This window comes from Polyodon spathula, chromosome 13, assembly GCF_017654505.1.
Source record: "Polyodon spathula isolate WHYD16114869_AA chromosome 13, ASM1765450v1, whole genome shotgun sequence".
Classification (NCBI taxonomy): Eukaryota; Metazoa; Chordata; class Actinopteri; order Acipenseriformes; family Polyodontidae; genus Polyodon; species Polyodon spathula.
The window spans coordinates 11,117,089-11,178,036 of NC_054546.1; the positions used below are offsets into that span (position 1 = coordinate 11,117,089).

The 60,948-nt window shown below is 36.4% G+C and overlaps 2 protein-coding genes, 1 long non-coding RNA gene and 1 pseudogene across 6 annotated transcripts; 2 read left to right on the forward strand and 2 right to left on the reverse strand.

The window, feature by feature from the left end:
* Positions 1 to 16,728: 16,728 nt before the first annotated feature.
* LOC121326018 (40S ribosomal protein S24) lies at positions 16,729 to 21,034 on the reverse strand. Of its 3 annotated transcripts, XM_041269155.1 has the most exons (7): positions 20,991 to 21,034; positions 19,975 to 20,040; positions 19,583 to 19,792; positions 19,228 to 19,338; positions 18,843 to 18,845; positions 18,089 to 18,108; positions 16,729 to 16,815 (listed from the first exon to the last, which is right to left on the reverse strand). In XM_041269155.1, the coding sequence occupies exons 1-6, from the start codon at positions 20,991 to 20,993 to the stop codon at positions 18,103 to 18,105; spliced, it is 399 nt and encodes a 132-aa protein (XP_041125089.1). In that variant the 5' UTR covers positions 20,994 to 21,034; the 3' UTR covers positions 16,729 to 16,815; positions 18,089 to 18,102. The 3 variants fall into 3 exon arrangements, with proteins under 3 accessions (XP_041125089.1, XP_041125090.1, XP_041125091.1); XM_041269156.1 differs by lacking the exon at positions 18,843 to 18,845; XM_041269157.1 differs by lacking the exons at positions 18,089 to 18,108; positions 18,843 to 18,845 and having other exon boundaries at positions 20,991 to 21,033.
* Positions 21,035 to 23,344: 2,310 nt separating this feature from the next.
* Positions 23,345 to 29,614, forward strand: LOC121325398. 2 transcript variants are annotated; one of them, XR_005951337.1, is made up of 7 exons: positions 23,345 to 23,385; positions 26,374 to 26,536; positions 26,898 to 27,032; positions 27,319 to 28,025; positions 28,559 to 28,639; positions 28,959 to 29,097; positions 29,227 to 29,614. It is a non-coding gene; the product is annotated as an uncharacterized LOC121325398 (long non-coding RNA). The 2 variants fall into 2 exon arrangements; XR_005951338.1 differs by having other exon boundaries at positions 27,956 to 28,025.
* Positions 29,615 to 30,094: 480 nt separating this feature from the next.
* LOC121325881 lies at positions 30,095 to 36,840 on the forward strand (annotated as a pseudogene).
* A 5,873-nt stretch (positions 36,841 to 42,713) lies between these two features.
* Positions 42,714 to 53,545, reverse strand: LOC121325882 (pyroglutamylated RF-amide peptide receptor-like). The gene is made up of 6 exons (XM_041268962.1): positions 53,188 to 53,545; positions 47,864 to 48,022; positions 47,166 to 47,227; positions 44,494 to 44,729; positions 43,758 to 43,855; positions 42,714 to 43,123 (listed from the first exon to the last, which is right to left on the reverse strand). Exons 1-6 carry the CDS (start codon positions 53,543 to 53,545, stop codon positions 42,714 to 42,716), a joined length of 1,323 nt encoding a protein of 440 aa, XP_041124896.1.
* Positions 53,546 to 60,948: the final 7,403 nt, after the last annotated feature.

Genomic DNA, 60,948 nt, shown 5'->3' on the forward strand with positions numbered 1-60,948 from the left:
AAAGAAAAAGTCTAAAAAGGCAAGCAAGAGTTTGCATATTTCAAATAAAAAAATTTTTTTTTTTTTTTTTATTACTCTGGTTTATAGTGGGTTTTTTGTTGTTGTTGTTTTTTTTTTTTTTCTCATCAGGACTGTGTATTCCAAAGGACTACATGGCATAGGCAGCGATTAACATAATTGACTTTGTTCTTGTATAAGGGTTTAAGGAGTTTTCAGAGGCAAGATAGCCAGCTGTATAAAACAAAATTCTGTTTCCTGCCCTCAGCAATCGTTTAAAGGCAGTGGTCAGGGAGCCTTGGGGGACCCCAGTAAATACATATTATTGATATTGCAATTAGGTAGGTTTTTAGTCTCATTGGCCTTGCTGGTAAGGAACTGGGTGACAATCAACAGATTGTCTTTTTCGGTGCTAAGATGCTATCATAGCTCAGTATGCATATATATATATATATATATATATATATATATATATATATATATATATATATATATATATATATATATACACACACACACACACAGTGTGCATTTATTTATTTATAATTGTGGGAATTGAGGGGTGGGGGTGTCGTGTGGTACTGATTGGGGAGTACTAAGCAAATGTTGCCTTGGGGTTCTTTGCTTTTTTAATGTGCCTCTCGTTTTAAAGCAGTTCACATATTATTATACAGTAATGAAACAGATGACTGGCTCCCATGGCTACTGTTTATTTAGCTATATGTATGTGTATTCATAATACTTGGACAATTAAAAGCAGCAGTGTCCCACACTAAAAATATGTTTTTAACTTGTCCTTCAAGTCCAGTTAGCTTCCATATACAAACTGGAGTTTCTTTCTGTATACATTCCTACCATTTCCCTACACCCTGTTGACAAGTAAATGGCCCTTTAAATGCTTGAGTTCAAAAGACCCTACATAAATTCAATATACAAAGAAAACACAAACTTTTTTAAAGGGTGTCATCTGCTAAAAGGCGATTTCCAATCTTAAAAGTAGTTGTCTTTTTTTTTTTTTTATGTTCTCTTTACAATGGAACCCATGTAATTCAGCTAGTGCAATTACTCTTGTAGGAGCCAGTTTGAGGCTTGTTATGACTAGACTCTCTAGTATGGTGGTTAGCACATTATTTGGTTCAAATACCAGGTTACATTGCTTCCCAGTGCATTGTTTCCAGCATTACAAAGTAGCATTTTTATATATATATATATATATATATATATATATATATATATATATATATATATATATATATATTATATATGTATATATATTATATATATGAAAAGAGTACTCAGAAAAGAGTACTTAAATTGTGGTTAGTTTCTAAAGTTTTTTTTTTTGTTCTTCAAAATATTAAAAGTATATTTGTTTAAAATCACCCAAAATTATGGCACAAATGTTTAGGTTCTAAAGAAGTACTTTCGTTCATCCAAGACAAAAATAAACTATACACATTTGAACAGTTATTCAATCAAATTGGCTTATCAAAATTGTATATATATGTTTGTGTGTTTAAACAAAATCGGGCTCTACTGCAAATGTTCCGCTGCAAGCTGTCTAAGCTGTTTTTCCTTTAAAGTGAACAGATTTTTAAATTTGTGGGAAGATGTCAGAGTTGTGCTTCGATCGATGAAGGGACACTTTGCTGTGACCCTGAATTCCCTGATGTGAAAAGCCTGCTGCAGTAGACATGAGTCTGAACCACACAGTGTGTTTTCTATGTCAGAGATACCATATGTAATATTTAACCAGACGGCAGGGTCACAACCCCCGAGTTGCTAGTTGCTGGTCTGTATCTCGAGTCAAGTCAATGGCAGATTAAGGAATTACAAATCATTTTACCGGTACATCTCTACTCTGAACCTTTTGTGAACATTTGAAAACTAAGTAACAAAGCTACAGTAAAGTTTCAACAAATTCTATTAAGCTCCCAATTGAAATTGAATTGTATTAATCTGGTCTAATTGGATGAATACCATCTTGTTGTTTGACAAATTCCGTAGAGTGGATGTAGAATAGCTACCGGCCAGTGAAGCCTGCTGTAGCACAGTGAGGAGAAAGTCCTTGATGACTTTATCTTCCAAACCCTTTGGAGCCTCACAACCAATGCAGCGCTGTCTGTAGAATCCTCACCAAAGATCAGCAACTTTATGACTCCCTGTGCCCCACAAGATGAGCCATTCAGGGACCCTTGGCTCAGATTCTCTATCTCTGCTTATTTGTTTCTTTTTAGAATTCAGTAAAGGTTTTGAAATGTATCTTTTGTCTCTGTGTACTACAAAAATAAAACCAGCTAAGATTCGGAGATACTTCCCACTTTGGTCCCTGAGAGTTAGGTTTTGTCAGAATGAAAGGAAGACATTGCATGCACTGAGCACATAAAACTAAGATAATTCTTCAGAAACAGACTGGCAGTGAGGTCAGCAGTAGTGTGCTTCAGCAGATGGTGCCTGAAGCAATTCCCTCTTTCCACGAAGCCTCGGAAGACTGGAACTTTTTCAACAAGGTTCTTATACTACTTTCAATACAATTAGGTTCTGCTTTTTCTTTTCCAAAATATGTTAGATTCAGCTAATATTTCAATGCGTAAGTAGCAACAAAGATGAGTGGTCTGCTGTAACAATATTTGTTTCAGATGACATATTCAATCAAAAACATATCTGCTTTGAAAAAGTTATAGTCCCCACTTGTCAAACAAGTGAACAGGTATTGGTTCTGGTGGCCTGGCCCTTAAAATCCCTACGAAGCTTTATTATACAGTTTCATTTTCATGCTTAAAGGGATGAGAAATATGCTGTGGGCTGAAAATGGGGATGTAAATATCCAATTCATACTCAGTCACTGGACCAGTTTCCATGGAAAAAGAAAAAAAAGTGTCATCTTTTTCTCACTCTACTTTAGTAGTACCTTTTGGGTAGTTCCCATGTAGTTTTCTTTCTCCTTCCAAATGCAAATAACCTAATTAATATTAAAATACAGGAGGGTATATTTAAATGTTCCAGTGTGGCCCTGTGTGAGCATTCTTAAAGTGGGTTTCCACAAAGTCTTCAGTTTGTGTTGAAGCTTCGCAAGTGGAGCCTGCCTCATTTGGCCAGCTACATTTTTTTATTAAAAAAAATGCCGGAAAGAAAACGTAATTGTCTGTCCTTCTAAGTCGTACATGGGTTTCAGCACTGTGACATTCATATTGGGGTGAAAAAGGGTAAATAAATTGTATATTTTAAATTTAATGTAAAACCAGAGATTAACACATGTATTTACTCATAAAATGTATTGTTTAGCATGATATAAATGGTTACCTCTGATAGATCAGTTGCTGTTTTTGCTGTCTACTGGAAGAATTAATTGCAAAGGTGAATCCTTATTCCCTCTCCACTGCACCACCACTGGAGCACTTCAGATTTAATAGCTTTGGTACTTCTTTTGTGTGAACTGTACTCACAGAACAGACTCAAAGCACTAATGGTTTTGCTGCCGGAGCAAAAAAAAAACTTAAGCTTGCCACTAAATCTTTGTGGAAAATTGTAAGAGTAAGTAATTCTGGACCGATCATACACCAGAAATCCACTGGGCTATCAGGTTGAAAAATATAGACTTGTGCTTCCTAATAATAAATGTCTTAAACAAAAAGGGTGCCATACAATTTAAAACTAGAGCTTTTAGCAAACAGCAACCGAAATTATGTATTATGGTGTGTTACAAAAGATTTTATACACTCAAAGGATGCCCCATGCTCGGTGTGCCTTGTTGCCTGTGCTTTAATCTGGTGCATAGCTCTGGTGCATTACTCAGTACTCAGTGTGGGTAAGTAGCACTTCCGTGCACTCACCCAGGGTCCCTGTGCTCGGTACAGCTCTGTGCATAGCACTTCCTTACATAGAACTGGTGTATTACTGTATCTTCGGTACAGGTGCATAGCACTCCCATGCATAGCAACCTCCGCGCACTCACCCAGTGTCCCCCATTCTGCAGGTCCTAGTGCCTGGTCTGTGTCTCGTTCCCCCCCAGAGCCCCAAATCAAGAAGCCTAAAAGAAGTAGGCTTCAGATAAGGACGCGTTAACCCTACGGGCTCAAATGTCTCAGCTGGCAAGCACTGTTGCACAGTTGCAGCAATCGTTGCTACAGCACCTTGTTAACCTAGTAGCTCCCCCTGTACCCACTCTGGCCCTTGGGGTACTAGTCCCTCCTCTCCCTCAGTCTGAGGTGACTGAGGAGGAGCAGGAAGATGTAATGTCCTGTTCGCCTCCATAGAGGAAGGCGAAGTTGAAGGGGGAACAGAGGAACCCTACATCCTGGAGGACTCCCTGTCAGGGGGGTTACTAGGCTCATAACAGTCCGCTGGTGGATGAGCTAGCAGCCCTTGTGTGTCTCCTCCATATGCACCCTTTGCAGGCGCGGCTCAATGCCCAAGTGGTTCACTCATCCCGAGATAGACATCGCTGACTTATGGTGTCTCGGTCATGCTGGCGGGCCCTACGTTGGTGGAAGTGTCCTCATCACCTCCGCAGAGGAGTGGCCATGGGTGTTGTGTACCAGAGGGAAGTCTGGTACAAACCTCGGTTGGGGGGCGGTGTGGAACGACAGAGAGATCTGTGGGATCTGGACTTAAAGTGGCAGTTTGCCCACATCAGTGCGCTGAGGGCGGTGCACTTGGCTGTACACCAGGCTCTATCAGTACTGAAGGGCAGGCGTGTGCTAGTACACACACAATACCACGGGTGTGACATATGGCTGCGGTCCCCAGGACTGCACCATGTGGCATTCTGGTTGCTTAACTGGGCAACGTCATTTTTCTCTCCCTCAGGGCAGTCCAGGAGTATTGAACCAGGTGGCAGATATGCTGTCGAGGGGGGCTGCTTGACACGCAGAGTTGTGTCTGCAGGTGGTAGCCAGGATTTGGCACAGATTCGACAAGGCAGCAGTCGACCTTTTTGCCTCAGAAGAGTCCACTCATTGTCCTCTGTGGTTCTCAATTCAGAGAGGCAGGGGCCACCTTGGAATCGATGACCTAGCCCACAGCTGGCCTCAGTGTATGCTTTATGCCTTCCCTCCTCTGGCGAGGAACCCGACCTTCCTGGAGAAGGTACGGAATGAAGGCGTGAGGGTCCTCCTGGTAGCGGCGTACTGGCCCAGGAGGATATGGTTCGCTGCCCCGAACCAGCTCATTCAGGGTCAGCTGTAGGAGATCCTGCTACACAGTGACCTTCTCATTCAGGGGTGGGGTCACTTGTAGCACCCGGACCCCAGATCACCCAAGCTGTGGGTCTGGTCCCTGAACAGGAGCATCTGGGTGCCTTTGGCGTTATTCCCACACTGCAGAATGCTAGATCCTCTTCAACGAGGTCTCAGTATTCATATAAATGGAAGATTTTCTAGGAGTGATGCTTGGAGGGAGACCACGACCCCACTTCCTGCTGGTAATTTGCAGTTTTTACAGGGCCTACTAGAGGAGGGGAAGTTCCCCTCTACGTTGAAGAAAATTGACTGTGTCTCTCGGAGCTCATTTTTTGGCATAGCAGTTCATGAAAGGGACTAGGAGGCTTCTCTCTCCCCTTAAACCCATGGTTCTATCCTGGCATCTGGACTTGGCTCTCACAAAGGCTCCCTTCGAACCTCTGCATTCTATGGACCACGTTTGACTGTAAAGACGTACTTCTCTTGGCTGTCACGTCAGCAAAACATGTCAGTGAGTTATAGACTCTCTCAATAGAGGATTCCTGTTTGCGCTTTGCCAGCACTGGTGATAAGGTTACTTTACACACTAACCTGGCTTTTCTAACTAAGGTTGTTTCACAGTTTTTCCTTGAAGCAGTCAGCAGCCGTTCAATCCTCCCTTTTTCGCTTCTGAAGATCAGTGACTTAACACACTCTGCCTTGTCAGGGCACTGAGGTTTTAAATGGATGGGTCTAAATCAAGGCAACAAACAGCCCGGTTACTGGTATGTTATGGGCCGCGTATTCAGGGTCAGGCAATTTCCAAGCAATGGTTGTCGCATTGGATAGTGGATACGATCCAGTTGGCCTCTCTGGGTAATGTTACAACTCACTCGACTAAACTAACGTTCTATAGCTATAGGCATTTGTATTATCTGCAGAATTTTATCAGTGTATAGGATATTCAGCTTAGAAATAACATTTATAAGAAGTGACTGTGCACCTCACTTGCATGTGTGTCACCCAAATAAACCTCTTTGGATTAGGTGGTTGGGAATTTATTTGCTGAATGATGTTGGCCTACAAGACTAAACCAAGTACTTTGGAGAAGGCTGGCCACCTGATGGGATAATGGGGAAGCTGTACAGAAAATAATCACCATAAAGATCGAAGTAAGCTGATTGCTCTCAAAGCTCTTGTTGCACTTAGCAGTACAGGAATGAAGGATGTTTCAGCTAACATGACCTAAATTAGAGTGATTCAAAAGTATGTCAAAGACTGTTTCTTAAATCACTTAAGCTGTAAAAAAAAGTTTTTGTGGGTTTCTTTATTCTCCAAGCAAGTCACATACACTTCATCACTACTAATGACCCTTTTGTACAAGATAAATATAATAACGTATGGGTCAGAATAAATTATAGCACAATAATATATGTCGACAAGAGACAATGTATAGTATTGTGTGCTAATAATATATATGACTATGTGTTGGGGCAAAGGCCCTGAAAAACTGAAAAGATGTGAGAATGTGGCCAGGTTCAATTACTAAATTGATTAACCTGGCCACCTGTACATAAAGGAAATGGTTAGTTCAATCTGGGCACTCAAGGTGAGCAGATGCATGTGCCATCTCCTTCGAGCCACGCCATACTGGCTGTCTGCTGGGATGCGTGTTGCAACTCCTGACCCATACTCCTGGTACAGAGCTTTTAATTGGTCGTTTTGTGCATACTATTTTAATCATGCATGTCTGCCTAGTAACCAGTAGTACTTACTCAAATCCATAAACATGATTTTTAAAAAAATGTATCATTAATGCATTTATTTACAGTTTTCTAAATCTTGCTTATGCACGCTTTGTGATGTAAAACACTCTGCAATGCTGTTCATAGTTTTCTATTACAATAGGACTGTATCTATTTCTATCAGAAAGCATGAACTGGATACACTGCAATGTTCAGGTCATAACAGAAAATCTATTTCTCCTGAAAAACACAGTAAAAGTTGAGAAATGTACGATGTGTGAATAAAAATGTAAAATGTATGTTAAAAAAATAATTTTGCTGTGATACAGACAGCAAGGTAAGGTACCAGTAATGCATTTCTTGTAAACACTGGAGGGGGTTCTGTGACACTTCAAAGTAGCTCACTTTTTAACTTGGTGTCTGGGGCTAAACTTATTCACATTTAATCATTGATGAATGCTGAGCAGTAAGCCATAATGCTCGGCATAACTGGGCTGTAGCTTAAGTAGTTAAAAGATTGCATTTTGCAGTCTTTTCAAATGAAAACAGGTCTTATAAACTGCAGGGAGACATGATCAATATTAATGACGTATTAGTAAATGAGTTGGAGCCAAGAAGTAGTGTATTGTTGTCAAGCACATCACCCCTTTATTAATTAGCTCCAACCTGAAAAACAGAAATACAAATAATGGGAAAAAGTCTTATCCAGATTGAGATTCCTGATCATATATGTTAAAATGTTGATTAACCTGGCTACCTGTACATAAGGGAGATGGTTAGTCTCCAAGTCACCTGGGAACTCAAGGTGACCAGATGCATGAGCCATCTACCTCCAATACCATGTTCTGAATACCAGCAGGATGATTATATGAAGCTAAGAGAAATACCTACTTAAGGTAGCTTGGAAGAAAAATGAGAACAATATCATTAGCATAATGTAACCTGAAAAGAATATAATAATTAAAGAAATGGTCTAACCTACAAAATCATGAAAATAGAGTCTACCTTTCCACACCATTAAACAATTAACACTAGGGATATTGGCTTTCTTACTGCTTTTAATCTTAACTGAAACAGTTTACAGTCCAGAGTAAATGCACTTAGCTTACCAGGCACAATCTGTAATCATGCATGCCTCAGCACATCAATGATATGAGACTCTGTACACTGCCAGTACAATCACCTGTATGAAAAGCTTTTAATAATTTGCTGTGTGAGTCTAATATGAGTGATGTAATATTTTTACTGTAAAATGTTGCTTTTAAAGTTCTGCAATGAATATCCCAAACATAAAGCACTTTATTTTTAGTCAAAAATAAGTGCATTGAATGCATGCTTGCAGTGTGATTAAATAACACACTGATTCGATTGGGTCATCTGAAAAAACTGTATTTCTGAAGTGAGGTGGTTTATAAAATGAACACTAGGGGCGTGCAAATGTAATGATGCCACCACTGCACTGCACCAATAGTAATGGTCATTAATTAAATGGAAAATGTCTATAAAATAGTTTCAGTGGGGACTGAATTTTACAGCCGTACACATCTTGTGGTCATTTGTCAAATCAAACTAAAACATACAATATAAAAAACACATATTGCAATATAAGACAGATCATTAATAGCTAGAAAAGAACATAATTTACAAAGCATTGCAGATGATTTGGAGTCCATAACTTACTCAAACGTTTCTTGTTACATAAATTCTAAGAGCACTGTCATAATAATATATCACTTTTTAAAATAATATTTCTTCTTTGTTTTCTGATAGTCCCTAATCAAACAACACTAAACAGGAAAATAAACTTGCTGTTCTGAGTCAGAGAGAAAGCTTGAATTACAATTGTACCTGAGGCACTGGTTCCCTTGTGTTTGGTGGGGCAGTGAAAGTGCAACACTGGAGAGGGAGGCTTGTACCCAGGGTCACACTTCACCATTCCAGCAAGTCCATAACATTTCATAAGGTATCCTCAGGGAAGTTACATTCTTACATTTTAATTGCTCTATTTCCATGCAAATATTTCTGACAAAAAATATTCAAAAGAACAAGAAATGCAATTCCTATATAGTATATTGTTGTTTTTAAGCACTACAGAATTGGGAAAACAAGGGTTTATTAATTATTGCAGGATACATAGGGCTTCTGTTTTTAGCTATTTTCAAGTTTTATGTAATTTTTTTTTTTTTTTCCCCTCTGTGCTTTTGCTTTTTATATACAGTATAAAATTATTGTTTTTGGTTATTTTCCAAAGTTCTTGGGCATTTTTTTCTGTCACAATATGTATAATAACTTGACAGTACTTGCACACTTGCACTTTCTTTCCTTTGCTGTCTTCCACAACATCCCTATGGTCACAGGCATACTGTACTCTTCTGGCGTTTTTGTGTGTTGAGGCATTTAGTTTTCATTTCGTCACAATTCTCTTAAATTTCACGAGCTGTAAATCAACCTTATCGAACTGTAAGCCTCGCAAGCAAGATCAATGTTCCGTATTCAACTGTAATCGCACAGCTGTGTACAATCCTCCAATAGAAATGTAGGAATTTTCTGCCACTCAGCAGTTGGGGTAGGTTTAACATATTCAGAACAAATCAATGCAAAACATAAGGCAGGAAGGAGAGACTTTATTTTATTTTTTCACAGGGAAAGGGATCAAATCAACGTGAATTGAGTAGCCATTCCCAGTGTTTTCCTTGTTTATTGGATTTACACCGATTTCATTTATTTTGTGTTTTATCGTTTTTATTGGTTAAAACCGAAAATCAGCAGCCCTAAGAATACATCATCACAGGTCATATTGCAATATTTATATTATTCCTTTTAATCCCCACATGTTAAGTCCCCAAACCCAATGTAACCAATTGGCAACTCAGCCCATTGAATTGAATGGAAAGGCTGGACGCGATCCGCAAACCATATGATTCAAATATGAACGCATTACCATTCAACTAAAAAGCAAGCTCTATTGTCGAGAGTCAAGTGTGTGTTGTATGCTGCTGTCATTATTATTAACCCATCAGCTATTAGGAGAAAATCCATAACAATGAGAAACTTATTTTCTAGAAATGTTTCCCAGTGCATGCATTTTATTTGGAGGCTTGCTGTAATTCTATTGATTTAATGATCCCAATTGGAATTAATCTAGCACTACCTTTCCTAAGATAACATTAGATACTGTATTTCACATATGTACTTAGCACAGCGAAACGAGCTGGGAAAATTCAGCCATTTGTAATGAACTGCTTTAAAAACCACACTAGATTGTGATGTAAAATCCAACACACAAAAATATTTAATGCAACTTGTATGCAGTGCTTTGTTGTAACAATCAATTGGCCCGAGTTCATTCTTTCAATTAAAATCATATTTCTGCTACTGCTATTGCACTGTGTCATTATGTTCGCTGCATGTTGCCTGGTTGCATTTGAAAATACATATTACAAAGGAATAAACAATATCACAAAAACAAAAAATGAACTCAAAAAGATACGTTTCTGCCTAATATCTCGTGCTCTATTAGTTTTATGCCACTCATGCTCATGAGGAATTTATAACTTTACTCTATGTTCTTCTTGGGTAGTGGTATAAAACTGAAACATCTACAAGCCTCTCTAAGAGCCATTGTCCTGTTTCCAATTCATGTTAAAGGACAAGTAAGAATGTCCTATTTCTGCATTACATTTCCCATTAGAAAACACAATGTAGTAACAATGGCGGAAATAATAGCCTAGCCAGCCTGCCATTGCATGCAACATTTCAATATCATCTTTGTTTTGTTTTTAACAAATATGTTTGTAAATACACAATTTCTGGATAACTTCAAAGCTTTTGAATTGTAAATCAACCTCAGCAACTGAAGATGAAGTCTTGTACAGCATCAAGCTGCACACACACACACAAACAAGCTGTCAAAAACATCTATAATCTATAATCAAAACAGTCACACAAGGGAAGGCATCCTCATTATATTCTTCTTTCCTTCCCTTCTGACTTATTTCAAGTAATAAAATACACTAAATCCAAATTCAATAAGACAAGGCGTCTGGCTGTTGTGACAAGTTAAATGACTGCGGGCCACGTTAGGCTGCCAGTCTGCAGGCAGCACACGTAGCTTCTGTGTGCTTCTCTTTATTCTTGTAGCATCATCTTGCCTACCGCATTCTCTTTTGAGGTTAAATTGAAACGGATTGTGTTGTTCAATATTTTATTGACAACAGCCCCACAGATTGCTGCTACAATGACACAAAAGATAATTATTTCACCAGATTTTTTTTTTTTTGCAGGGCCTTCTACTCCTTTAGAGAATTAGTTTTGCATAAATTACACTGTCGAATATTTAATCAGTGGCCCCCACAGGGAACCTGTGTGGCTGATTGCTAAGAAGAGCAGTGAGATAGAGAAACTGAGCCACCAAGTGAATATTACTATAATTACAGCATTAACTTGATACTATCAGTTCCTGGATCCAGTTCCTAGATGTGTTAAATTAGCTCCATCATTTGTCAGAGAAATTGAGCTATGTCTATGTTGTTTTGTTTACTTGTTTACCTTACGTAAATATGCTGTCAAAAGTCAGGTACAGCAGCAACATTGGGCACCTTCCCCGAGATATCAACTACCACCACTGTGCGATGGTTTTGCAATATGGGCAACACCCGTTCTGTTGGTACAACAACCTTAGTTTGGGATGTATCATTTTATTCTCAAGGTCATCAGTTTGATTTTCTAGCATGCAGAGTTATTGGGGCCAGTGGATATTTAGAATAGTGCAGTGCTATGAGATTGTTTTCTTCTGGACTTCTTATTACTTCATGATGTCCATTACATGAGAGTAGATGTTAAAACTTCATGCTGATCTGAACTTGGCTCTCGCCAAGATAAGAACCAACTAAGACATAACTTTACAGTAAACTAACGCGATCCAGCTACGTCTCCATCAGATGTAGATATCTTTCTGCCTGGTGTTGATGACTGAAGTGTAATGCTGGCTCTAGGGATCAGCTTATTCATACTTTACTGCAAAACTAAAATACGCTTATACTTTTAAAAAGCAAAGGGATGACCCTGGTCCACAGGAAACCTCATAAAGAACGTGGTGTTAGGTGCTGCATGACCCATACCAACAACAATAAAACAAGAATCATACTAGGAACAAGCAAGACAAAGGGTAGGTTTTTTGAGGAGGGGGGGGGGGGGGGGGGGGGGGGGGGAGTACAGGCTTGTTTGAGGGGGGGGGGGGGGGGGGGGGGGGGGGGGGGGGGGGGGGCTGGGGGGGGGAGGGGGGGGGGGGGGGGGGGGGGGGGGGGGGGGGGGGGGGGGGGGGGGGGGGGGGGGGGGGGGGGGGTGTGGGGGGGGGGGGGGGGGGGGGGGGGGGGGGGGGGGGGGGGTGGGGGGGGGGGGGGGGGGGGAGTGCTTGGTTTGCAGATTGAGCAAAAGAAGCCAGAGAGGAGAGAGGTGTTAAGAAGGGAGATGAAGTGGAGTACAGCAGGAGCAGCAGCTTGAAAGAAATGAGTGGGGAGGGGGTCCAGGGCGCACGTTGTGGGTTTGTGGCCCTGGAGGTGGGAGTAGAGGTCAGAGTCTGAGAGAGGAGAGAAGGAAGGTTAGTTAGTAGGGGAGACAGAGGGTGGAAAGAGTTTGCCGATATCAGAGATTTTAGAGAAGAGGCAAATAGTTTCCAGGGGTTGTTAGTGGAAGATTGGATAATATATTGAAAATAGGAGTGTTTAGCAGAGGAGTAGAGAAGGAGAGGAGGGAGCGGTAGAGGTGTAGGGCATCAGGGAGTTTGGTTCTCTTCCATCTCTTTTCAGCACAGCAGTTTGGTTCTTGCTGAGTGAAGTAGACAGCCAGGGTTGGGGAGAAGAGGGGCGGGAAAGTCAGGAGTGGAGGGGACAGAGGGAGTCGAGGGTGGGGGTAGCAGACTACACTAAGTTGGGAGAAAGAGTCGATAGGATATAGGTGAGAGAAAATGCAGTGGAGGCAAGAACAGAGGGGGAAAGTTTGCAACTTCAACAGTTTAATCCGGAAACCAAAGTCATACGAACCCAATATGGCAGCCACAGGTAAAAGTGAAGGGTACCAATAATGTTCCTACAATATAAAACTGCATCCAAAAAGTATTATTTGAACTCATGGTGGTGGCTCCCATCTTAATTCAGGAATGGTAACAATTTAAATGTGTTGTAAAAATAATGACTGTTTTCTTGCAAAATCCAACATTTACAGTACTTCACACATACATTTAATTCTAGGGAAATAAGCTTGCATTCTAGCCTAATTGGTCTTGATTTGCCTTGAGGTTCAAGCATATGTTATCTGGGTTGGGAGATTTCTGCCAAGCAGGTATTTTGCCAAAGTGCTCTGATTATATATATATACACACATACACACAAATAAAAATAGGGACGTGTTAAAAAGCAAACTTGTTTCAACACTCATTTTTGTGCCCAGAAAATACCAGTACTTATTCTGCTTTCCAAAACATTGCAAATGTAATACACAAGTGATTAAAATACATCTTAGCCCTGTGAATTTCACTGCCTGAAGTTACAGAACAGCCCATAGCATCTGGTGTATCTAGAGCAACCTGGGAATCTGCTTTCCTTTATAACCTGGAGCTATCAGAAGACTGCCCTCTACAACTGCTCCCAGCCAAAAAAACATTTGTTCTTTTGTTTAAGGAGAAATGTCTATTTCTAATTTAAAATAATGATATTATGCATTTATATTCTTTGAATATGGTTAGCCTATGCCACTGTTAATGAAGAAATTATTGGGTCTGTTTATCTACATGAGTGACCATCAAGCCATTAATTTATTAAATTCTCAGATTCAAATACAAATTAATTTGTGCTTGCATTGGGTTTGTTCCAAATGATCTCAGTTCAGCTCCTTCCCTCTTTATACTCTACAGCTCAGTCAGCAACCTATACAAAAATGAACATGCTGGTCCTTGGTTTAAGGATTCTTTTTTTTTTTTTTTCCATGTTTGAGGTATCCAAGACTTGTATTGTATACTTTTTTTTATAGTTTTTTTTTCTCATTCGCATCCTGCATTCGTATTTAGCAAAAGTTTTACTGTAAAGAGCTACCCAGAGAATGTCTCCTGTGGTTCTTTTTGAGCTTGTTCACGGTTTGTTCAATATTGGCTGTTGTCGACCTGCACTAATTAGTACATTTTGAGCATTCAATCCTTTATGCAAGTGTCTTTGCATAAAGTTGTCTTGACGTGTCCCTAGAGAAAGGAGTTTCACATGTAGGCTCTAAGAACATGCAGTAGTGGCATGATGGGACCTGTATGACTTCAGGATGTTTGTCATTTAAACAATCAATTTTTTTTCGTAATGGTACACTGCCTTTTCCAAATTAAATTAATCTATAATATATTCAACAGAAAACTGCATGCTAGTAGCAGACGGCCATACATTGGATTCTATTCAATTGATCCAAATGTTGGCAGAGCTAAATACCATCTACCTTTAAATCACCAAAGAGCATTCTGTTGAATTTTAGATATTTAGACAGAAATAAACTAGACTTACAACTGTTAGATGTTTGATTTTCATAGTCTTAAATTTGAAATACTGTAACTGTTTAGATCAATTGAATAGACAATTCTCTACAGGGTTTTTTTCTTTTTGAACACAAACTACTGAAGTACATGACTTGCCTTTTAAGACTTGTGTTAGTCACTGAAACATCAATGAACACAATACAGTACTTCTACTTTACTCCTACTTTCTGAAGAAATCAAATACTTCTTGACATTGTATCAATCATATCGAACACCCACTTTGCTCGACTTGCACCCTATTCAAACTACTGTGCATAAATAACGTTTGATCAACACATGGTGAAACATGGTTATGAATGACAATCCTGACTAACACAATGATCCTGCATTATTTAGGTACAACAGTGTGACTCGGACATGAATTAGAGTTTAAAAAAAAAAAAAAAAAAAAAAAACACAATCTTATGCTGCAGGAGTCTTTTCTGTAACCAAGTTCAGTCCCCCAAATGCTTGTAAAATTGTGCCAAGAGCATGTTGCAACAGGGAAGAATTTTTCCCTCTACTTATAAGGAATATGGAAGGCATAAGATTCACAGGACAGTTGTTTGAATTGTCCAGAATTAAAAAGGTTTTGTTTGCAAGAACCTCAGTCTGTATAAAACAAGTGCTACTCTAGAACATGAGGTAGGTATTATGGTATTTTGAGCACTCCAAAATACACGTTGAAAACAAAGAGCCCTTATTATGTAGGACTTCTCAGAATGAGAGAACAACTTTTCACTGTGAATGACAATGCACTCCAATCAATATTAATTTCCTTAGCTTTGTTCAAACATGTATACATTATTTGGTGTTCTTTCTCTGCTGCAAAGAATCAATACACTTATTTGACACAGTACACCAAAATGGACCACCTCTGACAAGCTTGTATGATGGATCTCGCTAATAAAATTCAAAGCCATAATTTTTGTTACACAGTGGCTGAACAAACTATTTTGGCATAGCTTCCACTTCAATTCCTCAGTAAGTTTGTTTTGGGGATAAATTGTACCAGCTTAATAACTATGAAGTAAACTTGCTGGTATGTTTATTTAGTTGTGGTTTGTGCACCTGCAATGGATGGATGCTGCCAATAGTCCCCTGTGGGACCAATTAGTTTACTGTAAAAAGCATGAAATTTAATCCCCTTCATTTGTAAAACAAACACTTAAGATGACTGTCTACATTAGACTTGTATGCTTGAGTGTTGAATGCTAAAACTTGTACTGTTGCTAGTTTTAAGTAGTTACCTAATCCCTACTGTAGCACAGGTCAGCACCTTGAATACATTTCTTTGCACAGGTGAAAGCCACCAGGAAGAAGACATCCTTTTCATAATATGGCTGCACTGATAAATCACCAGCGTGCAGTTAAATGCTTTGCAGTATTCGATGGGTCAGCTAATACTTAACGAAGACAGCTACTGGTAGGTATTTTCTGGATGTACGTAAACAGACGAGCTTAGTTTTGTATGGTGCTTAACAGATACATGGACTAGATGCATCACCCCTAAATCCTGTCCACATACGTTAATGTTTTACCAAACAACCCTCTTGTTCAGGAAGCAGACAAACTGCACAAGACCTCCTGCAGTTCCCTGTATTTTAGTCATTCCTTTTCACAGGTAGTGGAGAACCACAACAGATGCTGGAAAGATCTACAAACCCACAGTCAGTATGAAATGCATGCTTCAGTTAAAATGTGTACCTATAGACATCTTGTGGCTACACACAAGTAAGGCAACCTAACAACTTTAAAATGCAACAACTTTAGTAAGAGGCAATAATCCCCCCCCCCCCCCACTTCAAAACTGTAGCATATTGGTGTTTATTGGGGATTTGACACTTTTTGAAAGTTTTAAAGACTATTTCAATTAAGACTATTTAGCCACGGTATAGGCACCAAACTACAAGCCAGCACTGCCAAGCCTCTATGAAATGGCAAAGAAATGCACAAAAGCCACATGTACCAGACTTATTTTTGCTGTGTTTCATGGTTTCTATCCACAATCCTGTTCAACTTGTAAACATTGCTACTTAAATTTATACATTGTATATTTCAATTGTCATCTGTGTTCTTACCCACTTTAACTGACAATTCTAAAGGCAAACATCTTGAAAGATAAATACTTAAATGTATGTATACCCTAAAACTTAAACACCAGCAGTTGTCCCCCCTTTAGCTGACATTTCAGATTAATAACCCCCCCCCCCAAAAAAAAAAAAATCATATTACAACCTTAAACGTATTAAGTGCACCTACATCACACAGACAAATATTTTCCTTTTTTCTCCTGTTTATTTGAGTACAATAAACAAAAAACAATATCTTCAGAGATAAGGCATTCCCAGGATATCCGGTCTCACTGCAAAATAAAAACAACAAATAAAATGAGTCTCCCAAGTCACCAACTCCATTAGTTCTAAATACATCCATGAGTTTTAATACACATTGTGAAAAAGGTTTGAATTATTTCATTGAAGCTTACAGGCTCAAAATCTTCCTAAACTGAAACATTACATGCAATAACATACACCGACAAATATTTCTTTATGCATTAACACAGTAACAGTATCAATACCACATCGGTACAAATGCACATTTCAAACATTATGAAAACTAAAATCCAAGCAACTTCAGCCAATTAAACAAGAGGCAAGAGAATGCAGTACTGTAAATATTAAAAGCTGTTTCATAGTTTAAGTCTTATAATTTGGACAGTTTTATGCAATACAAACTTAATCAAAGTGGGAATTAATACAACATGTACATTAAAGCGTTATCAATTCTCATGCAGGCAATTCAATATAATACAGTAGAAGAAATCAAACAATTGTTATATAGAGTACAACACTAAAGAACAGTTGTGCATCACTTGTACATAGGCCATACAAGGTGAAAGTTATCGTTAAGTTTCAGCCTACTAAACTACATGTCCAATTGCAGACTTAAGTGTTTTTTTTATTCACACGCTAATATATAGTTACACATGTATATATATATACATGTGTATACACAAAACATTTTATATGTTATATATAACAAAAATATTGTTTTTTGTGTGTATGTGTATGTGTATATATATATATATATATATATATATATATATATATATATATATATACACCACACACACACACACACACACACGGTTTCTGCTTTTTTCAATTAGCATAAATAACTACAAAAGATTTAGAAGTGAGTAGTTTTGAGATTTACAATTACTGTATTTACAATATAATCGTAAATCTCAAAACTACTGACTTCTAAATCTTTTGTAGTCATGTTTGTATTACTTTAGTATAAATACATGTTAATTTGGATTCATATGTTGTTTTTTTTCTGACTATGTGAACGAAAAGACACACATTTGCCCGTTTTCCCATTGGAAATAGTGATATTTTGAAATATCACTGTCCTGGTCACAAAAGCAAAGTTTGTGGGGAAGAATAGCCATGTTCTATACTTTTGAGGCATAAGCAATTAGGAAATAACACTTACTACCCAGGAACAAAAAATAAATAAAAAATTTGTTACACACTGTTATGCAAAGCATTAAGCAGTTGGTAGGTAAAAAAGCTTGGACTTCAAAATACAGGTGAACTTGTAAATGGCACACCATGCTAATTTTTCAATACCTGCTAAAGAAACTTCACTTCTGAAAATCCATGAAAAGCAAAAAAAAAATGCAAAATGAAAAATTGATGGGTTGAGACAAATGGAGGACCAAGTACTACCTGGAGGGTCTTCATGCTAGGGTCACATTTTAAAGACTAAGTTTTTTACTTTACATATAAAAAGTACACAATGCAGCAGAATCAACACCTCACACCAAATGTACACAGGTAAGTTGGTAAATAAGGAAGGCACTTGCCATTCATAAAGTATTCTATAAACTAGTTAATTAACTAGTTTAACTACAAAATGATAGGGGAAATTTAAATACTGAAAGGTACCAGATTACAAAAGAACCAGATAAGTGGTCCTAGTATTACAACCCTCAGGCCACATGGGGTCCGTTGCTTATTGGTTGCAAATCCCTCCAGTTTGCCAGAGCAGCAGCATATTTAACCAGCCCTCAAATATGAAGCACTTCACTGAAGGTTGTTTTAGTGGCAAGTGGTAAGTGATTAACTAATTTCATAAAGGTGATTTTAGTATCACCATGTGGCCCTGACAATTCTGTAATTACCAATGTGACCCATCAAATATTTTTAATAGGGACCACTTGCACCAGAGACTAGTTTGGACTAGTAAAGTGTAACAGGAAGTTAGAAATTGTCAAGGAAGCACAAACAACTATTTTACCAGCATTAGAGGTTATTAAATTCACACCCTAGGCTTGTGCAAGCCCTAAGAGCTACAGGGCCCGTATGTGGAAATTACATTTACCTTCTATGGTCCAGAAGAAATAGAAAAAGAAAAGGATAGGAAAGAAGAGCGGATTAAAGCAATTGTAGAATTATGGAAAATTCATAGTGAATTAAGAAAGCCACCCTCACATTACAAATGCACTTTACTCTAGCGCTGCCCACCTGGCCTAAACTGATTTCCCCAGGGAATGTGGAGAAAGCCAAAAGGAAAAACAACATTCAGAAAAACACATTCACATATAAGAAAAAGTCCCCTGCTTTAATTTCCCAATAATATTTAGCAGTATACACCTAAAACCAAAACCTTACATCTACATTAACACTGCCTTTTCCAGAAGAGTTGAAACTGGGTTAAAGCAGTCATGACAACTTAAACCTGTACAAAAAAACAAAAATTACATTACCTTTTTCCCAGCACCAACATTGGCCTTAGCTGTACCCCGAACTTTCTTCATTCTGTTCTTTCGTTCCTTGCGCTGCTTCCTTGAACTCTTCTTCTTCTCATACAGACCATGCTGTTAAATAAAGGAAAAGATCAACAAAAGCCAAAACACAAACAAAATCTGCAGACCTCAATACAGATCTCTGCTTCTATTTACTAACATTTGCCAGCAACAGCCAACTTGCTTTACTACCAAAGAACATTTTCTGACAACATAACCACTTTCAATTCACAAAAGCAAAACTGCAATATATATGGAACTGATTACTGTAAGTATTTCTGCACCATACAAGCACAATAAAAGAAAAATAACTTACCCTGGCCAGTCTGTGTTTGGGTTCATTCTTCTTTGCGTAGTCTAAGGAATCATAAACCATAGCAAAGCCTGTTGTCTTACCACCACCAAACTGAGTTCTGAAGCCAAACACAAAAACTACATCTGGTGTGGTTTTGTACATTTTCGCTAGCTTCTCCCTGATTTCTGTCTTGGGAACAGTTGCCTTGCCAGGATGCAGAACATCGACAACCTGGAAAAAACACAAATTAAGATTTACTTTCCATGTGTTCAAATTCAAAACATTACACCCAACTAAACCAAATGCTTTCCACATACACCATGTCAATGTTTTTCCCACTAGTTCTGGCTCCATTTCCCTAGTTCTCAATTTAAAACTCTACAGTTTAACTAAAGTACTGAAAGTCTGCTTACCATTTGCTTTCTCTGAAGCAAACGGTTTGTCATAAACTTCCTGGTTCTGACAGTCACTGTGTCGTTCTGAAAAACAAAACAAGCGTTATTGACCCTCAAAAAAGTATGCTTTAATGTAAGATTTTTGTTTTCTTTGCAATTCTTCAATGGCAGAACATTCTGACCAGGTAACTGCCATTGCATTGCGATGAAACTTCTCTTCAGTTACATCGTGATAACATGTGGTTACGTTAGGGCTAAAGTTACAAAAAGTCTTTAAGTTAATGATTTAGTTACCACATTAGTTTATAGTCCGCCCCCCAAAAATATATTGTATAAGTCGCAGTAGTAAATACTGAAATAGCAGTCGAATTAACAATCCAGAAATGCTGTTTGTTTACAAACTAATTAGTCAGATTCTAACAGTAATTTTGTAACAGCCCTGCGAAAAATGATACTGACTTTTTACATTTAAATTGCTGAATATACAAACTGATGCACATGGTTTGCTGAAAATGATCCTAAACAACATACAATGCGAGGAGACGCCTTTCTGACGCTACAACACTTGCCATTTTAAGTTACCGGCATTTTTGGTTAATAGTAATTGGTTTAAATTGTCCAGGCACCTTAAATATGATCCAGAACCACACACCTTACAGTACAGTTCTATCTCCCTGTGGCAATGCCAGCATTACTGTTGATGTATTAAAAGATTCTGCAAGGACGTGACCACAACATACAGACACGTAAAACAGGTTTATTAAAGAACAATTTTCCCCCTTTCTTTCGACTTACACAACTGCTTAACTTTCATTCTGAACTAACCGTAAGAGTACGAGAGACTTAGGCCAAAGGTTTCGGTTTGGGGACTCGGGAATAAATCCGTGTTTTATGTATTACATGTGTGTAATTTTTTTAAATACATTAGTACGCAGTTAAATGACAATGTGTACAAAATAAAAATACTATAATTTGAGCACGATGATGTAGATAAACGACGGATTTTGAACAGATTGTAATGGTGCTTGACTCACCATCCTGGCAGGTACCTCGCTGAACGATTTGGAAAAGAAAGAAGGACCCTAAGCCGGCGAACCATATGCCTGTACGAAGATGGAGCGGGTAGTCTAAACAAATTGCCTGATTGAAATTGACTTGGGAAATTCTGAAAACAAACAAGCAACACATTATTGTTACAGCCTACATTTTGTCCAGTCGTTAAAATGTCATTTTAAATTATGTACCGTCACTAAAACTACCATAAAAAAATCAAAGAAACGACTCTTCACTGTACAGAATACATTTGTAATAGAGGCACGCCGTTTTGCTTGAATTTAAGTGTGTACTTTTTTTTTCTTCGTTGGTATGCAATGTAAGGAGTAATAAGCACGTATCTATTTCAAATTATTTACAAACAAAGCCAGTTTTGTAAAGATGTAATACTTTAAGCGTCTAATTGGGGCGTTCACTTTGTATTCTTGTCTTGACAATTTTTTGAGACTAATACCATTTACAAGTGTTCTATGTTCTATGTCACTCTGTAAACCTGACTGGCAAGATCTTTCTATTACATCAAGCAGTAGGCTGCGATACATACATTTACAGGCTTTGCAGAGCCCAGAGACCAAGCAGTCTATTTGTTTTACAGATAATGTTTTAAAGCAAACTTTTTAAAGTTTGCAGATCCAGTGGTGTTTACTAAAAACACCGTATTTTGTTTATTTGTATGTTAAAACATCAAAATGCACATGCAATATTGAAAAAAAAAAGTTAAAAATTACTATAATTAGAATATAGAACCACACTATTACAGTTTTTTTTTTTTTTTTTTTTTTTTTTTTACAATTGTTGAGATGCTACATCGTACTTTGAATACGTGATAAAAAATAATATTAGCTGCACAAGTAAATACATTTGCTGATTCTAATGCGCTGCGTTTAAAAATCAAAAGAAATCTGTAGTTTCAACCACAGCACTGTTCATTTTATTCCTGTTACCACCAGATGGCAGCATTCAAAATTAGAACGTTTATTTCGGTATCACTCTGCGTACGCATGCCTCTTGTTCGACATGTTTCCCTTTCGAAGGTTAAAGGTTAAAAGCTCAGAGTGCAGTTTTTTTACAACATGGACAAATACAATGGGCTGGTTCGGCATATGATTCACAGTAATGCAAGAACAGCAATACAAGTTAATGTCTGAGCACAAAAGTGATATTGGTATTAATGTGATTTAATACATAACGTGATTGACAAAACACTAATCATGGTGAAGGAACAATTTAGAGAAACAGATGTGGCTAATAAAAATGTAAGTTCAAATTAAATACGAACAATCGGTTATACCGGTCGTTAGTACCGCAATTGCCAGCTGCATTAAAATGACATTCCATTCTGCATCGAAAATGGCATTCCATTCTGTTTACAAAATAAAGAAGGTACAAGTTGTGGAATAAACCGGGGGGGGGCATAGTGAATCCTGATATACTCTAAACAACTATACTAAAACTAACAGAACTACCGCTTTAACTGAGATGCTTCATGTTCATTAACCTTTTAGAAAGTATGTATATTGAATACAGTGCCAAGAATTAAGATGACCCCAAAACAAGTAGATGCATTTTTTTGTTTTCAGGCAAATCTTAATCCATTGGTAGCACTAAACATGTTTAGAAGGATCCCTTCTGAAGATGTTCCTTTGCTGTTGATGAACTTGGAGTCAGGGAAGCCTGCAGATCTAATTCTGACACCACTGCTGGTCCCACCATTGTGCATCAGGCCATCCGTGGTCAGTGATCTTAAGTCTTGAACCAATGAGGATGACCTAACTATGAAACTAACTGAAATCATCTTTCTCAATGATGTCATCAAAAGGTTTGAGAAAAGAACAGAATGTAAGCTTCTCCACGAATATAAGCACATGCACTATGTGCAGGAAATTGAAGCAGAAGACAGATAAAACCAAAAGCATGAAAATCAATAATGCATAAAAATGGCATAGGCGAATATGCTTATATTTACAATAATACAGTAAATTTAACATTGGAAGAGACAGACCAAAATCCCTGCAAAACAAATTCAGAGAGCTAGGAAGGAAATTAAAAGAGAAAACCAAAACTGTGGTATTTTCTGGTATACTACCCGCACCTTGCAAAGGACCATATGGACAGCTGGAAATAATTAATCAAAACGAATGGCTGAAGACGTGGTGCACACGGGAAGGCTTCACCTATCTTGATCATTGGACCACATTCTACAACGAGGACTATCTGTATAGACGGGATGGACTGCATTTAAATAACAAGGGAACTAGTCTACTCGGAGAAAAGATCCTCGAGCAGGTTCGGAAGCATTTAAACTAGAAAGGAAGGGGGGAGAAATCAACAAAAAAACAGAAGGGAGACCGTATCAAAACAAGAACAACAACTCAGGTAAGACAACCATTAAATGTATTTATCTAAATGCTAGAAGTATCAGAAACAAAATTCTAGAACTTGAAGCTACTGCACTAACAGGTAACTATGATGTGATAGGTGTTACAGAAACGTGGTTATCTGAGAGTGATGGGGACGAATATAATATTTGTGGGTATACACTGTATAGGAAAGACAGGCAGGACAGAAGAGGAGGAGGGGTAGCGCTATACATAAGAAACAGTCTTGAAGCCCAGGTGTTAAACCTGGACAAAGAAAATAAAACCGAATCAATATGGGTCAGAATAACAGACAAAAATTCAAAAGGCATAATAATAGGAGCATGCTATAGACCGCCAGATTCAGACAGTGAGCAAAATAATCTGTTATACAATGACATTAGAAATGTGTGTAGCAAAGGAGAAGCCATACTAATGGGGGATTTCAACTTCCCCCAAATAAAATGGGAAAACCCGGTGGGTAGCACGAAGGATGAAATAGAAATGGTGGAAATGACAAATGACTGCTTCCTAACACAATTTGTCAAGGCACCGACTAGAGGGGAGGCATGCCTTGATTTAGTCTTTTCAAATAACGAAGATAGAATAACTAAAACAGAGGTCAGAGAACCACTGGCAAACTCAGACCACAACATGGTCTCATTTGAAGTGTTTTTTAAATCCCCAAAAGTAAAGACTAAAGCTAAGGTTTACAATTTTAGAAAAGCAAACTATGAAGGTATGAAACAGAGACTAACAGAAGTAGATTGGAGTAAAATAGAGAAAACACCCACAGAAGAAGGATGGTTGTTCTTCAAAAATGTAGTACTAGAGGCACAAAACAATTATATCCCTAAAGTAGACAAATCTAAATGTAAAACTAAATTGCCAAAATGGTTTAATAGATCAATTAAAAAAAAATATTCAGCGAAAAAAAGGCACTTTACAGAGCATTAAAAAAGGACCAAAAAGAAAGTACGCAGAAAGAGTACACAGAACTGCAAACGCAAGTCAAAAAGGAAGTTAGAAAGGCCAAGAGAGAAATAGAAATAAACATTGCTAAGGGAGCTAAAACCAATTCCAAAATGTTTTTCCAATATTACAACAGCAAGAGAACATTCAAAGAGGAGATTAAATGTTTAAGAGATACAAATGGCAAAATCGTAGATGAAGAAAAAAAAATAGCAAATATGTTAAATGATTACTTTTCACAAGTTTTTACAAAGGAAGATACTGACAACATGCCCCACATGTCATCCAGTTCCTATCCAGTTTTAAATAACTTTAGCATAACTGAGGCAGAGGTGTTAAAGGGACTAGGAGCTCTTAAAATAAACAAATCCCCTGGGCCGGATGAGATCCTCCCAGTAGTACTCAAAGAAATGAAAGAAGTAATTTACAAACCGCTAACCAAGATCATGCAGCAGTCTCTTGACACAGGGGTGGGGTACCGACAGACTGGAAAATTGCAAATGTAATACCGATCCACAAAAAGGGAAAACAAAACTGAACCAGGTAACTACAGACCAGTAAGCCTGACTTCTATTATATGCAAACTTATGGAAACTATAATAAGATTCAAAATGGAAAATTAGCTATATGGTAACAGGGTACTGGGAGACAGTCAACATGGTTTTTGAGGATGCAACATCCATAATGGATAATTGCAAAGCATATGACATGGTTTATTTAGATTTCCAGAAAGCTTTTGACAAAGTCCCGCACAAAAGATTAATTCTCAAACTGAACGCAGTTGGGATTCAAGGAAACACATGTACATGGATTAGGGAGTGGTTAACATGTAGAAAACAGAAAGTACTGATTAGAGGAAAAACCTCAGAATGGAGTGTGGTAACCAGCGGTGTACCACAGGGATCAGTATTAGGTCCTCTGCTATTCCTAATCTACATTAATGATTTAGATTCTGGTATAGTAAGCAAACTTGTTAAATTTGCAGACGACACAAAAGTAGGAGGAGTGGCAAACACTGTTGCAGCAGCAAAGGTCATTCAAAATGATCTAGACAAGATTCAGAACTGGGCAGACACATGGCAAATGACATTTAATAGAGAAAAGTGTAAGGCACTGCACGCAGGAAATAAAAATGTACATTATAAATATCATATGGGAGATATTGAAATTGGAGAAGGAATCTATGAAAAAGACCTAGGAGTTTTTGTTGACTCAGAAATGTCTTCATCTAGACAATGTGGGGAAGCTATAAAAAAGGCTAACAAGATGCTCGGATACATTGTGAAAAGTGTTGAATTTAAATCAAGGGAAGTAATGTTAAAACTGTACAATGCACTAGTAAGACCTCATCTTGAATATTGTGTTCAGTTCTGGTCACCTCGCTATAAAAAAGATATTGCTGCTCTAGAAAGAGTGCAAAGAAGAGCGACCAGAATTATTCCAGGCTTAAAAGGCATGTCATATGCAGACAGGCTAAAAGAATTGAATCTGTTCAGTCTTGAACAAAGAAGACTACGTGGCGACCTGATTCAAGCATTCAAAATTCTAAAAGGTATTGACAGTGTCGACCCAAGGGACTTTTTCAGCCTGAAAAAAGAAACAAGGACCAGGGGTCACAAATGGAGTTTAGAAAAAGGGGCATTCAGAACAGAAAATAGGAGACACTTTTTTACACAGAGAATTGTGAGGGTCTGGAATCAACTCCCCAGTAATGTTGTTGAAGCTGACACCCTGGGATCCTTCAAGAAGCTGCTTGATGAGATTTTGGGATCAATAAGCTACTAACAACCAAACGAGCAAGATGGGCCGAATGGCCTCCTCTTGTTTGTAAACTTTCTTATGTTCTTATGTTCTTATGTTCTTAAGTCTATGTTACTGTGTTATGAAATGGGAGTTCTTTATTTGAACTTGCAATCATTTATTTTTTTTTTTTTTTTTACAGATCATTCAAGTATCTAGGTTCCAAAGTACTGTTCTGTAGCTGTCCATTAATATTAATGTGTGGAACTTAATTGCATTTTCTATCCCTAAACAGCACCGAATGTGTGGAGCAAAAACTCAAATGATAATGTAGAGTTGGGATTTTCTGCAGTTGCAACGTACGCTCTACATCAACAGTGAGCTGTCAGGAATCCCACTCAATATGGCTCCCAAGAAGTGGACCAGAGGCTTTGTGCAGATGCTCAAGGGAAAACAAGGTCAGTGATGATTATCTGTGCTTGGGGTTCAACTCACAAACACTTCAATGACTTTCTTGGTATGTGCTGCAGAGAAGAAACCAAAAGATTGAACTGAGTGCTGCTTTCAAAGAAAATATTCAGCATGAATTTGATTTTAAGGGCCTTGTCCTTATGACAGGAGGAAAGCTGAAACAAGCAGGTGCTCTGGTGGCATTTGGCTACTAAGACGGCAGGATTTCAACAGCAGTGACTCTTCAGGTCAAGATAGGGAGTGTGATGTGTCTTTCTCCACCCCACTCCCCTCTACAGATTTTGCCCCTCTACCACCAACACATAACTGTAACAGTTTGCTTACAATTTATTTGTGTTCCAATATCAGGTCGGTTCAGAGGAAATCTGTCTGGAAAAAGAGTTGATTTCTCTGGCAGAACAGTTCTCTCCAGACCCAAATCTGCGAATCGATGAAGTAGCTGTGCCCATCCATGTGTCCAAGATACTGACCTACCCTGAAAAGGTGACCACTTTTTCACTTCCATTTCAGGTTTGTTTGTGTGTGTGTGTGAGTTTATTTAATAACTGGCCTCTTCCAAAAGGTGAATAAAGCAAACATAGACTTTATGCGAAAACTTCTTCGAAGTGGACCAGAGGTACATCCTGGAGCAAACTTTATCCAGCAGCGACATACTAACATGAAAAGGTAAATTTAGACAGGGAGAGTGACATAATATCTCTCTGTATTGTCCGTTCTGTCAGAAAAATAGAGAATACTATTGTAAAAGACTTTTGCTAAAAAATTGTAGATCTCTGAAGTATGGCAACCATGAGAAGATGGCCCAGGAACTGAAGTTTGGGGACACTTTGGAGAGGCATATGATAGATGGGGAGGTTGTGCTAGTCAACAGACACCCGTCTCTGCACAAGCTCAGCATTATGGCTCACATAGTATGTTTCCAGAAAGCATTTTTCATCTACTCATGCTGTTCACTTTCAATAATGCAACCAAGGCTGGGATAATTAATGCTACATTTTTTGTTTCTCTAAAAACCTGTACTTATTTTTCTTGTCAATCATATTCATCTCCTTTAGGTTTTTGTTGTTTGGCTGTTATTTTTTCAAAAATCCACAATCTACTGTTGATGTTAAAGCCTTGCTTTTTTGTAGGCCAAAGTAAAAACACACAGAACGTTCAGATTTAATAAATGTATCTGCACACTGTATATTGCTGATTTTGATGGTGATGAAATTAACCTTCATCTGCCTCAGACAGAGGAGGCCAAAGCTGAGGATCTTGTTCTCATGGGGGTAAATATGAATGGAGCATGTCTGTCAAGATACAGTGTGTGATTTACTTTTGGCTAGTTTAGTCTCCCAGTAATGAAACATTGAAAAAATATTTATTTGCAGTGTTATAAAATTAATAAATACATTCTGTTGCAGATGAAAGCCAACCTGGTAACTCCAAGAAATGGAGAACCACTAATTGCTGCTATCCAGGACTTTCTGACAGGTGACTGTTCTTTTTACCTTTTGTCTTGAGAAGATGAATCAAGAGAAAAAGGAATATTTTTCCTTTCAATTCCTTACCGTATGTGAGCATAAACAATGAATGTGATGTTTATATTTTTCCCATTTTTAGTATCTTTTGTCAGCATTGGTAATTTTATGGTAGTTGAGAGAGAAATACAAAGTTTGGACAGAATCCTTTTTAGTCTTAACTTTGAAATATATGTTTTATCATGTCATTTTAGTTTTCGGGTACATTTTAATTATAACCCTTGTTTGAAAAAGGGTTGTTGCTCCCTGAATTCATTTCTTTGTCAGATAAATCACAGTTAACCAAAAGCAGATCAATATAGTGTTTTATTTGTGTATTTTAAAGATTGTAGTTACAGTACAGTAGATGTCACATTTCAGCTGTATTTGTTTCATTTACTGTAACACAGGCATTCTAGAACTACAGTAAATCTGGAAAATTATTTTTCTAATTTTTAATGTGCCTCTCTCCTTACACTGAAAGACACTTTCTTTGACCGATCAAAGGTTTGTCAGATAATTGCGTCCATTCTTGTAATGAAAGACGAAAAGATAAAGATTCACCTTCCGCCTCCTGCAATCTTAAAGGTACTGAGAACTGTATGATTTAATATCACACATTTTGTAGCATGTTTGTAATAATCAGGTGTAATCTTTTTTTTATGGTTATTAGATTAACTGTTATATTAACACAATATCTAAAAAGTTGTGCAAGTTGAAATTTAAAGAAACGGGTGTTAATGTTTGCATTGCATATCAAAAGACATGCATTTTGTGGTAATAATATGTAATTTCTGAGTAAAGGGTAATGGCTGTATTTTAGTATTTGTGCGCATTAAAGACTGATTACAGAAAAAAAAAAAAAATGGATATATTTATTTCTTTAATTTTTTTTTTATAAACACAGCCCATAACCCTTTGGACTGGTAAACAGATCTTCAGCCTGATTCTAAAACCCAGTAAGACATGTCCTGTGAAAGCCAACCTTCGGACCAAAGGCAAGCAGTATTGTGGCAGTGGAGAGGACCTCTGTCGGAATGACTCTTGTAAGTGTAGTCTGTATCATTAATGAAAATGTTAACATGTAACTATTGTTTTTGCAAAAAAAAAAAAAAAAAGTTAATAAACCTGTGTAACAGCTCCTAAAACTTTAACTGCTAGTTGTTGTGATTCAGAACAGCTAGCTGGTGTGTGGCAGCATGGACAATGGAACCCTGGGTTCTGGGTCCAAGAATAACATCTTCTACATCCTGCTGAGAGACTGGGGCCAAACGGAGGCTGCAAATGCCATGTCCCGCCTGGCCAGACTAGCTCCAGTTTATCTCTGTATGTCAGTACTTTACAGTTTTAATGAACATTTACATCTCCTTTTTGTAGGACAAATTCTCAATGATTTATTCCCAGTATAAGTTTAAACAAATATTTTGAAGAATTACCTTGTTTGGCAGAATATGGTAAATATATACATACTTAAATACATTATTCTAAAGTTAATTTACTTGTTTCTTTAGATTTTGTGACCATAACAATCGAAACGTATGAATAAAGTCAGATTTCAGTTAGCAGCCACTTGGTGTCAGTATTGTTTCTTTGTTTGCATTTGTTTGTTCTAGTTCTCTTTGTGTTACACTGTTAGGTTTATGGAACAACAACAGCCACACCGTGGTGGCTACATTGTGTTGTCTTTTTCTATTTATTAAACCACTTTTATATCATTTAACCCTAAAGTGGTGAAATTTATTTTATATGCTGGTATTTATTTTAAATAATTCCTTTAATAAAAGGAATGCTATCATATTAACCTGAGCTATTCCCTACAGCTTTATCTGACTTAAAGGGGAAAAAATGTGGAAGGCTATACCATCAAATGTTGAGGCTTGAAGCTGCAGTAAGTGGCAAAAGTGTTCTAGAGACATATAGGGTAGTTTTTATGCCATTGGATTTGTTGAGAAAATGTTGACTGTTGAGATCATACTTTGGTAAAGTTCTAATATACACAGTATATTTGATATAAAAAGTGTGTATGATTTGATTTGTGTGTGAAATGTATTTTGCCTTTCACAGCTCCCAGCAGCAAAACGCTTTGTTGCAGACAGTTTCTATTCTGGTTTGACTCCCACTGAGTTATTTTTCCACACTATGGCTGGCCGTGAGGATTTGGTGGATACTGCTGTCAAAACAGCTGAAACAGGATATATGCAGGTATGCCAAGTGTGGAAAACTATTGGATTTAGTAGTCCTGTAAATCAAGATAAATGAGTGATGTGTTTATTTCAGTAACACTTATTTTTTTTTATTTATAGAGGCGACTTGTGAAGTCACTTGAAGAACTGCGCTCACGCTCTGGAGCGCCACTGGTGACATCATACAGTTCATCTATGGGGGAGATGGATTAGATCCTGCAGCGATGGAAGGGAAAGATGAGCCTTTGGAATTCAAGAGAGTGCTGGATAATATCAGAGTAAGCCTCAAAACTGCATTGCAAGTAGGGGGAGGAACACAAGCATCATCAACATAATCCCTTCCAGTATCCCCTACAGTTTACCCATTTAATTGAACCCGATGTTTATGTGCTGCAGTGATTATTATTAATCCTTTGTTACTCATTTTAATGTAATTGTAACCTATTGCCATTTCATGCTGTTGACGTATTTAGATTGTTTATTCCTGCCACGATCAACCAGCCCTCAGCAAGAATGAACTGGTTTTGACTTCAGAATCTGTCTTGAAGAGGAGCTTCTTGTGCTACCAAGATAGCTACCTCCAGGTCAGTCTTGTGCATGTGTTTGATTCTGATACTTTTTAATTTGGTTTAGTACACCATAGGCAATGCCATTTAATCCCTCGCCATTTACTTTTTACCTCTTTAACAAGACCCTGTTGAAATTTTTTTTTTTTTTTTTTGTACGCAGCTTGCCACTTGAATCTTTAATTTCTTTTCCATTTATCTTTTGAAGGCCTTAACTGAAACAGGTTTTGAGAAATATTGAGGTAGAGTACATGCAGCATGCATATGAGAAGTCTGAGCTTGATTTGTTTGTTTTTATGCTCCTCTTTCCAGATACAACACTAGTTTTTGGCTGGTGTACACTGTAAACCGATTAGTAATGGCTTATTACTCATGGAATGATATTTGAACACGCTTTTGGTCACTGAAGTGTTTGATCTTTTAAGTCCTGTATTTAAGCCCAAACTTGGCCGTTTTTTTAACTTTGTTTTTTTTTTTTTTTTTTTTAAAGTGTTACTGAACAGGCCTTTTGGTTTACAGAAAAAAAAATCTTACTGTTGCTGTGTGTTTGGTTTAAACACTGCAGCATGTTCTGTATCATAAATGTCCTTATTACAGAAGTTGTTCTGCTAATGAGAATGACTGTGAAAAAAAAGTCCACATTTGATTGTTAGTTTTTGTTTTGTTTTGTTCCAAGGAAATCAAAAAATTCATCAAGAGTGTTTCAGAAAAGATCAGGAAGACCAGAGACAAATATTACATGAATGACAATGGAACTACAGAGGTAACGTTTCTAAAATGTTGGAGTTTGCTTGCCTTAATCGGAATATTTTTCAAAGAGGTTTAATTTACAGAGATATAAGTACACTTTCATATTACCAGATTGATTTCTTATTTATGTAGCCAAAAGTTCTTTATCAGCTGGACAGGATCACACCAACCCAACTGGAGAAGTTCTTGGACACTTGCAGAAACAAATACATGAGGTAATAAAATACTGTCCTGTATGCTTTTATTCCCCCTACCCAAGGAGAGAGAGAGGCACATCCCCGGCAACAGGGATGCCAGCCATACATATTTATATGTTGCACTACATCTGTAATTCCACTCTTTAGCATAAATTTTAGATTTGACTGAATCCAAATCCGGGCATTTATGGATAATATATACTGGCTGTCTATGTCGGTGACATTTTTGCATTAATCCATAGGGCTCCATGTCCAATTATGCTGAAACTTGCTGAAGGATTTTTATCTATGATTTATTCTTTAAATGTGCAGTGTGGGTTGTGTGTTTTTAAAGTATAATAGCTTCTGTCCAGGAGTATGCAGCTAAGCAAAACAGATGATGCAGTGTCTTAAATAATAGGAATCTGTATTAGGTCTATTTAAATTGACAAATCTTTCCGTTTGTGTTTTTGCTGATGTGTTGTCTATCCTTGTGCAGAGCCCAGATGGAGCCTGGGTCTGCAGTTGGTGCTTTGTGTGCACAGAGTATTGGAGATCTTTAATCAGATTTATCTAGGTACTGCATACTTTCTACAGATAACAAGTTTACTTTAAAAGCTCTTTGAGTAAATAGCTCAAGGCAATCTAACTTTCAATTACTCAAAGTTATGTAACTAGTTAATTCAGTTTCATGTGGAGAATGTAACGCTCTCTCTCTCTCTCTCTCTCTCTCTGTATTCTTACTGTTTATTGGTAAGATTGTTTGGATTATGCAAAATACAATGTGATTTTGTTGTCTCCCTATTTTCTCAGATTTCAGAATACGTTGAAGAAGTCTTCCTTCCAGATGACTGTTTTATTCTGGTGAAGTTATCTTTGGAAAGAATAAGACTTCTGAGGTTGGAGGTATGTTAAAACTAGAGGTATCACTGTTAATATTAGCTTTTTGCTCTTTCAAGTCATTGCAATCCAGTACCAGGGCATGAATTTAAGTTCATGAAGGGCAAGGCAATATTGCCTTCGGAGGGCATGAAAATCCAGGGGGACCAAGGCAGTTCTAAGGGGCAAAGAGGCAAAACAAAAATCCAACCCAAGGGCACCAAGGTGGTTTCGTACTCATTTATAAAACAACTAAAAAGAAATACAGCGAGCCTATCGTGTTAATTATATAAAAAAGTAAAAAAAAAAAAAAATAATAAAAAAAGCTATATACCTTCACTAATCAAAAAATGAAATTTTTTACTTTGGATATATCCTACCTATTCTAGACATTAATCAATTAATAATAATATTAATAATAATAATATTTATATTAAATTATCAACAACAATAATTATTATTATTAATTTAAAAAAAAAAATCACAATAAAACCAATAAAGCAAGCTGCATTTGAATTTATTGGGGGGGCCATAAATTCATTGTGCGGAATGTTTCAATTTGGACACTCGATTCAAGAAAAAAAGTGGAATGCTGCTTTACACACACATTCTAACCCCTTTCGTGAAAGCACATGTTACTATTTAAAAAAAAAAAAAACAGAACTACTATGTTTCGATTGCTAGTGTTCTCTCCAACTCATTTCATAACGCATGTCATAGCTACTTGTGTAAAAATTTGAACAAAATTATTATTTACTTTGTTCATATTTAGCATGGGTGTTTCAGAGGAATAACCCAGCAACAGTCATTGAAGTGTCCATATAAATTAGCAATTTATATACGCTGAAGACTCAAAGGGAGTTATAATGCATATTGCACGTTGCGTTTGAAAGTATTGCAATTTTAAACGTAGAATCAGATCTCCTTATACCACATATGATCATAGAATATATTTGTGTAATGTGGTATATGATAGGTGATTTTTGCTAAGCTGTAAATTAAAATATATACAGATATATTTGAAGGATATTCACAAATCCATATACAGATCGCTTTACTTCATTTAGGATAATGTGGGCCTATGGAACATTCTGATTTATATACACTGGTAATTTGCTCTGTTCATTTAAAATTAAAATCATTTATATTTTTTAATGTAGAGTATAAATAAACTGGATCAAATTTGCACTACTTAAACATCTGGGAGGGGGCAAGATTTGTGAAATAGTGGTTATTATTATTTGATAATATTTGGGGACGAATTGTTGTACACCCATTCCAAATTGGACACCATTGGTTCAAATTCCCTGGCTGGAATAAGGCTCTGAATTGCTAGATTCTATAATTCAGCATGTGGTTTGAATATGAATCTGAACTGCAAGCATCTGTCAGGGACCGGTGAGTGGATCAACATGCTAATCTAATTTTAATATGCTCCCTGTGCCATCTTAATAAAGATAAATTATGTATTCATCATGAAACTGTCTAACAATTGGTTCATATGTTTACACAGGTTAATGCAGAAACTGTCAGATACTCTATCTGAGTGTCAAAGCTACGGGTAAAGCCTGGAGACATTGCAGTCCACGGAGAGGTTGTTGTCTGTGTCTCACCACGGCAGAACAGCAAGAGTTCCATGAATTATGTTTTGCAGACCTTGAAAGAACTACTGCCAAAGGTAAAGCTGAAATGGTTTTAATAACAAAGGATATAAAAACCTGAAGGCTTTGTATTCAAACTGCTAGAATCCTGCAGAGATATTTGAGCACACCAGTGGACTTGTCTGTTTGAATAAGTCTCTTCGTCTTGAAATGTTCCAGTCTCTAAATACATTATTTCCTGCATACAGGTGTGTGCATATCTGGAAATAAAGTTTGTCAAGAGCCAGTATGGCTTATTTGAACGAAAACATGAGTGCTAAGAGTTTAAGTAGGAAAAAACAAGAAAACATCACTGAAAATATTGGAGAAGCCATTAAAATTAACTCTTGCATGTTCCCATACTTATTTAATGCCTGTTTTCTCAATGTCGAATATATTAGACACTGGACAACAAAGGCTTAATCCCTAATTTTTCTTCCCAATTTGAAATGCCAATTCGAATGTTACCTCACAGCTGCAATCCTCTTTCCAGTCGGAAGGACTGAAGATTAATTCTCTAACAATTTAACCACCTCTTTTCACTTGTCAAACTTTGCCAAGCTGCTAAACCCTAAACACAAATCGGACGTCTGACCAGCAGGGGTCACTGACAATGTCCCCCCCCCCCCCCTAAACTCTGCAGGCCATTGCAGCTCTCCTTGTGGGTTATAAGTCAAATGTGGAGCTTACAGCATTTGAACCACTCCCAGGATGGATCCTGCACACTTCAATTGTTTCCTTATAAATGTTAGAGTGGAAAAAATATTGTGGCTCCCATGTAAGTTTATTTCTCCTAAAGATTCATAAAACGCACCCTTTACAAAAGCAAATCTGTCCTTGCAGATTGTGGTGCAAGGTATTCCAGAAGTTTCAAGGGCAGTCATTGACATTGATGAAAAGAGTGGAAAGGAGAAGTATAAGCTTTTGGTAGAGGGAGATAACCTACGAAGTGTCATGGCAACACATGGAGTCAATGGGTCAAGAATGACTTCCAACAATACATTTGAGGTAATGTAGTTTTCTTTTTTTTATTGCAGTAAGATAGGAATTTGGATTATATTTATTATATTTAAAATATTATATGTTTGTGTTCTGCAGGTTGAGAAAACTCTAGGTATTGAAGCTGCTAGGTCAACTATCATCAATGAGATTCAATACACAATGGTAAACCACAGAACGAGTATCGATAGAAGACATGCTACCCCAATCTGTTGAACTATTTTGGCCTTTTATTAATAGTTGTGTCACTAAAAAAAAAAAAGAAAATTTACCCTCACTTTTTATATTCCCAAGTTCTGGTGGTTACAAGATCTATCAGAATACATTGCCTGTAGAGGTGGCTGGGAGTTTGTTTGTTTGTTTTTCTTCCCCCAGAGGTTGAATGTGTGAATGTATCCGTGTGATACGAGAGCAGTTCTTTGAACATTATAGATCACTCAAAATAGAAATTTTGTCTCCAACAATCCAGGGTGAAATTTTAGGAAGCACAAGATTTGGTCTGGCAAAAATGAAGGAGAGTGTTTTGATGCTGGCTTCTTTTGAGTAAACTGATGACTATCTGTTTGATGCTGCATACTTTGGACAAAATGACTCGGTTTGTGTTTTTTTTTTTTTTGTTTAAAAAGGTTTTTAAGAGAAATAATATGTTAAAAATAACTTAAATTGTAGCTTTCTGCACAATTGATAAAGAAAAAGGAGTAGTAAGGAATTGATAATTAACAAATGGAGCATGTTAGCAGTTCTGTCATCTCTATGTTGGGGGTAAAGCAGTATAGTGTTGGTGATTTGATAGATTAAATAGAAAACTCACCTTATTCAATAAGATCATTTTTATAGAGCAAATCTACCTGTTTGAAAGAGCTCTAATATGAGTATTTTAATAATGTACATGGTATCCCATCAATTTGTCACACACTTTTCATCACCAACAATTCATCACCAACAATTTATCACCAGCAATTAATCTCCAGCGACAATTCATCACGGACAATAACTCACCGGTTAGGGTTACAAGTGCTGCACCAGTCATTTTCACCTGTAGCATTTTAAACAGCTGTGATATGATACCCTCCGTGATGAATTGTCGCTGGTGATAAATTGTTTGTGATGAATTGTTGGTGATAAATTGTCATAGTAGACAGTGTGAGTATAGATTATTGCCACTGGCAATGTAAACACTGTATTTATTACTTGGGGTTGAAGCATGTGTGAATCCATTTAATTTAGGTGCTATAGTCTATTTTTGATTAACTTTGATGTAATTTATTGATCTCGCATTTATTTCCATCAGTGGTGTCTCTTCAATAGTCAATTGCATTTGAAAATGTTCTCAACTAAGTTGTCTGTTTATTTTTTTACCCCAGGTGTTTCAGAGTGCATAATAATGGGGATCCCAATGAACATTGGAACAGGGCTTTTCAAACTTCTGCACAAAGCTGACAAGAATCCAAACCCTCCAGAGACCTCTGCTTTTTGATAACAGTGATTTCCACATCCCTCTCTCCACGTAGCAGTACCGAAAAAGACAGTCATTGTTTGTTTGTTTTATTTAGCTGGTAGAATGAGTTGTATCTGTATTCTTGCCCCCCCCCCCCCCCCCCCAAAAAAAAAAAAAAAAAAAAACATATGTATGGTTGAAAGAATTACTTTCCAGAAGACTTTTTGTTGCCAGTTCCTGTTGAAGGGTAGCAAAAATCCATACCTTTATGTACATGGATCATATAGAAGTCGGTGACTACACATAAAAAAAGTATATTTGTTATGTCACTTTATGTAACTACAGTATAGTAACTGTGCTTAAGTACATGTTGATAATATGGTTTTGTGAAACTGTGGGATCTTCAGTAACAAAGACTTTGTCAACACATCCTTGGGGAATAGGATAAATGTGTTCAATAAAGTTTGGTTTATTTTTTATAGATAGATAGATAGATATAACTACGCATTTTATACTTGCTGAGGTGGTAAACAAATCCCTTTTGTTCTTGTTTGATAAGGCACTTTTATATTTGAGCACACTTTGCTCATGCACTTCCACTGTAACTTTTTATCCAACCAATAGAATGTCATTGTTTTGACTGTGTATCTTGGCAAACCTTAACCTAAAAGTAAATCCCTGGATTTTATCACTCTGTAACCTGCTGTGTATTGCTAGCATGCAGAATGTTTTTTATAATTAAACTAGAATTCACTTGAATTAAGACAACCTTTGCATCAACGTTCCATGGTACAATAAAAATAAACCCTATCAAGCAGAAAGCTAGGTCATGCACCAGATACTACTGTGCTTCTCAATGATCCTAGCCTCGGTAACTTGCATTATTTATTTATTTTTAAATACTATTTCTTATGTTATTGAGTAGATGAGAACGAAATGTAAATGAGTGCTGGTGCTGAAGATTGTGACTTTCAGGGTTTGTTAACTCTGTTCATTGGGGTGCCTTGTCTCCCCCTGTGAATCTATCTTGGGGTCCACCAGAAACCTCGCTGCCACTGTATAATTTTCTGTTAAAGGTTGTGTGCTAAGGAATATTGTGTCCTCACAATTCTGTCCTAACAAAACAGTGCTGCCCTTCTGAACTGTCACGTGATCACTTCACATGAGACTACATCAACAGATATTTGGTAGAGTTGGAGCTGTTTTTAAAATTGATGGAATTCCGGCTTTCAGTTGTAACAAATATGCCTTACTCCCATAATACCCTGTGGGATTATGGTTCAAGGAAGGTTACGTCTGATCTTGTTAAAAGGAGAGCATGAAACAATATAATTAAATAGTAAGGCAGGCTTGGATTATCTGCAGTGCTGGGTGGGTTGGATAACAATTGAAAGGTCCTTGGATGATAGCTGTAGTCTGCATTGAGGAGGTTGATTGGAAATGGACCCTGCTGAAGGATTCAAGCATTCACAGTTTCCCTTCCCAGGGTAAAAGAAAGCTGTATGTTTTTTAGTCTTTTGTTTTATTACACATCTAGTTTATGAGTGGACTATTTCTGTGTTTCAGTTTATAATGGATTCTGCTTCAAACTGCTCCCTCTAATGTCATGTATGACTGTATAAAGTGTCAGTTAATGTCAAGTTTTATCACTCTACTCAATAGTGCATAAGTCACCACTTAAAAACTAAGACCTTCACAAATGCAGCATTAGTAGTCTTGTTTGATCCCTTTGAGCTGTCATTTAATGCACAAGGGAGGCCAATTTAATGATCTAAACAGTGGAGGATCGAAGTAATGCTGCTCTTTACCACTATATTAATTAAGCTGGGGTTTAATGACCCACTTATGAATGTTACTATAACAAAAAATATAGTGAAATGAGGTTTGTGAAAAATAAGGTTTGTTAATTTTAGGACTGAGAAAAATCCCTTGTGCTAAATTGCAGTTTAAGATTTTTTTGTTGATCGAACGCTGAATATTACATATTGGAGACAGAATTATACCATATGCTTCTATTCTCCCAACCCAGCCCATAATCAGCACTATTGTCTCCTACCATTACTGCACACATTTGAAGTGAGTAATGACTATCTGTGGGCTGATTATGAAACACAGGATTACCTACTGCAGAAAAACATTAATGTGAAGGTGGACAAACTACTGCATACTGACTGTTTTTTGTAGAAGAAATGTACCTGTAATAAACCAGATTCCCAGCTCATTACAGCTTATCCCACTTCTTAAGCCTCTCTGAAATGCAACTGGTCATTACAGCTTTTTAATTGCTCATATTTTATAAGCCATTTGCAAAGTTGTCTTTTTAAGGGAAGTCTTAAGGTAACATTTAACAATACCCTCCTTCCCTGTTACCAGTCAAGTAATATGTCCGACATATTACACTTGTATTACCTTTTGGTTTTGCGGGTGGTGAAGACTAAGCACTTCATATTAGATACACAACTGTACGATTTTCTGGATCAAGTTCAATCATGGTGTAACAGGGCGAGCAACCCTGCTCAGTATTTATTTGAGAACGGGGTTTCCCCCTCTGCCCCTGTACTGTGGTTTGTGTTAGTTTTATTTGTGTGTATGTGTGTGTGTGTGTGTATATATATATATATATATATATATATATATATATATATATATATATATATATATATGAGACGGTGAAGCGTCATGTGTTTTTGTTATTGTTTTTGTATTGTTTTGCAGCGTGGATGTGAAGCCCCATCCACATTAAAATCCTGTGCAGAAGGTGTCCATCTCCCAAATTAATTAAGTGATTAATTTATTGCTAATCGAGAGATGATCACCTGCATAAATACCTGCAGCTCTCTGCACTCTGGGTGGGGTCCACAGAGGAGAGCAGCGAGCAGAAATTTAAAAAGATATAGGAACAGTGAAGGCGATCGCCCAGCCTGACTTATATTTGTTATTGTTTGTGTTGGTTTAAATATTTTATTTGTGCTCTGTGAGCAGACTGGAATGATGTTACCTATTAGCGTCCATTATATCTACTGTAATTAAACAGCCCCATAAAATAAGGTTGTATGTTGTTCATTAGTGTTATCATGGCTGGTTAGTTACAAACTATGGAAAAAAATCTGTCTAAGAGTCCTTAGTCATTTTGAAGAAGTAGCAACAGTTCATTGAGAGGGATGTGCGCATAATTGTACAAATCCTTCCTATAGTTTAAAACAAAAAAATGATTACCGTTTAATCTTTTTTTCTTTTTTTTTTGATCAACCCCTCAGAATGTGCTTACCATTTTCAAATATGTTTACATTTCTCTTTGGGTAAAACTCCTGTTCAAGGAGAAATGTGCAATGGTAGGTACTCATTGATTTGCAGAAGGTTTATGCAAACATTTCATGTGTTCATGAAATATTTTTTGTGGACTTTGAGGTAAACAAGATGGATTTAATGTGTGTTCTTTTCAGACATCTATTTCTCTTTTGTCCACGTTTCTTTACCCAATCTGGACATTCTCATTAAAATACTACAGTCACTTTTTAAATTAGCTGAGATCAGTGACACAGTGGTGGATATATTCACAGTATACAACAACTGAACTGCAGAATTGATTTGTTTGAAATGTAACAAAAGTGAATTATTTCTTTGGATGCCCTCCCTCTGCCTTTACTAAACTGTCTTTGATAGTAGCTTTCTTGTCTGACCTAGTGGGTCAGTTAACACTGCAATATGGAATATCTAACATGGGTCTGCTCAGCTTACCTGTTTAACCAGGAATCAAGGTAGCAAGCCCAAAGGTTTGATCATGACAAAATGTCTTGAGGTACTGCTACAGTTGCTTTCTCATGGAGAGAGATGGATATATATATATATATATATATATATATATATATATATATATAATATATATATAATAATATTTAAAGTTCACCACACCGGTCATGGCTGGTAAGCAACAGAACTGTAAAACTGCTATTCAGCAGTTTGGTGCACTTCTATTATTAACAAAACAAAAGGTTTAAACAAAACTGCACAACTACCATGGCCCCTTTTAACTCTCACTGTTCTCTCCACGCTGTTTGGCCATGCCTAAGAAACATATTTTTGTTACTTGTATACAATTAACCATTTTACATTGTGTGGCTGTGCAAAGGTGGCAATCTTGACCCCAGGCTGTTCCTCCACACCTTAAACAAGATGGCTGATAGCCACAAAACACACACACACACACACACACACGTGTGCAGAGCCTCTGCTCTGCCACAATATAGGGATCAATATCAAATCTGAAGGAGTTTACTGGTCTCGCACCACACTCTCGATTTTGCAAAGCCTGCATACTAATTCTTTTTTTTTTTCAGTACAAAATGGGAAGGAAATGATACACAAATATCATATGCATATGCTCGCTTCAGTTTAAGAAAAGTGCTTGATTAAACCCACGGATGTGTCATCACATAATAATAAACATGATAATTAACAATGAAAAAATCTCAGGATTAATACATACAGGCTTCCTGTTTCCATTAATATATTTAATTCTGCCTGAGCAGAATGTTATTAAAACTGATGTGTTAAGAAGTGTACAATGCAGTGAAGAGCTGATAATATAATATACATTGGATCAGAAATGATGTGTCTTATACTGATTCACATATAACATTAGTAACACAAGGTCAGTACCATTAGCACATACGTCAAGAATATGAATAGCATTTAGGTATAGAACATCTTATATTCAAGGCGGTCTAAACATTGGCTCAAGTCACATAGTACATGGATCATTCATTGAGTTCCAAATGTAGTTATTTTTTTTACTTTATTTAAAGATGAAGACTCTTATTACTAAAATATGTTGGGCAAAAGTCCTTTCATAGTTCAATCAAAACCAGAAAAGTGGTTTACAAAATCTAGCCTTCAGTACCAGAATCAATCAGGGATCAGTTGCATGAGTGAGTCACTTAATATAACAAAGAAGATGTTCTGGAATTGTTTGATATAGACCATTTTGATTGTATGTGAGGAGTTTCATTACGCTAGGAAAACACTTACATTGATTTCAGGTCCAGGATTTTAATACAAAAGAAAAGTTAATTATTTGTTGCTTCTGCTCTCCTAGTCTAACTTTAATAGAATCTGTCATTTGGCAACAGCTGTGCAATGCTTTCCATAGGAGCATCTGTGATGTGTAAGGAAACGATACAGGATAACAGGATCTGAAGAATTAAAGATTTAGAGTAAATGGTTTGTACCAGGAGCTGTATTAATGATATATAATAATAAGATCGCTCTTAAAAATGGTTTAAAAACCTAGAAACAGATTAAAGATATTTGGATTACTTGAAAGGTGATGTTTTAAATAACACCAATTATTCCACTTAATTACAAATTACTTTGAATCTGCAGTTAAGGAATGGAGATAATCTGCATTTTAAGGAATACTGCCACAAGCAATTGCAAGCTGTTAAGATAACTATCAAAATAATCCACACATTTAAGGGATCTATGTGAGACTCAAGATCCATTTGTCAGTTTAGGGTAAACTGTGAACAAGCCAAAGACAACTATGATGTTTTAACCAAAATTATTTTATTATTATTGTGTCACAATTATACACCTTGTACAGAAAATAATTTTACATTAAATACCATATATTACAATATTTATCCAAAAGAAACAACAGGTGAAATTGTTCTAATGAATTAATGGATTCCTTTACAAAATGCCCTCTTAATGAACATGCAAATGGATAGACTAAGGTACACAAGATGTGTCAATAGGGTCTTATTCCACAATGAAATAGACTGATTGTACTGTAGATAAGCTGTCCATAAAGATTCAACATACTTCCTGAAACATATCAAATTCAAAATACTTACTGAAACACACCACAGCACAATATTGATCAAGACGTTATATTATAAGGTGATGTGCAGCATAGTTCTTTTTAATCATTGGGTTTCAAGAATAAAAAGTGTTTATGCATGCAATCATACGCAAAAAAAGTAAAACTCAAGTGATAACACAGTTCTGTCCTGAAGAGACAGAAATCATTTCATTCATTCTGCTTGTGACTAAGGATGTTAGTTGGTAACTCATGCTGGACTGAAAATGTTCTCTCTTCCGCAAATACAGATGATTTTTCTTCATTGGACGGTACCAATGCAACATTCTCAGAAAGTTTAAACTCAACCCTCTGTGTCGGGCTATGTGCTTGGAAAGCCTCCCGTCTCACAGGGTTAGAAGGAGGCACATTTAGCTTTGGCGTCTCCATGCTGATTCCCTGGTTTCTCTGGTTTGGCCTCCAGATCCAATGGGAAAAGGTAGCCATGCAGTTTTTCTTGAAGTTCTCATTCATGAAGGCGTAGACAATAGGGTTATTGAAGGAATTGGAGAATCCTATTGCCTGCACAATGGCAAGAATCATGCTGACTGTGATCTCATCATACTCATTTTCAAAATCATCTGTAAGAAAGTCATGATAATACTGATGTTAGTTGAATGGGCCTCACCGAAGTATTATTATTATGTACAGTATTATTAAACTAATATACAGTAAACCATGCGTGTCAATGGGGCCTATACATTGTGGAGTCAATTGATTTTTGACTATGTGCATTGTACTTGAAACTTGGCTTTAACCTTGGTACTTCGGTACTTGGTACTTAAAGACTGAATACATTTGGACTGAGATTTGAAGATTGTTGTAAAAGCTTGTCCTCTTTCAATATTACACAAGAAAATTGACATGTCTATGTAAGGTTTTGATATTAAAAACATTACAAAATTAAATTATAACTAACTTTATAATATTCACCAGCAATTACATTTTTGTAAGGTGTTATTATTATTATTATTATATTATTATTATTATTATTATTATTATTTAATGAGAGAGTGCAGTGTTACTTTTAAAGTAAATAATTTATTTTATATTATAACAAACCTTTTCTTAAACTTTATTTCGACAAAATAAGTGCTTTAAAATATATACCTTTCACAAGCAACAGATTAATTATCAGTGTTCAAAACATGAACTGCTTACTGTACTTCATTTACGGTTATGGAAAAATACAGGGTAATAAGCAGAGCAACTCACTGTATTCAAAGAGCATGTGCACAATGTGAAATGGAGCCCAGCATACAGTAAAAAGCAAAACAACTGTTATCATCATCTTAACAGCACGCTTCTTCTTCCTGTAAAAACAAACAAAAACAAACCGAACGAGTAAACAGCTGCATGGCTTGTCATGCAATTACTAATACTGTGCCTTAAGGCATGAGTTAAAGAACGGTTAAGTTCTAGTTGCATGCCATACATATATGATTTATAGCCTAGATCAGAAAAAAAGTGTCTTTATTACAGAAGAACACTTACAAACAATGGGAGGCCATTTAGCCAATCTAAGTTCGTCCGGTAGCTGATTGGGTAAAAGATCGAAGTGATTCCTGCCTCAACAGCATTACTAAGTAACCCATTCTATAACCTCACCACTCTTTGTATAAAGTTGTGTCTCCTTCTCTCTGTACTAAGTATATCTCTACTTAATTTCCAACTACTGTACACAAGTGAATGCCAGTAAAGAAAAAAAAAGTAGCTTGCTCCAAAGTTACAGATCAGTGTCACTGACTGATAGTTCTGCTGTATAAAGACAGTATGACAAAAATACTAAAAAGACAACTGGAATTGAAGAGCAGGTACAAAACTTCTCAAAAGATAAATAAACACTGTATTGAATAAGCGCACTAAGAACCACTCAGAAGGTTCGTAAACAATTACATTAACAATGCTTATTGAAGGGCACCGTTGTGTGTATTTGTAGAGTTATTTCTACCTTGTAATCTTGTTGACTTCCCTGTGGTTCATTGTGTTGAATACAGAGGAGTCCCCAACACGCTTCCGGATCCAAAGCTCAAAGGATATTCTGGTGTAGAGAATCAGCATGGCGGTCAGCGGTAGGAGAAACAGAGCCACAAGGATGAAGGTGGCATAAACCTGGCGGTGGGCAGGGGTGCGCCAACGTTCCTGACAGCACACATGGTGGTGGTCATACAGGAAATCATATTTCACCTACAACAACAAATTATTTCAAAATTGGTGCGAGTATGCACAGTGACTTATGAAATTTGACTCAGTTTCAACTTATTAATAATAAGTTGAAATAACTAAATAAAACATAAACAAATACAATGGACTCTCACTAATCTGATCTCTTTAGTCCAAACTGACCTATAATTCTAACACAGGCCATCATAACAAAAAACATGCTGATGGCAGCTGTAGAAACCAAACTTCCATGTTTGGAGTCTGTCAAATATGTATAGCTGTCTCTGTATTTGTTATTCAAAAGGCTATTACCTATTTTTGACCAAAAATATAACTATATAAAAAAAAACATAAAAGATAGAACAAAACTTTTTTTAGTGTGGTACAAATTACGATCAGTATGCCGAACAAATCTGGTCCTACTGATTTGCATTGGCGAGCGTGCACTGTACATATATGTGAAATTTCGGGAAAAAGTACACCATATTAACTATAGAAACAAGTATCTCAGTCTTGCACTCTGGAAAGAAGCAACTGAGGAAAAATCATGTTCACTCTGTAATGGTTTAAAAAAATAAGGTGTACTTGATGGGGGATGTCAATACATTGATTGCAAAGGCACATTTTCACTGAAAGGAATTTTAACATAGATGAGTTCATCTCTCAAGTCACATACTCAAGCTTTTTCAATGTCATTTATGATTAAACTTTTCTATTCAATAGCACGTAGATGCTTACCCTGGATATCATTGTATAGTTAATAATTAGCACTCCTCACAGCAGCTTTAGAAAGTTGTATTTTAACAAAAGAAACCACCTAATGATGCAGAATCAGACAAATCAATTTTGATCTCTTAATATGAAACTACTGAACAATGTAGTTCTTTGGGCAACAAAACAGTGGAATACTGCTAATGTACAACATGTATCTCTACCTTGTTCACAGTTTCCCTATAATGCGCAATTAACACACATTGAATCCTCCTTGTTCCCAATCATTTCATTCATAAGCTTGTTCACAAACTGTTTAGGTTGGTTGCAAATGGTATCAGTTAAGTGAATATCAGGGGTGAATTGCAGAAGATACCATTTGCTTTTTTTGGTAAACAATCACCCATTTGTACAAGTGGATTGGTCCATTAATTTACCTGGACAAACTATTTCTAAATATTATATATATATATATATATATATATATATATATATATATATATATATATATATATATATATATATAATATTGATCCGACTCTAGTTTCCAATTAGCTTACATGCTATTTTTCTTTTCATTTTCTGTATAATATTTTATGACTTTTCTTAAGTTGGGGTCATAAACTTATACACACAAAACAGAACCTTTGAGATGTTTATTTTATTTAGAACAGGTCATGTGTACAAATAAGATGTTTCGGGTCACTGTGACCCCAGGCATTTATCTATGTAGATTTGTGTGCAAGTATAAAACAAACTTCTTTAATTTATTATTATTATATTTGTATTATTTCTGGAAATAGCTGCACCTGTCTGGAGATATTTATAAAACAAAAAACAAACAATATATACATATATTGGCAGAGGCTAATTTTCTCAGTCAGTACTGCAACAGCATCTCATTGGTAAAGACATTCCAAAATGAGGAGCTCCCAGGTTGGCAGTCAAATAAGTTTTTTCACAGCTCCTGGACTAAAAGAGCATAAAACTGTAAAACCTTTGCAAATAAAAAGATTTAATCAATCTAAGGCTGTTTAAATTAGTTTGAAATTGCATCAGGTTGATATGACCCAAAACATAACAGATGTACCTAAAATCTAAACATAATAGGAGAATTAAAAACAATATAATAAAATCACACACACTTTTACGGTTCTCAGTGTATGTTAAATATAAATGATTGCGCTGTAATAACACTAATGTGTTTTGGGTAGGCTACACATTACATTATGTAAAAATATAAATCTGTACAGTAGGTCTACACAGTATACAGTACAGTAGTAAAATCTCAAAAATACATTGAGTACAACTGGCAACACACAAGAAAAAGCAGACTGGGAAATGCCAGCAACAATTACGTTTAAAACATGCTTTCAAAAGTTCTTAACAAATTGATGCAATTGTAAGTGTAGCAATTGCGCGCAGTGTTAGTACAGCTCATTATAATATATTTGATCCTTCATCTACACCCTGTTTTTGTGAATTTCTGCAGGAACACCCAGAGTGACATATTTAAGGCTAAAGCGCAAATAAGAACTGCAGCTGCAAAGCATTTGTTAAAATGATGATAACAGTGTTGTGTTTGTTTAGTACAGTGACTTGCCAGCTCATAATCCAGACCAGGGTGTGCAATTACAGTAAAACAGACACCACACAGAAATAAGCACCCCGCGAAATTGAACATGTGAGATAAATTAATTTAGTGTACTATGTGATGAGTTAAGCAGCCCTATTCTGGAAGTATCTTACCTCTAGCTGCTGTACATACAACATTGGGGATCCTAATATTACAGCAACAACCCAGACCACTCCTGAGAATAGAGGGAATATAGAAGTAGATCATGATTAAATCTAAAAAAAAAAGAAGCTTGTTAATTATTCTTTAATTAAATACAAAGGACCATACTTTTTTTTTTAGAAAAAGGATCCTGATTATTGGTTAAGATTGTAGGCTTTATAATTGCTACATGATATGCATCAAGGGATCACCAAAGGAAGATCTATATTGTAAAACAGGAAGTGCCTGTAATTATGCTATTTTTGTGGATTTTTAAAAAAACATAATTAGTGAAACATGTCATGTTTTGCAGTATACTTAAAGATTCTGATGACATCACCTATAAATATTTGGTTGCTTCTAGCAGATGAATCAATTTTTTAAGAAAATGAGTTTTGCTCCACATTTGGTTGCTGATTTAAATCTGACCGATGACCGAGACCCATTACGTTTTCAGTTTATACACCAGCTTATTTGTTTTATGGGTTTATGCATGGAAAAGAAAGCTTGTTTAAGCAAACTGACTTTGTGGAAAGACTTTCTCTAGAACAACCAATACATTTGCTAAGAAAAGCAGCATAACAGTGTGCCTGGATATTCTGTCGTTGGATTTGAATGAAAAAAAGTGATTTAGCGCTAGATCTTATACACTTACATATATAAAACATACCTAGAATTTTGTACACTCTTTTTGATGTGTACTGCCTTTTCATTTTCAGTGGATAGACTATGCCTTGATATCGTTCCACAGCAATGCAAGTCATGGTAAGGATACCAGTCACTATGGCTGTACTCTGCACAAAAGGGACCATCTTGCATACATAGACACCTGAAAACAAAACAGCAAATCAAAGTTAGTGTACAAAGTAATTTGTATTGTGGCAATATAATCTTTTTTTAACCTGTTGCACATATTCCTCATATGCCACTTAGTCATCAATCAAGCTGTACCCCACCAGCAGAAGCTACAGTTGGAATTGTTTGGCACATTTTACAGCACTAGGGAATCACCTGCATAAAGAACTCTTCAGCAGCTACTGTTTCTGTTTCTATTGAGTTCTCTTAGATTTTAATACAAAGATTGTATTAGAACAATGTAATTTTACCATGTTACAGCATTCTATTTGCATTACAGTCTGAAGGTTCAATATTCCTGTGTAAATTTTTTATTTATTATAGTAGTCTTCTTTATAACAAGATACACTGTTATAACATATTCAATATGGAGATATACACATGAATGTCTGTAATTTACCATTTTAGTTGAATTCATGCCCAAATCTGATGTGTAAAGTACATTCAGTATATCAGTAGGTATACCACACATCCCTTGATTTATACACAGCGACTGTATACTGTAGAGTGCAATTACATTCTGACTATATTGCCGAGACACGTGCAATCCATAAAATGTAATTGTTATCTCTAGTGACCCTCACATGCAGGTGCAAAGGGACAAGTATTATTAAGGTATTACTAAGCAGTGCAAAACATGTCCTCAGCAGAAATTATATTTGCTACTAAGCCTGATAAGTAATGATCTAAGCAGAAACATTAATAGAGAATAACACTCTTCAAATAATAACCGCTCTATCAAGGGTCAATAGTTACTGTCTGTTTATTGGAAGACCACTATGCAATCCAAAATGCCGTCGCTGTAGTCTATTGCAGCATCTCTTTTGTAGTTGCTGGCATTGCGTTATTGTTAAATTTCCTTTAAAGTGTGGCTAGGCTAGGCTAACAAACATCTTTTAATACAAATGCAAAACTGTATACAGGGTTACCTTTAATTAAAATCAATGAAAAGAATGCTGAAATGACTGAATCGAAAAACACATAATGCTATGCGCTGTTATGAAGCTGCCAGTGTAACCAAGGCTCTGAATGGTACAAAAATCCATTATGTATAGCTACAGCAGCATCAAGCCTTCATAATTATTCAATGATTGATTGAAAAAAAAGTGCTGAGGTGGTGAGACAGAACAAAGTGCCAACCCTTACCTAAATAGCCTTTACATGCAAGCAATCCATCCTTTATGTTGCATTAAAACCATTGTACAATCCACATAAAACAACATAATATAGCTCATGTTCTCTGCTTCAAATATCTCAATCACTCCTGCCCCCCTCCCACTAGTACAAAACTTTCTCAAGAATTAAAGGTGGAGTGCTCCTAGAAAACGTTAGAATGTTTAAAAAAATAATATTAGGTATTCATTTGGTAGTATGCAAAAACAATAAACTAGAAAACACTCTCCCAGGAAACATGCAACATGACTGTGGGATTGTCACAAAGACAGCTGGAGTGGGGGGGACATCAGACCAGAAACAGGAACCAGAAAAAAATCAAAGAGAAGCTGAGCACTTCCTTTACGCTCAGTGTTTAATAAATGAACAGACAGTAAATAAAAAGGTTGTAACAAAAACAGCACAAGGCACGTGAGGCCAAAATAAACAGACAAACAAAACGGACTAACATTTAAACAAACAGTGGACTAACAAACAAACACGGTGAGTGAAAACAATGGTTATATATTTTACTTTATTTAGTTTTCTCATTTTTAATTCTCTCCTCTCCACACCCGTTCTCCACTCACTGAACACACAACCTAGAGTGAGTGAAAACATGCTGCTTTTATGCAGCTGTATAGAGACTTGCTTGCTAATCAATCATTCATATGAAGTCACGGTACAACTGCACGTGAATTAATAAAGTGCAATTCCCCGTGCTCGCATATTATTACATTTTACTTGCACGTGAAGTGCTGTACAATCCTCGTGCCTAAATACAAATATACATTTTAAACACTCGTGTTACAGACCCGTTTATATCCCGTGTACCAATGACTATACACCAACATTAACACTCAACATACAACACAAAATACACACAGGGGCGGGCACTTTGCCACAGGGATACAGCAACTTTTTCAGTTTCCCTGCTCTAGAGAGGGGAGACACATCCTATTGAAGAGCCATGGAGTTAGGAGGGAAATGCCATAGCTTGGTGGTAGAAAAGATGTTTCAGAAGTCTGATTTGTATACCAAACAAACATGCAGGATAGCTTTTACTTATAGTTCTTATGAAAGAAGGATGGCCGGACTAGACCATAAATTCCCTCCTAACTATTGTCATCTTTTCACTGTTTAAGGCTTTGGTTCTGCTCCAACTAGGTTAGACACAGATGCCACTAACATAGTAAGCTTTTGGACTGCACTTGTAACTGCAATAATCAGTGAATCCTAGGTAAGCATGGTAAAGCACTGTAAGAAACCTGATTAACCATGGTAAAGCAGAGGAAATATATGCCATAGTAAACTACAAAATGATTGTGCAAATTTATTGCGCTGGTGACAGTAAAACAACATAATAAGAGAGCATAGGGTTTAACAAGGGTCCCTCACCAATGATTAAAAAGTGCTAGCCAACCAGGGAAATTACTGGAGTCCCTGATTGGAGACAAGCTGCTATCAATCCTACCTATACGTTTAACTGTTAACAATATGCAGGTACACTCTGACAAGCTATAGTCCCATCTACACCTTTATTTTATTCTTTATCCTTCCTTGTCCTTTAGCTGGTGTGTAACTGCGCCAAAATCGTAGTCTAGTTTAGATTATCGAGATAAAGATTCCAATCTTCAATTTCCAGCTTGTCACTTAGATAGATGACACTCAGAAATTGCCATGAACTTGGTTATATTAGAATTTCAAGATGAATATGGGAAGTGACATTTTATTGATTTAACTATTCCCACGAGGTTACCACTATAACTTTTTCATGTCCTAATATGTGCATCACTGTTTGTTTTTTCCTTCAGAGGTGTCTCAAATGTATCCTCATATGTAGGGCAGTAACAGATCAATGACTGTTCCACTGCTGTTATGAGAATATTTCAAAATATATTATACTATAACTTGCATTGTCAAAACCCTTATAAAAAATGTGCTGTGACATTTTAATAGCAAAGAAAAGTGAAATCATGGTAAGCATGGTAAACACCCTGGTTAACCACATAAAGCACAGGGAATACTTCGAAAGCATAGTAAACAGCAAAACCACTGTGCAAATGTACTGTAATAAAGCTCTAGTCCAATTCTGATTCAACTACTAGGTAAAACACCTAATGACATAACATAAGGTTTAGCGAGGCTCCCTAACCAGTGATTAATAATGTGACAGCTAGCCAATCATTTCTGTAGTCCCCAGTTGGAGACTAGACACAATCTGCCCATTACATCAGAACATAAGAAAAGTTTAGGAACGAGAAGAGGCTGTTCGACCCACCAAGTACACATCCTATCACACCATTTGCTCCTATTAAAGGAATTTAAAGAGTAAGTAGCGGGGTTCTGAAAAATATAGTTTTACACGTCCCTGTGTGTTGCTACAACTGCATCCATTTTGAAAAGAGCTTTGAAACAGATTTTAAAGTTTTTAGTGTAAAAAGTTGTCAGGGTGTTAACAATGAAACAAAAGATTACAGAAACATTATTTAAAGTGTTTTAGATTTTAGATCTTACTGCACCACCTGATAGGCTATTCCATGCATAAAGAACACTGTGTTAACAAAAAAAAAAAAAAAAAAAAAAACATCTTCCTACCTTCCATTCTAAACTTATTTTTTACTCCGCTTTCGTTTATCCCCCCTCCCATTATACTCGCTGTGCTAAATTTGAATGAATGACTGGCATTAACTTTATCTATACCACTTAGGATTGTATAAACTTTAATCAAGTGCCCATTTTTTCTAGACTGTGGAGATATCATTATTTTAGCATGTTCCAACAGCTCATACCATAGAATCCTGGGATCAGACGAGTGCAATAATATTTTTTTTTGCAATGAGGTGTCCAAAACACCCCTGACAAGCTGCTGAACCACATACACACATTTATTTAATTCTTACTTTGGTTGACCTTTCCTGTACCAACATGATTTCTGGTGCACTTTAAATTCTCAGAGATCCAAAAATCTAATTATCCAGCTTGTCAGGTAGTTGGAGCACATTTCGAAATTGGCACAAGTTTGGTTAATGTTAGAATTTGTAGGTTGATGTGGGAAATGTCACTTTATTGATTTCGTTGTTCCCTTGAGGTTAACTCGATTACTTTCTCAAGCTCTATTTGTACATCACTGTTTGGATTTCACCAGTGGTGTCCAAAATGCATCTCATAGGCAAAGCCTATTGCAGAAATAAAAATGTTACAAATTTAAACAAGTAAGTTTGGTAGAAAATGTTGGTATTTTTTGAATGAAAGCATTTATGGAAAACATACATAAAGGGAATAAATGTGGAGATTATTATTATTATTTTGCTAAGGATGTTATTGATTTAAGTGCTCAGTGAATCTCTTGTTCAAAGAGAGCATTAATTCAGTGTATTTTTGGATTAGATTTTCATTTTCCAGTTTCCTCTATTCATGTTTGTTGTATGCACAGCAAAGCTCTAAGTATAAACTATATTGAAGAACAATATTTAACTGTTGAGACACTTTGCAGTGAATTAGAAGACACCTTACAGAGCAAAGTGTTATTAAAATGACAAGTTACATTCACAGCATTTAATGACCGCATATAATTTGAGCAATTTTTTTTTTTCTAATGCACTGTTAATTATATTATCCTATTAGTTGCAATTTCCTTTTTATTTATTTATTTATTTATTTTTTTGTTTTTGTTTTTGCTTTAACCTATAATAAATAAAAGGCTAATTTATTTTAGTTTTATTTTATTGGTGGAAAAATACTTTCCCCACATTTTAGATGAAGTTGATCTTATGGATAGAAACTAAACACCACTCCAGCAGTATGCATCTTGTATTTCACATTTAATGCAGGTTTTGTTTAAATTAAAGGGTTACATTACCAACATACTATATTTAACGGGTGTGCACGATGATCTATTCCCAATTTCACTGCCGTTCTTTTAGCATTTAAAATGTCAACCAGTACCGAATCGTTTCAAACTATATAACATTATAGACCACTTACCTCCCAGCCACTCTGAAGAAATGTTTTGTAGTAAGGTAAAAGGTATGCAGAAGAAAGTAATTAGAAGATCGCTCACAGCCAGGGAACAGATGAAGATGTTGGTAGCTGTCCGCACTGTCCTCTTTCTGACTACAATGTAGACCACCAGAATGTTTCCGACAAGAGCTAGGACAAATATTATAACATAAATAACAACAAATGCTGTCTTAGCACTGGGAGGCAGTTCAGGGATGTAGACCAGAGGCTGCAAATTGTATGTTTCAATGAAGTCCTGACGCGAGAGGTTAAAAAACTCCAGAAGCTGTTTCAGGGACTCGGGAGAAATTTTCAAAGATCCCATTTTATCAGAGGCATTCATTTTCACGGTCTGTCTTGATGGATAACAGAAAAAAAAAGAAAGAAAACGTTTTTGCTAGAAAACGTGTTTTGGAAACATTATTAGGCTATGCATGCGTAAGAGAGTTGTGGATACATTGGTTAAACCTGCCAAATCAAATCATCACGTTCGCTGGAAACAGCCCAGGTGTAAAACCTTACAGGTAATGCTGTGCGACTGTGTTGTAGTGCCGATGGTTTACAAATGTAACCGACTGAAATAAGGTGTTGCAAATTTGTAATTGTTTAACAAACATGCATAATACAATTGTAAAACAGTTTTTATAAACGTACTTCTTAAAAATCTCTAACTACAAAACGCGAGTTAATTTACTAGGTAAAACTAGTCAGACTGGTTTAATATTCCAAGTATCTATTGCTTCCCAAACCCATGTGTGCAGTTCACAGAGTGTACCGTATAAAACATGTTCTTATGTTGCTGGTTTCAGATTATTTTAATCCCCATACATACTTTACATTATATCAGCTGTCCTAGATTGCCAATGAGACACCACTCGATAAAATATCACATACAAATACTAGTTAAACAGTGTCATATAGGGGAGGGTCATATTGTGGTTTATTGAATGGCCAAAATGGTTACCCACTTTGGGTTAAAGGGAAATGTATTCGTCTAGACGTAGGACTACTACATTATATCTCATTTTAGAGTTTTGCACACACTGCATCATTAATAATATGTTTTAATAGTTGCATTTATTAGCCAGATCGTTAATCTACATCGTTACTTCTGTAACAAACGTATCTAATTACCAGTACACTATGGTTATTAACTAGCCTTTATATCTTAATATGACAGTGTAATAAGAACCACTTAAATGATTGCAAACATAAAAAGGTAAGCAGGTTGTAGAGAAACTAAGCTATGCAATTTTAAGCTATATGCTTTAATAATATGAAAACCCTACCTAAAGACTATTTCTACCACTTATACCCATTTATAAGATTTGTCACTGAACTCCAGAATATGAACATCTTCAAGGTAACTCTTTTACTTTTAAATCATGGCCATAGATTAAAGCAATCTGAAATTGCATACATTAACCAGCCTAGAATGACCAGACCAAAACATAAATAAATAAGAAAATTAATAAAATGCCAAAGGCATCTATTATTTCGATGTGTACTTTCTTTTATATTTCAACACTCTTTATCTCTTCCCCCACAGTGTAAGAGCAGAACTTCACATATAATTTGAATGTTTAAGCATTTTAATGTATTTTTTGTTGAAATGCCAGGTATAACAAGCCTGCACCCCCCCCCCCCCACACACACACACCACCCACACCCACACCCACCCACAAATTTGAACTGTAATATGTTCACAGCTATGTATCAATTTAGAAATTGTTTACTTTACAAATCCTAACTTGGCCAGCTGTTGTACAGTTGTTTGTCAAGGTAATAATTCATTGGTATCGAAGCATTTCTCAATGAATGTTACATTAGTGGGTTACAAGCTTCCAATGTATTAATGTTGTCTGGATTAACCTTTTAACATAAATGTGTTTTTTTTGGTTTGTTTTTTGTTTTACATAAAATGCTATATTTACAATCCAGTCTTTGCTGTTTTCTTGCAATGTATGCCTGTCATGTCTAGAATATTATTTATCTTGTCATCAGAATTTCATCCTTCTCTCACCTGTCTGGTTATTAAAGGGTTGTGAACCCATTTTAAACATTTACATTCCCATCTTGACAGGAAACAAACTTATGCAGCTAATTTAAGAACTACAGCAACACCTAATGGGCTTAAATCCTAAAACTGACATCAACATATACTTATGAAGGTAATATTTCAAGACTGGACACTGCCTAAGGTTGGTCTCTGCTCTTGGAAGAACGAGGAAGACAAGACAATTTCTCTAGTGTCTATGGAAACGCAGGTAGACTCGTCCATTTTTAAAGTACGGGAAGATGCAGTTTAATTTCCATATGCTTGTGTCTATCATTCAATCCATTTACAAAATAAAAGCTATTATCCTGCTTGACCTGAACATTGGTGATAGTCTATTCTACCCAATCCTGTGCCCCCTGATTTATCTTCTTTTTGGTTATCTGCCCCTTGTGCTAGTTTCCTCAGGATACAAAATTACAGACTCTGCTGTAGTTTGCTGTGATACTTGTATAAGTGAATTTGATAGCCTCGCCTCTTCAGAGAGGTTTTAGTTTCATGTCTTCTGACAAATGTATGTTCAATATAGTAGAAGCTGATTTGTAAACTTGAATTACTGGTATACCTAAAGTCTAATTACAGTAATTACCATCTCCTTAGATGTGATATAATTATAGTGTGTTTCCAGCCTAAAACTTAGTACCTACAAAAGCTTAACAATTTCTGTAGACTAATCTGCTTGCATTGCAAAAAAACCATGAAAAGTTTGGCAATATTGTCCAGTGTGTTTGTGAATGTGTAGTGTTTGTTAATGTGTTGATTTGATGTTTTCTCTGGAAACAGGGAAGCAAAACATGAATTTCTGGAATTACCATGAAGCCCATAATTAAATTAAAGTTTTAGCTAGAGAAAAACATTGAGGGCAATGAGAACACAATTAATGGAATGGGGGAGAAGGTAGCTGTAGATGTAGATGTAAGGGGGAAATGAACAAATTACAAGTTCAAAGGGAAGTGTTACACTTTCATTTCCACCACTTATCATGGTCACTGATTCTTGGTTTGTGAAGGTTATACTCCTGACAGAGCTATTGAATTAACTTCATGTCATCTCTGCATTGCTAACTGTTAAACCCACTCATCACCCCTCAAACGATTGCCCCAAACTGATCATATAACCACTTGAACTAGCTTCTAGTTGCACAAGAATACATCAACATAGAAAACCCACTAAAGCATTTAATCACCTTTTCAAATTATATCAATGTACTGTTGGTTCTGTAACCAGTATCAGGTGTCAGGTTTTTGCTGATGAGGCAATAAGACAGTAGAAACATGCCTTTGTTCTGTGCTGCAAAATATGCCCTGAGATATGCAGTCACAGATTTATTTTCTTTTATTGAGAATGTATATGTTTAAGGAAATAAATAAATAAATGTAGTGTGTTATATCCACTTGACTCAGTCCTAGCTTAACTGTAATATGAACTTTTTTCAAGGTAAAACAAAATGTGTCTGGTAAAAAATGTATGATTCTTAAGTCAAAATCAATTCATTTTCAAAGAAAGGCTATTATAACTATTATAATTATTACAAGACAACTATGTTTGTACTAAAAACTTTCCAACAGTGGAATTCTTAAGAAGTGCAAGATAAGGATTTATTGAGTGAGCTGTACGGAGAGATATGTTTTCTGACACCACGTTTCATTTACCCTTATCTGTTCTGAAGTTATGCAATACAATAAGCATTTCTTAACACAATGCTTGAAATGGGATTACAGGAGTTAAGGAGTGGATTGGATTGGATTGGATTTAGGTTAGTTTATAGAACCCTGATTGGGAAAACCCAACTATATCCTTGCAGCCTATTACAGTTCTGTTCTGTTTACAATTGAAGATCAGATTCATTTATTAGACTGGTTCTTCCCAGAGTGTCCACTGTTTTTGGGTATAATTCATTTTATTTTGCGGCTGCTTATGACTGGAATGAATTTCAAATCAAATTAAAACTACAGAGTTTTGTTTCGGAGGATGTTTTAAATCGGGATTTGAATCCTCTGTTATCTGATGCTTGTGTATGTACTTGTTCATGTATTTTTAAAATTTTATTATTTTTTCTATGTTGTACTTGTTTGCTTTGTGCTGCTGTGGTTTCTGCCTCTTGACCAGATTGTTGTTGTAAATGAGAATCTCAATCTTCTTGTCTGGTAAAATAAGGGTTTAATGAAATGAAAACATGAACTTTCTATTTTAGTAAGATGATGATTCCCTGGAATTTGCATTTTGACCAATTGAATGATGTTAATTGTATCAAACTGACACTGATGTAACTCGTCCCATCATAGGTGCCAAAATTTGTTGTAAACATAGCCTTTGTTAGCCAATAATGATTTTATCAGCAAGTGTTAAAGGCTTAGATCATTACTGTGTATGTCTGTAAAGTTAAATAAATTGGCTAATTCAATCACCTGCAGCTACTAACTACCGTAGCAAGCATATGCTCTTGGAAACCATATTAAATACTGTGTTCTGCTTGGTTTTAATTGCTGTTATATTACCAGAATGGAATCAACTTTGAATTTAAGATGTATAGTTATGACACAATAGAATCCATCTCATTAAAGCACATTAATGCTAAATTGAGCCCACGATTACAACTGATTTATAGCCATATAGTATTAATCACAGTTATTACAACAAATTAATGCATTTTGTGGGGGTTACTCAAGTTTCATAGTTTGAAAGAATGTACTTTCTAGTAAAAAGATGAGAGACTTGTGTTCCAGATATAAAGCAATTTCCAAGGGGCCTCTATATCTGCTTGTAGGGCACAATTGAGAAATGCCTTAAACCCTTGCCTGGACTGATACTTCAGACAGATTGTTTTCTATGATGTGTACGGTATGTCAGTATCAGTGTCAGGGAATCTGCAATTAAAGTGCCCCAAGAAAAGATTTGAGAAAAATAAAGTATTGGAAAAGAAGAGAAGAGCATGAAAAGATTGTCTTGCCAAGCTGTTACATATATAGTATATATATATATATATATATATCTATATATATATATATATATATATAGATATATATAATATTAAACGTAGAGAATATATCAGGCCCATAATTCTTTGGTGTCTTGGATAACAACTCCATTGTCATATTGCATACATTGTATGCCTGTACAGGTGGCATTAACATTGATTGAAAGATCACATAGCAGAAATGCTGCCTGGTTTCTGAAAAGTAGGACAGCTACAAAGATAAATCAGCCTTCCTTTGAATTTTCTAGCTACCAGGGTTCTTAAAGTAATGCCTTGCAGTATTGCCAGGTAATTGGATTACTTTTCAGGGCCGCAAGTAATAAGCAGACTCCTTGTGTGCGAATAACTTTTCCTTTAGTAACTAATTCATTTTTTCCACTAGCTAAAAATCAAATTGTAAGATATATTATGCTATTTTGTTAAGTTAAAAAAATAAGGTTATTTAAAAGATTTAAAAATTAGGAACTCTGTTTAAATTTAAAACACAAGTTCAAAGTATACAATTCGGAATCAAGAATTAATAGTGGATTTATGAGTAATTTGTGGGTGCATTTTATTATTTTCATTACTGGTATTATTATTATTACAATTGATAAGAGCAGACACGTGAGACTTCATTTTACTCAATAAGGTCAGCTACCTGAGAGAGTTAATAAGATTAATTACAAGACTGCCTTTGCAGACTTCTAGAAAATGAGATTGTGTGTGAGATAGGGCCTTAGAGGCAGCAGATGTTCGTCTCCTAGGTTTGTTTTTTTCACAATGTGCAATAGGTATCAAAACAATTCAGAGTTTGTAATCCTATTTATTCAAATGAGTATGCTTTTTATCTGACTATTTCTATCTGGCTTTTCAGAAAATGTCATTAAAAGATTCCATTTATGCAGATATAAATACAATTTCTCACACATTATTTGTATTTTGATTTCCAACTATTTGTGTTGAAGTATTGCGTTAAACAGTGTTTTTGAATGCATGCCTATATTCCTTCTTGGATTTGAAAAAAAACAAAACAACTCTACTGTGTGAATAATAAATGAAAATATTATACTAATGTATACAGGGGTAACGAGATTTTGTGGACATCCTACATAAAGTGTATGTTTTCTATATATATACTGCTTCTGAATCTGTATAGGCAACAGAGTGCTATTGTGAGGACAGACAATCTCGAGTCAACTTGGTTCCAAATCAAAAAAGGGGTCCGGTAAGGTTGTAACCTCTCTCCATGTCTGTTCAACATCTTGGCAGAACAGCACTACAAGGTTTTATCAGAGGATTCAGGATTGGTGGGAAGACCATCAGTAATCTTGGGTACGCTGATGACATTGTATTATTAGCCACGCCACTGAAAGAACTACAAGTACTGCTGTACCGTGTGGAATCGGCTGCAAAGGAGTACAATATGCTAATCAACACAGAAAAAACGAAAGTGATGACAAACACTGACGAACTACTTGGGATCATAGTGGATGGCGGAAAGCTAGAGCAGGTGGATTCTTTCATGTATTTAGGGAGCAGATTAACGAAGGATGCTGACTGTGCGGGTGAGGTGAAATCGAGCCTGGCAATGGGTTTGGCGGCGATGGCTAAATTGTCAAGAATGTGGAAAAACAAATGAATCAGCACTACCACCAAGCTACGCGTGATAAAAGCCTTGGTCTGGCCGGTAGCGACATATGGTTGTGAGGCTTGGACGATGAAAAAAGAAGAGAGAAGCATTCAGGCCTTCGAAAACAAATGCCTCAGAAAGATGATTAAAATTTCATGGACGAAGTTGATGACCAATGAACAAGTTTACAAGCTGGCTAGTACACAAAGTGAGCTGTTAAGCCACGTTAAATCTCGCAAGTTGAGATACTTCGGGCATACGATAAGACAACCACACAACACAATTGAAGGCAGTGTGATGACAGGTCTTGTAGAAGGGGTCAGAGGGCGCGGAAGACCAAGAATATGCTGGTTTGACAACATCAGGACGTGGACTGGATTGTCGGGAGTTAATCTGCTACATGCCACGCGAGACAGAGGGCGTTGAATGGCTCTGATCCTTTCATGCAGCCAACCGTCACGAAGCGATGACAGCAAAATGACATGACATATATATATATATATAATCTACAATAATTAAAAAGTGTAATCCACCCTACCAGCGGGATTAGAATGATTTTGATATTATGAATAAAAGTAATCCCTATTAATTTTTTTAAAACCCAATTGCAAGTTTAGATCTAGGGATCTTGAATTTGTAGGATTTGGATTGAATCGGGATGTGCATCATTTGAAAAATTCAATTTGAAAATATAATCCTCATAAAACACAAAAAATCAGATTTCCCAATTTTTTATTTTTTTTTAACCATGCCCTGGGGGTGTAATAAATATTTGCCTCTGGTTTGTTGTTCAGCAGTCTCCTGATCCTGTTTGTGGAAGCTATTACAAAACTCAATTTTGAGTTTACTGTACATGAGGTTAATTTAAAAAAATGTGCGTAAATTACATTGCTTAAGTTTGCCTAAACACCATCTGTGTATAATGAGTCATTTTAATGCAAAACAAGTGTTTGTTTAATTCAGTGGGCAGAACAGTATTTATTTTATTATACTACAATAGCAAATGCTAACGGATCTTGCAAATTAGTTATCTGTGAGCATAAGATAATTGGTAATGAATGTATTAGCATGTTTGACAAATTCTTAAACTAAAAGACTGGT

Excerpts from the sequence above, each read along its gene's own strand:
- LOC121326018 (XM_041269155.1), bottom strand. Across the intron at positions 19,793-19,974 it reads TGCTTCAGAGAAAGCAAATG|GTTGTCGATGTTCTGCATCC; the intron begins GTAAGCAGACTT and ends TGTTTTTTCCAG. Across the intron at positions 19,339-19,582 it reads CCAAACACAGACTGGCCAGG|CATGGTCTGTATGAGAAGAA; the intron begins GTAAGTTATTTT and ends TTTATTTAACAG.
- LOC121325882 (XM_041268962.1), bottom strand. The coding sequence starts at position 53,545 with ATGAATGCCTCTGATAAAATGGGATCTTTGAAAATTTCTCCCGAGTCC. Across the intron at positions 48,023-53,187 it reads TTCTTCAGAGTGGCTGGGAG|GTGTCTATGTATGCAAGATG; the intron begins GTAAGTGGTCTA and ends TTTTGTTTTCAG. Across the intron at positions 44,730-47,165 it reads TGTATGTACAGCAGCTAGAG|GTGAAATATGATTTCCTGTA; the intron begins GTAAGATACTTC and ends TTGTTGTTGTAG.